At 43.8% G+C, this 70,161-nt stretch overlaps 6 protein-coding genes and 1 long non-coding RNA gene across 10 annotated transcripts in view; 3 read left to right on the plus strand and 4 right to left on the minus strand.

The window, feature by feature from the left end:
- Positions 1-1,253: 1,253 nt before the first annotated feature.
- Positions 1,254-14,301, plus strand: LOC115560794 (transient receptor potential cation channel subfamily V member 1). Of its 2 annotated transcripts, XM_030380347.1 has the most exons (15): positions 1,254-1,562; positions 2,176-2,330; positions 2,655-2,807; positions 4,308-4,445; positions 5,435-5,739; positions 7,966-8,142; positions 8,540-8,695; positions 8,989-9,084; positions 9,186-9,256; positions 9,757-9,922; positions 10,370-10,436; positions 10,536-10,837; positions 11,381-11,496; positions 11,827-11,939; positions 12,024-14,301. In XM_030380347.1, the coding sequence occupies exons 1-15, from the start codon at positions 1,399-1,401 to the stop codon at positions 12,107-12,109; spliced, it is 2,265 nt and encodes a 754-aa protein (XP_030236207.1). In that variant the 5' UTR covers positions 1,254-1,398; the 3' UTR covers positions 12,110-14,301. The 2 variants fall into 2 exon arrangements, with proteins under 2 accessions (XP_030236207.1, XP_030236208.1); XM_030380348.1 differs by lacking the exons at positions 9,757-9,922; positions 10,370-10,436 and having other exon boundaries at positions 10,554-10,837.
- A 4,626-nt stretch (positions 14,302-18,927) lies between these two features.
- Positions 18,928-19,752, minus strand: LOC115560817 (uncharacterized). Its single transcript, XR_003979844.1, has 3 exons — positions 19,636-19,752; positions 19,221-19,286; positions 18,928-19,016 (listed from the first exon to the last, which is right to left on the minus strand). It is a non-coding gene; the product is annotated as an uncharacterized LOC115560817 (long non-coding RNA).
- A 378-nt stretch (positions 19,753-20,130) lies between these two features.
- Positions 20,131-22,197, minus strand: LOC115561071 (uncharacterized). The gene is made up of 7 exons (XM_030380865.1): positions 21,536-22,197; positions 21,204-21,431; positions 21,050-21,121; positions 20,784-20,918; positions 20,553-20,615; positions 20,233-20,406; positions 20,131-20,139 (listed from the first exon to the last, which is right to left on the minus strand). Exons 2-7 carry the CDS (start codon positions 21,405-21,407, stop codon positions 20,131-20,133), a joined length of 657 nt encoding a protein of 218 aa, XP_030236725.1. The 5' UTR covers positions 21,408-21,431; positions 21,536-22,197.
- A 5,244-nt stretch (positions 22,198-27,441) lies between these two features.
- On the plus strand, positions 27,442-33,480 carry LOC115561072 (transient receptor potential cation channel subfamily V member 1-like; the record flags this gene model as incomplete). The annotated part of the gene is made up of 9 exons (XM_030380866.1): positions 27,442-27,753; positions 29,505-29,681; positions 30,026-30,181; positions 30,482-30,577; positions 30,680-30,750; positions 31,253-31,418; positions 32,344-32,410; positions 32,510-32,811; positions 33,361-33,480. Coding segments are annotated over 9 exons (1,467 nt in total), but the record flags the coding sequence as incomplete, so codon positions are not given.
- A 4,828-nt stretch (positions 33,481-38,308) lies between these two features.
- Positions 38,309-45,294, minus strand: LOC115560795 (protein FAM222B). Of its 2 annotated transcripts, XM_030380350.1 has the most exons (4): positions 45,131-45,294; positions 44,575-44,672; positions 43,784-43,911; positions 38,309-43,663 (listed from the first exon to the last, which is right to left on the minus strand). In XM_030380350.1, the coding sequence occupies exons 3-4, from the start codon at positions 43,863-43,865 to the stop codon at positions 41,355-41,357; spliced, it is 2,391 nt and encodes a 796-aa protein (XP_030236210.1). In that variant the 5' UTR covers positions 43,866-43,911; positions 44,575-44,672; positions 45,131-45,294; the 3' UTR covers positions 38,309-41,354. The 2 variants fall into 2 exon arrangements, with proteins under 2 accessions (XP_030236210.1, XP_030236209.1); XM_030380349.1 differs by lacking the exon at positions 44,575-44,672 and having other exon boundaries at positions 45,131-45,293.
- Positions 45,295-45,572: 278 nt separating this feature from the next.
- LOC115560808 (flotillin-2) lies at positions 45,573-56,424 on the minus strand. The gene is made up of 11 exons (XM_030380384.1): positions 56,156-56,424; positions 52,577-52,658; positions 51,710-51,800; positions 50,752-50,875; positions 50,259-50,377; positions 50,031-50,144; positions 49,713-49,832; positions 49,086-49,300; positions 48,559-48,742; positions 48,220-48,369; positions 45,573-47,992 (listed from the first exon to the last, which is right to left on the minus strand). Exons 1-11 carry the CDS (start codon positions 56,202-56,204, stop codon positions 47,954-47,956), a joined length of 1,287 nt encoding a protein of 428 aa, XP_030236244.1. The 5' UTR covers positions 56,205-56,424; the 3' UTR covers positions 45,573-47,953.
- A 7,009-nt stretch (positions 56,425-63,433) lies between these two features.
- galnt17 (polypeptide N-acetylgalactosaminyltransferase 17) overlaps positions 63,434-70,161 on the plus strand; it is a 14,946-nt gene continuing 8,218 nt past the window's right edge. The window contains exons 1-6 of one of the 2 annotated variants that reach the window (XM_030380364.1): positions 63,434-63,811; positions 63,947-64,027; positions 64,296-64,543; positions 64,992-65,175; positions 65,936-66,102; positions 68,889-69,063. In XM_030380364.1, the coding sequence (XP_030236224.1) occupies positions 63,789-63,811; positions 63,947-64,027; positions 64,296-64,543; positions 64,992-65,175; positions 65,936-66,102; positions 68,889-69,063 (878 nt within the window). In that variant the 5' untranslated portion in view covers positions 63,434-63,788. Of the gene's footprint in view, positions 64,028-64,161; positions 64,544-64,991; positions 65,176-65,935; positions 66,103-68,888; positions 69,064-70,161 lie in introns of both variants that reach the window. The other variant, XM_030380365.1, reaches the window with a different exon arrangement.

The raw sequence follows: 70,161 nt of genomic DNA on the forward strand, positions 1-70,161 counted from the left end.
TTCAAATTTCTAGTGGAATAACATGCGTCCATAATCATAAAGGCCAAATGGACATGTTAACATAAATTATCCAATATATTGAAATGTCATATTTTTTCTACTGTTTATTTTTACTGGGTTGCCCTGTTGCAGTGGCATCATAGTGTTTTTTCTAATGTATTTTGAAATGATAAAATCCTACTTAAATAATACAATAAATATAATTTATATATAATTTTTATAATTTATATAATAAAATCTCCACTTTACACGGATCTGTGCAATTTCTTTCTAATTCATGTTATCTGAATAGATTATATTTGCGCATCCCACTTTGTTTTGACTTAATTGTGGCCACAGGGAAGTGAATCTATCAGAACCATGACTCAATCAATACACAATTGTATCAAAACAAAGAGGGGAGAGCAAACATTGCTGATGCGGCTATAATAAACGCTCTGAGTCTTAAAGATGTTGTTAAGGAGGACGGGAAGTAACAAAACAATACACACTAGAGGGCAGCAAACTGATAAACAACAACATAGGTTACAGTGAGATCATCTAGATTAACTGAAGACCGGATGTCTTGTTTTGAGTAAACTAGTTGATGGACTTGAAAGCATTACTGACATACTGTTAGAGTGAGAGAGAAAGTTGTTCCTGATTTCTATTATTAGTAGTACTATTTATAACAATGACTTATCCCACGTACTGCAAGTCCTTTCTCCAATTCAACACTGTGTTAAACAACGTGTTTTTCACATGTATGACATTGTTCCATATTCCATATCTAAAACCTTAAGTTGGTGTGCCTTGAATTCTGGATCGTATCGTGGCATGTCTTCGGACCACTGCTCTAGGAGCTGCATGTTCAGAACCAGGGCGATTATAAAGGAGCCAACTCCATTACCCGACACTAAACTGTTGGTGGTGCTGCGGTCAGGCAAACACCTCCACAGCTACAACACCATCATGGAGACTGAGAAAGAGTAACCTAATAATTTACCCCTCTGGTCATCCGTGAATTGAGTAATGGACCAACTGACAACTCTGATATGAGGAAACAGACACAGAGAAGTAATTTTCTCCCAATGGTTTGCGGGTCTGATTATTCAGACAAGCAAGACCAATTCTAAGTGAGGCTACGCATGAACTAATACTTGTTTGACAACCCTGTCATCAGACAAGATGTGGTTTGGAAGTTGGGGTGGGGTAGGGAGTGAGAGGGAGTGGCCTAACCAATGCAACCCACGTCTACCTAAAACAGCAGCACAACTCCTCCCCTGTGCTCATTCTTCTCCTGCATGGCTTCGTTGTGTACTCACACACACACAGAGACCTTGCCCTGTCTCAGAGGTGTGCAGGGTCAATCAATATTTCAAGGGAAGAAGACACTTTGAGCTTCAGAACCAACACACGATGAGCAAGACCCCGATAGACGAAGACAGGCCTGAACCTGGGTCAGACCAAACCTTGGGACTGGAAGATGAATCTGACATTGGATTTGATTGGCTGCTCATGAAAGACAGGCCGGTAGAAAGCCCCTCTCCCATGGACACCAGCGTGGTGGCCGTCACCATAGGGTATGTCTACCTGTTGTGTACCTGAAATAGCTGTTCTCGTTCACCAGGGTTCACCTATTGAGCCATAGGCCAGCCTGAAGAAGCATTGGGTGTTGTATTAAGGTGAAAGATACATGGTCTATTTTTATTACAGCTGCTCTGAACTGCCAGGTGGCTAACCAGAATGACGCGTTTCAGGAAAAACAAGTTTCTGCTTGTGGTGAATGCAGCTACTTCGTTGACCCGAGGAAGCAATCAAGTGTTACGACGCTAAAAATACAGAATATTTAATAACCAGACTACTGATCACACGAAGGAATGTACAACAATGAGATCATGTTTAGACCAACTGCCCTTGAACATATTTCTAGCACCAATAAAGTCTTGGTTAAAAAATCAAAGATAATTTCCTATTTGTGTTATCTCTTACACGTAGGACTAGGTCTATTAGCCAGGATGTTTGAATCCCATCCAAAAGGTTCTGCGTTTGAATGCCTTCAGTCTACTTCTTGAATAAGATGTGTAACCTGTTCACAAAACGACGCATGTAAATAAAAGGTCTAAAAGTTTCTTTGGATGAAAGCGTCTGCTAAATGACTAAATAGTGTGTTGTTGTTGTTGTCCCACATGGCAGAGAGGAGTTCAGCGTGGTGGACCATGCGTTCAGTGGAAAGTTTACCCGGAGTAAGGTGTTTGAGGCTGCTTCCAGAGGAGACCCTGGCCCCCTAAGCGGCCTGCAGGATTTCCTGCAGCTCCACCATCTGAAGCTCACCAGCCCAGAGTACATAGGCAAGTATGGAGGAGGTGTATCTGTCTGCCGTATTCCCAGGTGGGGAGCAAGGGCTTGGTGGGTAGTTATGTCCCTAGCAACCTGGGTGGTGTTTTCTTAGTATGTAGCATTCATTTAGCAGACACTTCCATCCAAAGCAACTAACAGGGATGGCTGGTGTCATTAAGAAGCAGGTAGGGGCATCTTACTCTAGGACAGGTCTAATTCTGACATCTGGGACAGAACCTTTTGACTATCCTGGCCCTTGGAATCCTCAAAGAGGATGTCATATGAAGGATCAGCTTGTATAATGTTTGTATCATGATGATGTTTTTAACCTCAAGATGAAGGCAATGGTAAGACAGCCCTTCTGAAAGCCCTTCTGAACTTGAATGATGGAAAAAACGACACCATTCAAGTCCTGCTCGACATATCGGAGAAAACAGAAGATCTGAAAGAATTTGTCAACGCAGCTTACAACGATAAGCACTTCAAAGGTAGGTCACTCTCAGGTCATCTACTAAAGACCCCAACCAGGGCCCTAAAACTTTAATTTGGTTTAACTTTGACCCTTGGAAGAAAGAGCAAAGAAACAATACTAAGTGCAGTCAGAAATGCAGGTGAAAAATGTTATGTATATACAATGACTCTCCTAGAGAACAACGTGAATCTTATAGAATGATCTAAGCAATGCCCTACCACACACACACACACACACACACACACACACACACACACACACACACACACACACACACACACACACACACACACACACACACACACACACACACACACACACAGTTGAGTAAGTTAATGCAAAAAGAAAGGTGGCGGAAGCTATTGCTTCAAGAGCTTCAAACTGGGCCTGTGTTGAAGACACAGGACTGCGCATGTAGACACACAAAAAGCATCATTCAGGGATGAGCTTGTCTATGTTCCCCGGGTCCTATGTTCCCCTCTTTGTATGAGACTGGGGAACATAGGACACTTTTTTAAAAAAAAGGGTCCCATGTTCCCCGCTTTTCCCAAAAAGGGTCCTATGTTCCCCGGTCTGTTACTTTTTCCACCATTAGTTCCAAATTCCGGCCGAGATAACCACCATTGCATGTCTTTACCTTTTGTGGAAGAGGGAGAGACGTCGGAGAACCCGACGCAGTCTATTCATAATATTGTCATGACCACGGAAGAGGCAGTGAATGAAGCATTGATTAGACTGAGATTTATTAGATAAGCTACCTAATAAACCGTTAGAACACACAAGACCGGAAACCATAGCAACGCCGGTAAACAAACCCCGAGAAGCCCGATCCCTACGAGAGCTCCCCGCACTACGGCCATCCGGAGGCGCACAGAGCTTTTTTGCCGTGATATTATATATAAAATTTTATACAATTATATACTATTATATATAGAGCTCCGGGAGTTGCAATCGGCAATAATCATTTTCTCCTCCATCCTGCAGTTCACCCCGGACTGCACTGCATTGAGTTGGCCGGTTGAACGCTGATTGGCTGTTACGCTACACATGTCACTAGGTGGCCACATTGTTGAACGCTGATTGGCTGTCATCACACGAATGTCGCGTCAAATTTTAAATATTTTTAAAGATTGATAGATTGCGGGGAACATAGTACCCTTTTCCCAGAAAAGGGTCCTATGTTCCCCGCAACAGTGGGGATCATAGGACCCCTTTTCAGAAAAGGGTCCTATGCTCCCCGTATGTATTGCTACAGGGGAATATAGGACCCTTTTTGGGAGAAACGGGGAACATAGGACCCGGGGAACATAGGGATGACCCCATTCAGGGGCCTTTCCAAGGCTAATGCTAGCACTGTCCTGGCTGATCAGCAGTGGGCCCAGTTAGTCAACTCCAATCGAGAAACAGACATCAGAATAGGGTCAGCGATACAGGTTGAAAATACGCCCAATTGGTATTTCCAATCCATACATGCATATCACACAACCTGTTTCTCCTCCTGCACCTTCTCTCCCAGGCCAGACAGCCCTGCATGTGGCCATCGAGCGGCGGAGCTTCGATCAGGTGAAGCTCCTGGTGGAGAAAGGAGCAGATGTGCAGGCCAAAGCAAACGGAGCCTTCTTTCAGCTCAATTCAAAACGGGGCTTTTATTTTGGTGAGTGGCAGGCGGGCAACCCAATGTTTATGTTTCTAAAGCTACTCTCAGCAAATGTTTGGTCTATTTACTTGATAAACGACAAAAATAAATAAGTAACTATCCAAATTTGAATTTATACATTTTCTGTCAGTAGACTGACTGTTTCAGCATTTTCTGTCAGTAGACTATAAAAATTTGCATTTTTCTTTTTTTAAATAAGAAGAATAGCTTTCTGACACTTACTCTGAAGCCAAACCCACAGCGGACAAATCGGCTTTAAACTCTCCTATCTGTGTTACCACTCACCTTGACTCTCAAATTATTTTAGATGCTCTGAACTCTGTCCAACAGTATCTCTAGAAAGGTAGTTGTGAAACACCTGGAATTTTCTGTTGCTACTCCAATTTTGACCCTAAGATACGGCCCCGTCCCATTACTCTCCCCTTAGCGAGAACACCTGCTTTTAGTTTTCTCCACAGTAAAGTACCCTCAAACAGAAGTGAGAGTGAAGATCTTTCCCTATGAAATGGGACACCACTATAATTTATATTACGCAATTTAGCAGAGCGAACGTGCTCCCCTACATCACATGCAGCCTCGACGTGTCTACACTACAGGAGGAACCCTACTACTATTTAAATCCAGTCTATGGTTAAATCATTTAACATAATGTATAACTGTTTGATAAACATGGAAAAATTGCCGCTTGCTGAGTTTGCAAGGTATCCTGGGTAATTCGTGATACTCCCTTAGCTGCAAGTGAGGTACCGAGCTGGCTAGCTGCAAAGGGATTATTTGAAGGGGAAACAGGCACTCCCTCTTTAACTCCCTAAGTATTGGAACACCCGACCCTTCCGCGGGAACGCGCAAATTCAAGGGCTACAGCTCAAATCTAGGGCTAGAGGGAATAATGGGACGGGGCCTACATTAAACTTTGATGGTCCTTGGCCTTACTTCGCTTTCAAAAGACATATCTTCTAAATGACTCTGAAATGTGTTTCAAACAGGTGAGCTCCCCCTCTCATTGGCCGCCTGCACCAACCAATTAGAGGTGGTCTCCTTCCTCATGGAGAACCAGTACAGGTGTGCTGACAGCCGGGACCACGACTCCCTGGGCAACACGGTGCTTCACGCCCTGGTGATCATCGCCGACAACACCGTAGAGAACACAGAGTTCATCGTGCGGATGTACGACGAGGTGCTCTTCCGGGACACCAGGCTGGCCCTGAAAGGAGAAGTCTCCCTGGAGGCCATCGAGAACAAACATGGCCTGACACCGCTGAAGCTGGCCGCCAAGATGGGGAAGATAGGGGTACGATGGGTTCTTCACAGACGGTTAGGGGCACATGCAATAGGCTTGGTGTAAGGTAAGGGTGAGAGATAGGATTTGGGTTGGAGATCATGTTAAAGTTAGGCTTATGGTTAGGATTACAGATATTACCAGGGTTAGTTTTCAACATGGTCTAACAGGAATCCGTGAAATGACTACGGTCAGACGCTTAACTCGAAATCCGTGGACACATCACGGAAACACGCCGATATCCATGTGTGAGCCACGGAATAACAGCGTCATTTACTTGCATTGGAGCAAATTCCGTGGCCACATCACGGACAATTGAAGTGATTCCGTCAGACCACCGCGGATTTTGAGTTAAGCCCCCGCTGTGGTCAAATGTGGCACACACACAGATTGAAACGGGAATCTGTGTGTGTGCCACGGAATATCATTGTCATTTGCTTGCATTGGAGCAACTTCCGTGGACACAACAAGGACAACTTAAGTGTTTCAGTGAGACCACCCCGGGTTTTGAGTTAAGCCCCCGTGGTCGACTCGCTCGTTGAAACGGGGATCCGTGTGTGAGGCACGGAACATCAGCGCCATTAACTTGCATTGGAGCGAATTCCGTGGCCACATCACGGAAATCGGCGTGTTTCCGTGATGTGTCCACGGATTTCGAGTTAAGCGTCCGACCGTAGTCATTTCACGGATTCCTGTGAGACCAGGTTGTTAGTTTTGGTTAGGTTCAGTGGTGTAGATTTGCGTGGGGACCTAAAGACGTGTCCTCACCAACGTCAAATGACGACTGAAATGTCCCCACCAATATTCAGGTTGAAACGAAAAAAAAAAGCGCCTCATGCGGTATTCAAAGGGTTAAATTCCCAACCTCTGTACCACCTCCCAAAATAGGTCAAAAGCCTTTTTACAATGGCAAGCCGGTTCGTTCACACCATTTCTCCCAATCTTCGTTTAATGCGCCTGCATCAGTGGCGGTTCTAGACCCATTTTACTAGGGGGGCCAAGGAGGGTCTTTGACAACACAAAAAAGGCAAAAAATGATATTTAAAGATTATAAACTTTATTTTTACTTTAAAACCATCAAACATTTAATTTGTACAAGAGTTTTTAACTTCACCAGTCTGTATTTTTCTGTTAAACTATCTTAAATTGATGGAGCTTATGCTCTAAATAAATAAAATCATATCAACATTTGGGCCATAAAAAATGAAAAAAAAAAAATACAGTAGCCTACAGGGTACAACATACAGTGTGTCAAAAATCTCAAGGGTACAACGAAGTGCAAAACAATGTGCCATTTCCTATTTATTTCATCAGTTTCAGTGTGGAAATGGCAATGAGCCTTCTTTCCCATTAAACGGTAAACATGGCGTCAAGCGGTTCAACTGTTGGTTCACGTTGGTCTCAACTAGAAGGCGAGTGTCTGTTAGCCATTTGGGCAGACGATGCTATTCAGGCACAGTTGGAGAAGACCCACAAGAATTCCGATGTATTTGGGATTATCTGCGGATCAATGACTCTATTAGGGTCCATGCAGCGGACGCTTGGTGATGATGTGTTACGACGTGATGACGTATGTACAAGAGCCTACCGTGGCCAGGCCACAGTTGCGACGGCCAAGGGCCACGGCCAGATGGCCTAGTGTGAGTGCAGGCCAGAGAACAATGGGGCCAGTTGAGCACGGTTAAGTGTGAAAATGGCCAACGGCCACGGCCAGATGGCACAGAGCAGCAGCAGCGCGATGTTTGGCTGTGGCGCTCCAAGTTACCTGTGAGGAACGTTGCGTCAAATTAGTCCGCAAAATCAGTAAAATCATAATTATTTTATTTGGTCAGCACAGGGGGGGGGGCAGGGACATGTCTACAGGGGCACTGGCCCCCGTAGGCCCCCACCATTGGTTAGGTTTTAGGGTATGGGTTCTGATTCTAAGGTTTGGTTTTAGGATTAGGGTTTCCTATTTGTGTTAGGTTTCAAGGTCTGCTTTTTGGTTGTATGGTTTGGTATAGTGAGGGAGTGAGGGTTTAGATTAAATTCCTGTCTTGAAAATCTCATAGCTCCACCTGAACGACCACACTGCCATGTTGTTCAGTTCTCCAGACATACCTCATCTTTCTTCATGAGACATTGAACCTCCACTGGCTAGATCGAAGAGTTGTAGGACTGGTCTTGTGTTGGGCCAGATATGATTCAATCTTTTCTCATCTAATGTCGCTCATGCTTCTGTTGTTCTTTGCTATGCAGCTGTTCAGGTATTTGGTGCAGCGGGAGTTCACAGACGAAGAGACCAAGGGGCTGTCCCGGAAGTTCACTGATTGGATCTACGGGCCCATCCGCTCCTCGCTGTACGACATGACCTCCATCGACACCAGCGAGGAAAACTCAGTCCTGGAAATCATTGTCTTTGGGAATGCCATCAAGGTACGGAGGGAAAGTGTTGAGGTGTTCCCCTAACTGTTCAAAATACTTGGCAGGAAATTTGCGATCCATTGAATAGGTTCTGGGAGAGGAGCACAAGCTCCGCTGGTGCGTTGGTTATCCAGAGAATTTATCTTTGTACTTAGTTAGTGTTCTGTAATATTTTTTGTAGTTTTTTTTTGTGATCTTACATAATTGACGCAAGGGATTCAATGTGCTTGACTTTTGCATGCCTTTTATTACTTATCCTACCTTCAAAATGCTTCTTTTTTTTTTTAGGTCTCTTTAGTTAAATACATTGATAACATGAATACATTTATGATGAAGTGAAAGTGGTTTGTACCTACAGGGTTGATATGTTTCCAGTGTTGCTGCCTGACTATCGGAACTTTGACCTCAGAACCGTCAGGAGATGCTGCAGGTGGAGCCTCTACACAGCCTGCTGGAGGAGAAGTGGCAGAGGTTTGCCAGAAGGATCTTCCTGGTCAACTTCCTGGTATATGTGGTGTACCTGGGCATCTTCACCACTGTAGCCCTCTCCAGGAAGGAAGGGCAGGTGAGACAGACACCATTACCCATGTTAACCTAAATGTAACATTTCCATTTAGATGTTCTTCTTTGATGAAAAGTACCCTTACAAGTGAGCTTGAGAATAATCAGAGCAATCCAATGAAAATATGGGCGTAGCTGCAGAAAAACCTTAGAGCTGCATGATCTATTTCCTTAAAAAGTATCTATAGGAATCAGTGAACAAGAATCGTTGAATAAGAGGTGGAACCCTTGATCCACAAGGTACTTTCTAAAGTCCTGAGGAATTGTAGTGAAGCTCCCTCACCTTGTCGCTCGCAGCCTCCGTTCCCCGTGGAGAACACCCCTCTGGACTGCTTTCGCTGTATCGGGGAGCTGGTCAGTGTCCTTGGGGCAGTCTACTTCTTCATCAAAGGGGTGAGAAGAATATTCACACAGCTTTGTTCAGTATTCTGCAGGAATGCATTCGGGAAAAAACGAATATCGCCACCAATCAAACTTATTCACCCCACCCACAGATAGTGGACTTCAAGAGGAAACCCCCCCGCATCAAATCCATGTACAATGATGGATTCAATGAAATATCCTTGTGAGTATCCGAGAATGAAATCCTCACTATGCAGCAGGTGAAGGCAAAATGATGTTACATTTTGGTAAGTGATTATCCATTAGCAGTCACATATTTGATAAGGTAGTTTGTGATTGATGCAGACCTCTGTGTTATTCCTGCAGAGACACGTGTGGAAGAGCAAGAAGGAGGCAAGGGGGAGTTAGGCTTTCAGATGGTTATGGTGCTATGGTTAGATGCTGTACGGTTCGGGTTCAAATTTAGAGTTAGTGGTTAACTGTTAAAAGAGTTAGGTCGAAAGATTGAATGTTGGTTTAGTGGTAAAACTTGGGGTTTGGTTAGGTTTAGGTTAGTTGTACATTGCGTCCTATGTGGTCATCCGAGCTATTTTTCCAGTTTAGGCAGACATTGAGGCTGAAAAGCATGGATAACTAAACAGTTGGGCTCTAAAGGTTGGGTTAGGTTCTGGGAGATAATCCATTCATAGTCAGATTCCTGTTCTGCTGGATTGTCTCGGATAGCTTCCTGCAGGCCTCACTTCTCCTGGTGTGCACCGTCTTCTACGTGTTCGGGTGGAGGGCGTATGTGGGCCCCTTGGTACTGTCTCTGGCCCTTGCCTGGATCAACATCCTCTACTACTCTCGGGGCTCCAAGAGCATGGGCATGTACAACGTCATGATACAACGGGTGCGTTGAATTGATTCTGATGGGTGAGGTGTTGTAAATGTACTGCCACTTTGGACCTCGATCGGAAACAAGTACTTTAGAAGTAGATATTAATATGATTGCAACTCATCCCAAATACAAATACAAATGAGATAAACTTCAGATTCTGATTAGAAAAGTGAAAACTGTTTCCACAATAGCCTGCACCAAGTTCCTAGCCACCGTCACACCCTACTCGCTTCAGATCTCTGTTTTATGCACACTGGGTGGTCACTCCAGTGCCACGGTTTCAGAAATACTGACTCCCAAAACATGCAGCTAGATTCAGAACATGAATGTTTAGAGGGAGCATCCTCACTATGTTGACAGAGTTAAGAGATGTTCTTTCATCTAGGCTGTAACTATGATTAAGAGATAGACAAATAACCTTAACCTGACTTTTATTAACATATAATTAATTATTTGCAGATCATATTAAGCGACATAATTTGCTTTCTATTTGTCTATATGGTCTTTCTCTATGGATTTTCTGCCGGTAAGAACATTAGACTTAAATCTCACATATTAAGCACATTTAATTACATTTAATGTGAAAAAGTATCTTTCCAAAGAAAATGTCTTAATGTCTTGATAGCGGTGGTGACACTCATAGAGGAGGACCCCCTCGATCAAGCGCTAAACCGTTCCCAGACATTAGAGAGCCGAAAACCAACGTTCAACAACATCCACTTCACGGCACTGGAGATGTTCAAGTTCACCATCGGCATGGGAAACCTGGAGTTCACGGACCAGATGGAGTACATCGAGGTGTTCTACATCCTGCTCATCAGCTACATCATGCTCACCTACATCCTGCTGCTCAACATGCTCATCGCCCTGATGAGTGCCACCGTGGAGAGGGTGTCCCGGGAGAGCGAGAGCATCTGGAGACTGCAGGTAGGACCGGTCCCCCAAGCAGGTCTCGGTGGGAGGAAAAGGTCATGTTTGTTTTCTCTGTGAACCCTGGAATCACCACGTGAGGTTGTCCAAAGTCTTTGTTGATGAAATCCCCCAAACTGCTCTTCATTCTGAATGGCAGGACATAACCTAAAAGGAAGAGCAATTGCAATATATACATACAGTATATATATAATCATCTAGATGGTGTTGATGGTTGTACCTCAATGTGTTTGAACAACAAGATGTTAAAGTCACAACCTTAGTGAACTAAGTGTAACATCTTAGAAGTCGCTTTTGTCTAAAGTGTCTTACAGTGAATACCAGATACATGCCATTAAGGAGCAGCTAGGGGAATGGTTAGGGCAACCTACTTAAGGGATATCTACAGGTTGACTGCAGAACCAGAAGCATTTGGCTGGGGGTCAAACCCCCTAACCTCCAGTAGACCATCGTGGCCCAGGGCAGGAGATCATAACACCACTCGCCAGTGCTCAGAGTGAGAGTGTTGAAGGTGTACCATGGCTGTATGTGGTCCCACAGAGGTCTCTGACCATCCTGGACCTGGAGAGATCACTGCCCCTCTGCCTGAGGAACAGGCTGCAATCCGGCATGATGAAGACCCTGTGTTTGCCCACCGGAAATCGGACATGCTTCAGGTGAGTCACCACAGCAAGTTCATCAGACGAGAGGTCTGAACATCAAAACACACTGTTGGGGACATTTATTTATATTTGTTTGGGACTTTTTGTGCAGTCAAGTACAGGTGAGTGAGAGACATAGTTAAGACGGTTAAAGTGAGGGAATGAACCCAGACTTGGTGAACCGGGTTCGTTAAGGGTTCTGTTCTGTGTCCACCAGGTCGCAACCCAGTTTTGGTCCCAACCTATAGCTGGTCTACACGGTTTCTAAGTTAATGGAATGAGCCACTGGGCCACCCCCACCTAGTTTCTTTAGGTAAATCCTTATTTTATATTCCCATTTTTAAGGGTGGAGGAGGTAAACTGGAAAAAATGGCGGTCGAATCTGGGCATCTTGAAGGAGGAAGATCCAGAGCTGGAGGTGAAATCGGATATCTTGTTGACCAGCCCCCAACAAAGACGTATGGATACACTAACACATCTGTGCTTTGAGCAATTTAAAATTAATCAACTCAAAAAATAACTTGGTGGCTGTGTTCTTCCAGGGCGTATATGGAACATGAGTCCACTCTTCTCCATGGTTCGTGGCAGAAGATCTGGAAAATCTGATCCCCAAGACAACGTCATCTGACCTCCTCTACCGTCAACTGTGCAGAAGCTCCAAGATCTTCTGATCAGTTTCTCTCAAACTGGGCCCTGACAGTGAACCTGAGTAAAACCAAAACAAGGATACTTGACAAAAGACCCAGCCTCCTCCAAATACACATTCCACAAGAGACTGTTAATCTAAGGCAAACAAAAACCTATACCTACCTTGGATTAATCATGAACACCACAGGACCTTTTAATAAGGCTGTGAATGACCTGAGAGACAAGGCAAGGAGGGCCTTTAATGCCATTAAGAGAAACATCAAACTAGTCACCCCAATTAGGATCTGGCTCAAAATCTTTGACGCAGTTATAGAACCCAATGCACGCTTTGGCTGACACTCTACATGCAGAATTCTCCAAGTCTATCCTACGAGTCCGAAGAGGAGGGGAACTTGGAAAAATGGTGGACGAATTTTGGCATCTTGAAGGAGCGAGAACCAGAGCTGGAGGGGGAACCGGATCCCTTGTTGATCACTGCCCAACTAAAACATATGGATTCACCAACACATCTGTGCTTTGAGCAATTGACGCAAGAAATAACTTGTTGGCTGTGTTCTTCTTCCGGGGCTTTTTTGGAATGTAAGCCCACCCTTCGCCAAGGTTCCTTCCAGAAGATATGGAAGATCTAAGGACCAATATACCGTCATCTGACCTCCTCAACCACCCACTGTCTGCTCCTGAAACACCTCAGAGGCTGTCCTTTAACTAACTCATCATCCTTAACTCATAACCTGCCCTTCGCTTAGCTTCCTAACCTTTTACCCAACATCTCACTGTCTGGCCCTGAACTTAAAGGCCGTGTTGCAGGGTTTATTTTCCAACTAATTTGTGCAATTTGCTTGTTGGTATTTAAGATTTATATATTGTATTTAATGTTGTTAGGTATTACAAAACGGAATGTTATACGAAAAAGTAGGTACTATTTTAGCGGTTTGCTATTTATTCTCATTTCCCCCAGAATGCATTGCATGACTTTACGTTGGGGAGACACGGACCAAAGCCGCATTGAGACCCTTGAGAGTAGAGACTAGTAAAAGAGTGTTCAGCAGATTATACAGATACACATAGATAAATACTATAGTTAGTATATGCTACACGTGAACCTCCTAAGATGGCGCAATTTGATTGGTTCACAATATCGGGATATTGGGCAATATCCCATGATTGACATCTCAAACTAGATATCGTTTTCATCGCAAAATGTCAGCTGATAACAACAAATAAACCTTTGTCTCGGGGGCTATTCCCCGCTATCCACTTCGCCTTCGGCAAATAATTGTTGACTAATAGCCTAGATAGATAAATAGCCTAGTCAAGTCTTTATTAATACCATACTACTCGGGAATTCATTTAGGTGATTCGGCTCACACAGTATAGCCTACAAGACCACACAGAACAAGGGAGACAACAAGTCTGACTGGACACACACAAAATATATCATATTAAAACTAGACCCATGCGTTGATAGATAGACAGATAGAAAGATAATTAACTATGTTCTATTATTTGCCTTGCGGAGCCAGCCAATCCTGTGCTCGTTTGCAAATTAGCCATGTGCGCCCAAGAAAGACGTAATGTTGAGAAGTGATACTAAATACGGATAGCAAGCCGAACCAGACTGTATCAATCACATACTTTGGGTCCATTCTAACTCATGGTAAGACGCTAGTCTTTAAATCTTTGCAGTGACTGAATGTTGATGATAAAACTGATTGTTTTGCATAAGATGAGTGTGTGCGACTGTGCGTGTGTCCTTTTCGGCTTCGGCATACTGCATGGTTATGAAGGCCTTGTGGTTAGTTGTGGTCTTAGTGAAGCAGCCTAGCCTTGGAGTTGGACAAGTTGGAGTGATTGTGTAGTATGGGCGTGCGAGAGTGAGAGAGAGAGCACACCTGCCGTGGTGATGTTTGGCTTGTTGTGGGCTGTCAGTCAGCATCTGCCGGGTTGGACTGTGTGCTTTGTGTATGTGTTCAATGTACATCTGTCTGGCCGTATTTGCAGTAGATTGATGGTTAAATAATGTCACACCACGATCGGTTATACTTGCAGGCACTCATTTGCAAGTGCACTGATTGCTGTCCGATAGGCTAGTTAGCCCATAGCTAGCATTATGCCTTCTATTTCTAGATCTCCTGACTAGTAAAAATAAATAAAAGTGTTGTTTATTGTGTGCACTGCTGTTCAATGATTAGCTCGAGCGCTAGCTGCGTTGCTAAATGATAGCAACTCTCCACTCATTCTCCTCTGACCATGCATTTAATTGGATTTGACCGCCATCAGTTCTCGGCAATTCCTCATTCGCCCTCTCACGTCTGACAGGTCCGAAATTACACGGCTGTGGGCCATCATACATGTTATTTGTGGTTCTTGCCACCTCTTAGACGTCATAGTTCTAGTACTAGGCTGAGGCTACCTTCCACCATGTCTCCCCAAAGTGACGTCATCGCCGAATGCCGTTAGAAAACACCCTCTACTGCCAAAAACGCCCAAAACTGGACTTTAACACTATTTGAGACATTTTATGAATGATACACATATTTTGAGTGCTTTATGTACCCATTAATCAAAACTTCCGGATAACCTGCACGTAGGCCTTTAACTCGCCGAGAATAAATAAAACTAGAACTGCAAGCAGTTATGCAGGGGTCCAAGAAATGTGCATTTCGCCGGCACAACGCGAAGCATGTGTTCAAAACGCTACCGCAAACCTGTGGATACAAAGGTTTCGACTGTGGGTGGTTCGGTGTGGGAGTTATAGCCCCAAACGCCTTGTCCGCTACCGTTTCGGTTGGTTTGCTTTACCAGAGCCCCGTTGGCCAGCATGTTTCCAGGTCCATTCAGACAGCGTCTTGGATGGACCTGGAATACAGACACTGTTTCCGCCTCTCACGACGTGGACGAGGGGTTGGGTTTTGAGAGGCATATTTTTTTGAAAAAATCCAAATGGTATTTTAAAGATTGAATAAAAAGGTAACCTAAATCCATGGCTAACATACTACAATGAGGGTACATCATATATCTGTGGATTAATACTTACGTAATGTTATCTATGGTTTGTTAATGCGCATTTAACACTATTTAATGTTGAGTAATGATTGGTTAGGCATTAAGTATACTTAGTTAACTATACTTAATATAGCATTAACTAAGCATAACAGTTAGTTGTACTTAGTTAATACTTATCTTAGCATTAACTAAGTAAAACTAACTGTAATGCTTAGTTAATGCTAAGATAAGTATTAACTAAGCATTACAGTTAGTTTCACTTGGCTGATGCTTAGATTAGCATTAACTAAGGATAACAGTTAGTTTGACTTAGTTAATGTTTATCAAGCATTACGCAAGTATTTAGAAATGGTTAGTTAGCTATGAGTTATTAACTAAGCATTAACAAATAGTTTATCAATGTACCCTTATTGTAAATTGTAAGTTGTAGCTGAATAGGGGAAAAATGCTGAAAAGGGACAAAATATCTATGGCTTTTATTAGAGGGGCAAATAAAAAAAATAAATAAAAAAAAAATGGGGAGAAAATTTAAAGTAAAAATCCATAACAAAAGAATCCATTAGAAAAAAAAAAAAAAAAAAAAAAAAAAATAGAATATTTAATATTTATTATTTATTTGAAAAAATAGAAAAGACAAAGGCAAAACATTTAAAACATTGGGTAGTGCTAAAAAAACCCCCATATCTATGGCTTTGTTTAGAGGGGCAAATCCATTAAAAAAATGGGGAAAAAATGCATTATTTATTAGAAAAAATAGAAAATTAAAAATATATATTTAATATTTATTATTTATTTGAAAAAATAGAAAAGACAGACAGAACATTTAAATTATTGGGTAGTGCTAAAACCTGCGAGCCAAACGAGCTAACCAGTTACAGTAGGAAATCTAAACAGAGGCACTCATGATCGGAGTAGTACGTGGACAGAATTCGCACTTTGATATCAGTGGGATTAATGTCACGAATGTATACGTGATCAATTGTTGTGTCGTTTTCTGTGGTTGGCAAAGAGACAATTTGGGTGTAACCTTGCTGTCGCATGAAATTTTCTGCAGATTTAGAAACAAGGGCATTGTCGTTGAAGTCACCCATAATTACCTTTCCTCCTGAAAGTTGGTTAAAGTGTTGCATTACCAAAGCGAGATTGTGTTTGAATAAGGCGAGTTGATATGATGGCGGTTTGTACAGCACAATGTAATTGTAATTCAAAGGCTGAACATTAAACATGATGGCTTCCAAGTCACTGCATGGCATGTGTATAATGTTACAAGTGATGTGGTCTTTGTGATAGTAGCCCACACCACCGTGCCGTTTGTTTACCAAGTCTTGGAATTGGGTCATGTTATGGTAGGATTGGGACCGGAGTTTGTGATTAAAAGTCCAACCTGGCATTTCAATGGAACTGACTGATGTGCTTTGTTCCAGCCATGTTTCTGTCACGCAAATGATGTCAGCACTCAAGATTCTCTGGTAATGTTTAAGGTCTTCCATGTGTTGACATAGACCTTGAATGTTGTGTAGGCATATTTTGAGGGTTGAAGTTATTTCTGCTGGGGGAGTTGCAATGAATGGTTCCATTTTTTACAGGGCAATGTCGATGTCTCGTTTTGAATAGAAGGCATTGGCTGTGTAGTCTTGAATGGTAAGGTTTTCCTCACACGTTACTCGGCTTAATGCTACATATGCTTGGCCAGCTGCAAATATATTTTGCAGCTCGCGATTGTGGAGAAAGACACTTCCCAACTTATTGAGTGTTTGTTTTGCATCTAAATTTCCATGTTTTTTCATTTCATTTTGAGTATGTTGTAACAATAAGCCCATGTCTTGTTCTGCTTTTGAGATGTAGGATATTATGTATACTACACAAGCAAAAGCATCGCAGACATATTGTATGTCCATGTTGGCATCCCAGCAACGCAAAAGGTCTTTGTTGTATTGATTAACGTAAACATCTGATGGGTTGCGTTTGTGTACAACCACGTTTTTATTGGTTGTCAATCGGTAGGCATTTTCAAACATTTCCTGGGTGATGTTAATGGAAGCAAATAGAAATAGTTCCACAGAAGCTAGTTAAACTAAAGCATGTAAGAGAGGTTTTTTCTTTGACACATGCAATTGGTTCATAATGGCATTCATTGCAGTGATTCAGATATATAGCTTTTCTTGAAATCGGCTCAATGTTCGCCGTGAACGTAATCCATTTCTGTTGACTGTATGTGTAAATATCAACACAGAGCAAATCTGCAGAAGCTTGTATTTCCAACTCTGTGGCCCAAGAACCAACATATTTCATTTTTGAGTCCCTGAGATATTGCTCCACAGAATCAAATTGCCGTCTTAGACAAGTAATGTAATGAAGTGGATTATTTGAGATGTGATTCACTACAGCCTTTCGAAAGGCCTTGTGATGTGACTCGCAACCACTCAATACAGACGAAAGAGAACGAAAGAAACAATTACCGTCACCTTCAATGGATGTTGTTTGGCATGGCTCAGGCTGTGCCATATCGAAGGTTTGTACAATAATATTTTGATCTAAACTTGGTACGACATTCAGTTTGTTGCAGATCCTGTTTTTTTCCCTTAATGTCAATCCAGTAAATATTATATTGGGGCTATCTGTTACAGAAATTAAACAAACATCTGATGCACCCTCTGTGTGAATTGGAGGATCACTGTCAATGTTTACAGTTGTGTCACATGTAGAAGTGTTTGCTACAGGCTGCACAGTTTCAAAGGAAAAAGACGCGTTTACTGCAAGGGAATTTCTATCTGTTACCGAAAGGACACAGAGATCAGAGTCACTGTCAGTGTCCAAAGTACCGTCATGTGCCGAAGTGCTGGCTTCAGGCTGTGCAGTTAAAGCAGTAAATGGTGAGTTTACCTCAACAGCTTTCACACCAGTGACTTCAAACACCTTGTTTGGGATATCAAAAGCATGTGGATGATTTTGGTATAATCTTAATATGGTCATATAACTCATACACAGTAGCATAGTGCGCTACTATGCTGGTTCCATCCGGTGCAACCGAACCCCAAGTACTACGAGAATGAGGATCGAAAACTGCAAAAGCAGTTTCGACCTTGAAAACGGCACAGACACTTCCTTGGATGTTGAGCAAGCATGCGTCTGTCTGCAGCAGTGTCTTCTGAATAGCCTCTTCTAAAGGCATGGCTATGTTTTGCAAAGAAGCGTCATAATCATCCTTTGGATCAAGACTTCCAGTGAGTGTATCAAAATATTCCAAACTAAATAATTTATTGTTTAATTTGCAGTGTCTGGGTAACTCGGAAATGAAAATATGCCCACTGGTTTTGGCTGCACTGATTTCCTTATTTTCTAGCATAGATGTGTACAAGCTATTACCTTGTTTTAGAATATGATGAATGTTCTTTTTTTTCAATTTGAGAACGCTATGGGTGGTGTGGGTCATAATCGCCGCTATGCCATTTGTAGCACACTGCTTACCTGCATTTTCCCCGAATATGTGGCTGCTCTGGTCAAACGATCCTTGAAGACACCCAGGGTTGTCATAAGTCACATGACTTGATGTAGCAGCTCTGGCAGGTGCAAAATCACAGGGTGCCTAAAAACACAACAGTAGTTCAATCAAAAAGGAGTGTAACCAATAGTTTATATCGAAATTAACAAGGAATTCATAAAAAAGGCTAGGAATCAATCAGCTGTAGTTCATGGCTGTGTATAATGGGAAAACGGAATTGTACATGATATTAACATTACTTTAACTAATTTCCAAGATCTAATAAATGGCAGGAAAACTCACAAGGAACAGGGAATAACATGTTAAAAATAAGTACCTTCTGATTGCCAAGTGTTACATGAGGATCTTCAAGCTGGCCATTGTCCTCAGGCGGGCTCTGCTGAAATGACAATTCAGTGTTTTTAAAAGCATGTGGGTTCCCAGTAAGTAATTTGAAAATGTACATAGTATAGGCAAATTAGTCAGAACTGCACACTTACACCATATCAATGTTTTAAAAGAATAAACACATCAAAACAAAATGGGTCTCTTAAGCTGTGGCTTTTCCCGTTGGTATACCATTTTTCCACTAGTAATTACATACCTGCTGACTGCTCGCAGTGACCTCAGGTGCTGGTCCAAACGGCTCATGGTCCTCAATGTGTGTCATCTGCAATCACAAACATTACGAATGTTAAAAAAATTAGGTTTACCCCTACATGCAAACTCATAAGCCATAGAAAAGGGGACATTTGGTGTATTGTGGTGAACAGAATTAAGGACAAAGAAAACTTTTATTTCAGTTCAGTTTAAATAATTAAAATGAGCACAACAAGTTCATCAGCCAACCTTCTTGACATTTCCAATTCATAGTGTGTAGATATTACCAAGAACATGTTAAATACAGTTAAACTATGATGATTGTAATTATGAAGTAAAATTGTAAATGTTTCTAGATACTGATCCTGGAACAGATTGATTGCTTATTTGCAAATCATTTTTTATATTGTTGTCATTACCTTGGTTGAACATCCCAAGAAGCTGGTCTCATTGGCTGTTGGTTTATCAGCCTGGGCCATCACAACTTTTGGCCCCCAAGTTGTTGGCTCCTCTTGTTTTCTCTGTCCAGAGACAACCCGAGCAGTTGGCTGGTTCACCTTCTACAATGAGGTAGGGGAGCAAAATTATCATGAGAGATACAATTGTATGAAAATTGAAAAGTGGGCAGTTCAAAGAACTTACTGCTAATGTAGTTTATTTAAAACAGTAACAAACATAGTGTTGTGCACGCCTGTATTTTGTGGAGCTACATACAAATTTAACAACAAAACCCAAATATAAAATTATTACAAGATGCTCTCTTTTTCCCCCATTCCTTTACCTCACAAAACTCTGTATGAAGAAACGGCCACTCATCAACACACAGAGTCTTGTCATCCCCCTCCGGTTGAGCAAACTGCAAAGACATAGTAAGAATTATATGTACATTACAATTGAGAAATGGAAACCCAAAATTACACTTTCTTAAAGGGAACTTAGAGAAAATATCAAAAGAATAGAGAACCGCACTCTATTCACTGAATGTGTTTAATTATTACATGTTGTATGCAAATTACCTTGCTCGAATGCACGAAGACGCTGCCCTCCAGAGTGGCTGGCACAGCAGCTTCTGGAACAGGTCGAGGAGGAGGTACGCCCTCCAGAGTAGCTGGTACAGCAGCTTCTGGAACAGGTCGAGGGGGAGGTACCAGCTTCGAAGGTTTGGCAATCCTTGCTGGAGTTTGAAGTGCCTGGAAAATAATTGTAAATCATTGGCAAAACAATACCTACACAGAGAATGTTGGACTATCTCTTGTGTTAAAGGCGAAATCAGAAAATAGTTGTTCCTGTGTTTCAACCAAAAAACAAGTATATATTTCACTGAGAAATTACCAACCTCAAGGCGGGCCTTCTTTCCTTTGGAGACCACAGCCGTGGTTCCATGTGCCACCTTCCGTTTCTATCATAATGGAAGAGAACGGAAATGATAACAGTTAATGAAATATAACACTTTTATTATCAATGCAACTATCTGTACCATACAATGTAAAGCTTGTCATATAGGATTACAGGCACTATTAATATGTATGCACTCACAAACAGTTAATATTAAAATCACACAAATTACCTTTGAGCGATTCCCCATGGGGACGTCAAGGTTGGATGGAACAATGCGATCCATTGCAGCCAACTTGTCAGTGCTAAACCGGATAGGGTTTAGCACGACAAAGCACTCCCTCAGGACCAGAGGAGGCACACAAACCTAGAAATAAAAAACAGAATTGAGCCATTGACCATTTGCCTTGTCTTATAGGAATAGCATTTAAATGAAACAACAAATGTACGCATCATTACAGTTTAATTTCCTATCAGCTATCATACCAATGTACAAACCTCATGAGGAAGGATCCGCACGGAAGACTGATCCCAGTCCTCAGGCGCATCCCAGGACTCAGGTTGGCTGCGCTATAAACACATAGGGAGAATTAGTATTCAATAAATGTGGCCTAACTAAAACTAAAGCTCTTCAAAATTTTATAACTTTTACCTTTCCGCGACGTCCGACGACAGTTTCCTTGAAGGGGTCAAGGGGACGTGGACGTGAAACCTCTCCCTTCACAACCACGGTGGTAGCAAAGGGTCTCACAGTCGGGGGTGACTTGGGAGGAGACACAGGCGGAGGTGTAACAGGCAGAGGTGACTGTAGCTGCCCAAAGGAGAAGTGCCACAGAAGCTTCGCGAGAAGCGGCATCCCCAGATCGTCACTCAGGTGGATCTATTATAATGAGAAGCACGGGTTATTATTGAAATAAACTGCTTTTGCCATATAAAAATGACATTACATGAATTTCTCACGTGCCAAGTTATAACACGACTTACCCCATCACGACTCCACAAGGCACGCGAGTCCAGCGGAAAGCGGTCAGCTGTGACGCAGTACTCTACACCTGCAGAAGAAAACAAATATTAAACCATACACTATATACATATTTTACACGTGGTACCAAGAGGTGGTGTTGATACACTAAAAGCTTTCCTACAAAGATATTCTATACTGACATTATCTCTTAATCATTTTTACATACCGTTCTTTGCTGCAGCGCGACGAAACTCCTCTCGAAGGAATTGTTGCGGTGCCAATTCACTCGCCAGCCGGGGAGGGAAATCGAGCACAAACACCTGATCCGCACAAAAGTTTTGGATTACACACTATACAATTCTGTTAAATAGTCTGCCTTGAAAATACACTTTATTTTGTAACACAAAAACTACCTTAGGCCATCGACTGCGGGCAGCTCTCAGAAGTCCATCGAAGGCAACTCCAACCGCTTCGATGCCGGGCGTCGCCGTGAGGTTGTTGCTTGGAGCCAGCAAGCAAACGATGTCGGGGGTTCTGGGGATGTCTGCGTTCAGCAACTCAGTGCGGAGCTCAGCGGCAGACGCCCCAGGCGTAGACAGGAACCCAAACGAAAGGCAACCGTCTGGCATCCTCACGTAACGGTCAACCAACGCACGCAGATGCGAGTCGCCCACAAACAGCACAAACTATAAATAAGGACAAATAAAAAGTTGTCATTCCACTCCAAACATATTCCACAGCTAAATTATACATTATTTTCTGAAAGGTCTTTGACAAGTTTACCTGCTTATCTGGAGACTCAGGAGGGAGATCCAATCGGTTGAACTTCCCAGTGTGGGCAGAGACAGGCCAAGGCTTGACACGGTGACGAGCTCCAGTGCCACGCACTAATAAAGAGACAAATTCAACGCAAAACTAAAATGAATAACTTATCTCGAGCTGTTGATCTAAAAGTCAAACATCACACATTCATGCAATAGAATTCTGAGGAATATAAATGAGTTGAAAACATTATTGTATCTTTAGGACTACATACCAGGGAGGAAGCCTCTAGCCAGAGTCGTTGCCATCGGAAGAATCGTCCTCATCCTCACCTTGGCTGCAGCCGAAGCGCGCGAGGCACGAGGCATCTAATGATTTCACAATAAGAAAAATAGAATGCTTCAAAATAGGTACAAGATTTCCCTTTACAAATATACATCAAGAAAGGCTGCATGAAAACCCCACCCTGTACAGAGATGTATTTATGTAATTATAAATGTAAATGTAAGTGGACTGCATTTATATAGCGCTTTTCTAACCATTGGCCACTCAAAGCGCTTTACAATATTGCCTCACATTCACCATTCACGCACACATTCACGCACCGACGGCGGAGTCAACCATGCAAGGCGACAGCCAGCTCGTCGGGAGCTAACAGTCAGGGTTAGGTGCCTTGCTCAAGGACACCTCGACACTCAGCTAGGAGGAGCCGGGGATCGAACCAACAACCTTCAGGTTACCAGGGGGTGCAATAAATACACACACGCACAAGGTGTTCATGCGAAATCAATATATGGGCTAAAGCACATCATTTAAAACACATTGCATATGGTGGACAGAGGTAGAATTTAGACTGTTGGGCGGATGTGTGCGTGTAAAAAGGAAATGTAACACGACATTGCAGCATTTAAAACACATTGCATTGTAAGGACAGAGTCCACCAGAAAGCTTTTCTGTGGTGCAAAAAATACACACATGCACAAGGTGTTCATGGGAAATCAATATAAGGGCTAAAGCACAGCATTTAAAACACATTGCATATGGTGGACAGAGGTAGAATTTAGACTGTTGGGCGGATGTGTGAGTGTAAAAAGGAAATGTAACACGACATTTCAGCATTTAAAATTTCCTAATCACAGCCAACTTATAAAGCTTTCATCCAAGGACAAATTTAAAGCCAAATATTTGCATAGAATGACAAAGGCAGTACAGAAACCATTTTCCCCAAAAAAACTATTAATAGACAACTAAAATGCTAATTCAGTCAAAACCCAACCAGCACCAAGTAATATAACCAGCACCTCACCTTGAGTTGAACGGCGGACGATCTCCTGTTTCTCCTTTCAACACATGACCAACAGACCTACCTTGCTTAGACAATCTGAAAATCAGTATACAGCCACACACGACACAGCCCCGTACACAGACAGGCAGACAGGCAGACAGACAGGCAGACAGGCAGACAGACAGGCAGACAGGCAGACAGGCAGACAGACAGACAGACAGACAGACACACAGAGACACAGACACACACAGAGACACAGACACACACACAGACACACACACACAGACACACACACACACACACACACACACACACACACACACACACACAGACAGAGACACAGACACACACACACACACGGACACACACACGGACACACAGACAGACACACAGACAGACACACAGACAGACACACACACAGACACACACACAGACACACAGACACACAGACACACAGACACACAGACAGACACACAGACACACAGACAGACAGACAGCCCCAGACTTAGTAATATAACCAGCACCTCACCTTGAGTTGAACGGCGGACGATCTCCCGTTTCATGACCAACAGCACAGCATTTAAAACACATTGCATATGGTGGACAGATGTAGAGTTTAGACTGTTGGGCGGATGTGTGCGTGTAAAAAGTGAATGTAACACAACATTTCAGCATTTAAAACACATTGCATTGTATGGACAGAGTCCACCAGAAAGCTTTTCTGTGGTAATATGGCTGGCGGCCTAGACGCCGCCGTTTCAACCCTCTGCGCATCTACTCGGCGCAGACGTGATCCCCTGTAGTATCGCGACATGCTAATTTAGCCGCTAGCAAAACAACTACAACCCTAACCCTAGTGATGTGTTAAGAGTGATGTGTTAAGCGTGAATAAAAAATGAAAAACATTTCATATTGTTTATTTATTACACTTAATTTACACAAATTGACATCCAGAGGTGTCAAAAGTATTCACATTCATTACTCAAGTAGAAGTATAGATACTAGCGTTTAAAAATACTTCTGTAGAAGTTGAAGTATCAACTCAAGCTTTTTACTTAAGTAAAAGTATAAAAGTACTGGTTTCAAAACTACTTAAAGTAATGCAAGGGGGAAAAAATGCCATTAAGGACAAAAGCATAGGCCGTGCCACAGGGGCCTATTGAATTACAATCAGCTTTTTTTGCCAAGTATGCTCACACATACAAGGAATTTGGTCACTGCATTTATCATTTATCTGTGAATTAGTGACACACACAGCCACTTCCCTCCCAAAAACATTTTTCTAAAGGCCATCTAATGACTAATGTTAATGTTGAAAAAATTGGGATGCACCTGTTTCAGACACATTGATATTTCCCATTGGATCGACATGCCACTATGCCGACGGTTCGATGTTACGAAAACGGAACCCATTGGTCCGAAGGGCCGTTTGTCCGAATTTTCAAAAAGGAGGCGCATTAGGCCGACGGTTCAATATGCCGAATAGGCCTACATAAAGAGTTTCATACCTCGCTCTCTCTCTCTCTCTCTTTTGTCACTTTGCTCGCCAATATTGAGAGAGAGAGAGAGAGAGAGAGAGAGAGAGAGAGAGAGAGAGAGAGAGAGAGAGAGAGAGAGAGAGAGAGGTATAAAACTCTTTATATGTAGGCCTATTCGGCCTATAATGCGCCTCTTATTTGACATATCGGACAGACGGCCCTTCGGAACAATGGATTCCGTTTTCGTACCATTGAACCGTCGGCATAGTGGCATGTCGATCTAATGGGAAATACTTTGTGTTGAAGTATGATGCACAAAACCCCTGAATGATGCACAAAAAGCATCATTCAGGGGTGAGCGTGTCTATGTTCTACGGGTCCTATGTTCCCCGGGTCCTATGTTCCCCTCTTTGTACGAGACTGGGAAACACAGGACCCCTTTTTTTTTTAAAAAGGGTCCTATGTTCCCCGATATGTATGTGACCGGGGAACATGGGACACTTTTTTAAAAAAAGGGTCCTATGTTGTTGTCTGTCTATTACTTTTTCCACCACTGGCAAATTCCGGCTGAGCTTACCACCATTGCATGTCTTTACCTTTTGAGGAAGAGGTAGAGACGTCGGAGAACCCGACGCAGTCTATTCATAATATTGTAATGACCACGGAAGAGGCAGTGAATGAAGTATTGGTTACAAAGAGATTTATTAGATAGGCCTATCTAATAAACCGTTGGAACAGACAAGACCGGAAACCATAGCAACGCCGGTAAACAAACCCAGAGAAGCCCGATCCCTACGAGAGCTCCCCGCGCTACGGCCATCCGGAGGCGCACAGAGCTTTTGCCCGTGATATTATATATACAATTATATTATATTATATACTATTATATAAAGAGCTCCGGGAGACGCAAACGGCAACAATCACTTTCTCCTCCATGCTGCAGTTCACCCCGGACTGCACTGCATTGCACTGAGTTGGCCGGTTGAACGCTGATTGGCTGATAAGTTAGAGTGGCCACGCTGTTGAACGCTGATTGCCTGTCTTCACGCGAATGTCGCGTCAAAGTTTAAGATAAAAAAAAAAATTGATTGCGGGGTACACAGGACCCTTTTCCCAGAAAAGGGTCCTATGTTCCCTGCAACAGTGGGGAGCATAGGACCGTTTTTCAGGAAAAGGGTCCTATGCTCCCCGGTATGTATCGCTACAGGGGAACATAGGACCCTTTTTGGGAAAAACGGGGAACATAGGACCTTTTAAAAAAAAAAAAAGAACATAGGACCCGGGAACATAGGGATGACCCCATTCAGGGGCCTTTCCAAGGCTAATGCTAGCTCTGTCCTGGCTGATAAGCAGTGGGCCCAGTTAGTCAACTCCAATTGAGAAACAGACATCAGAATAGGGTCCGCGATACAGGTTGAAAATACGGGGCTTTTATTTTGGTGAGGGGCGGGCGGGCAACCCAATGTTTATATTTCTAAAGCTACTCTCAGCAAATGTTTGGTCTATTTACTTGATAGACGACAAAAATAAATAAGTATCTGTCTAAATTTGAATTTATTCATTTTCTGCCAATAGACTGACTATTGAGAAAATTTACATTATCCTTTTTTTAAATAAGATAAGAAGAGTAACTTTCTGACACTTACTCTGAAGCCAAACCCACAGCGGACGAATTGGCTTTAAACTCTCCAATCTGTGTTACCACTCACCTTGACTCTCAAATTATTTTAGCTTCTCTGAACTCTGTCAAGCAGTATCTCTAGAAAGGTAGTTGTGAAACACCTGGAATTTTAATAATTTAAAATAATGTATGACTGTTTGAGAAACATGGAAAAACTGCCTCTTGTTGATTTTGCAAGGTATCCTGGGTAATTCGTGATTCTCCCTTAGCTGCAAGTGAGGTACTGAGCTGGCTAGCTGCCCAGGGATTATTTGAAGGGGAAATAGGCACTCCCTCTTTAACTCCCTAATGTTACGTGTTTTAAGCACATAAGCTGCCCCCACATAGCCACTAGGAAGCAGGATAAAAGAGGAGGCCAGAGCATCATAGGCGGACCGGGAGAGAGCCTCGGGCTTAAGCCCCGGGGCTCGAAGTAGCTCTCGGTATTTCTCTCTACAAGTGTTAGATACAATTACCTCCCTTTTGCTTCATAGTTAACATACCGAAATACTTAAAAACAAATAAAGTGAGTTAAAAGCGACCCATTTCGAACTACTTTCAACAAGAGCACGACACTAAGTATTGGAACACCCTTCTGCGGGAACGCGTAAATTCTAGGGCTACAGCTCAAATCTAGGGCTAGAGGGAATAATGGGACGGGGCCTACATTAAACTTTGATGGTCCTTGGCCTTACTTCGCTTTCAAAAGACATATCTTCTAAATGACTCTGAAATGTGTTTCAAACAGGTGAGCTCCCCCTCTCATTGGCGGCCTGCACCAACCAATTAGAGGTGGTCTCCTTCCTCATGGAGAACCAGTACAGGTGTGCTGACAGCCGGGACCACGACTCCCTGGGCAACACGGTGCTTCACGCCCTGGTGATCATCGCCGACAACACCGTAGAGAACACAGAGTTCATCGTGCGGATGTACGACGAGGTGCTCATCCGGGACACCAGGCTGGCCCTGAAAGGAGAAGTCTCCCTGGAGGCCATCGAGAACAAACATGGCCTGACACCGCTGAAGCTGGCCGCCAAGATGGGGAAGATAGGGGTACGATGGGTTCTTCACAGACGGTTAGGGGCACATGCAATAGGCTTGGTGTAAGGTAAGGGTGAGAGATAGGATTTGGGTTGGAGATCATGTTAAAGTTAGGCTTATGGTTAGGATTAGAGATATTGCCAGCGTTATTTTGGTTAGGTTCAGTGGCGTAGATTTGCGTAGGGACCTAAAGACGTGTCCTCACCAACGTCGATTGACGACTGAAATGTCCCCACCAATATTCAGGTTGAAACGAAAAAATAGCGCCTCATGCGGTACTCAAAGGGTTAAATTCCCAACCTCTGTACCGCCTCCCAAATAGGTCAAAAGCCTTTTTACAATGCCAAGCCGGTTCGTTCGCGGCTTGGCATGCAAGGAAAGTTCCTCTGCGTCTTTCTCGTATATCACGATATTTAAAGATTATAATTTATTTTTACTTTAAAACCATCAAACATTTAATTTGTTTGTACAAGAGTTTTTAACTTCACCAGTCTGTATTTTTCTGTCCAACTATCTTAAATTGATGGAGCTTATGCCCTAAACCATTAAAATCATCTAAACATTTGTTTTGTACAAGCGTGCAAGAGAGGTAGGGCCATAAAAAATGAAAAATAAAAAAATACAGTAGCCTACATGGTACAACATACAGTTTGTCAAAAATCTCAAGGGTACAAAGAAGTGCAAAACAATGTGCCAATTCCTATTTATTTCATCAGTTTTATTCTGGAGAAAGTGTCTCCCAAGAGGCTGTGCTTACAGGAAAGGTTACAGTAATCTTGCACAGTCTAAAGAGCTCAAAGAAAACTTCCCTGTTCTACCCTTATTTCCTCATTTCATGATATCTGCTATTAGAAGAAAAAGAACATGGGGGCAAGCATTAGATTTCGTTGCATAACCATCCCTCCCTCGTTAACATGGGCAGATAGCCTTCTATACTCAAATGTATTTGTTATCCCAATGCAGCAGCCAACACGGATGAAAATACTTGGTTAACGTCACAACATTGTGTAGCCTGTACCTAGCAAGGAAACTGACATTTGAATACTCGCTTCTGCTTCGATGAGTTTGCTTGGATATGATTAAGTTTCTAAATATATCGAGACCAGATATTTACAAACTTAATTTCATCATCAGTGTGAGGAACTAAAGTAACACGGTTATGTGCAAAAACAACAAGTCACTTACGAAATTAAGTTGTTTTGCTTAGCTTTGTCTCTTGCAACAGGAGAAATCGTGGCTCCTTTCTCAAAGAGTAGTCGTTGAGCTATCATTTACCGAGCAGCAGCAGCGCGATGTTTGGGTGTGCCGCTCTAAGTTACCCGTGAGGAACGTTGCGTCAAATTAGTCCGCAAAATCAGTAAAATCATAATTATTTTATTTGGTCAGCACAGGGGGGAGCCAGGGACATGTCTACAGGGGCACTGGACCCCCTAGGCCCCCACCATTGGTTAGGTTTTAGAGTTTGGGTTCTGATTCTAAGGTTTTAGGATTAGGGTTTCCTATTTGTGTTAGGTTTCAAGGTCTGCTTTTTGGTTGCATGGTTTGGTATAGTGAGGGAGTGAGGGTTTAGATTAAATTCCTGTCTTAATGAAACACGGCCATGTTGTTCAGTTCTCCAGACATACGTCATCTTTCCTCATGAGACATTAAACCTCCACTGGCTAGATCGAAGAGTTGAAGGACTGGTCTTATGTTGGGCCAGGTATGATTCAATCTTGCCTCATCTAATGTCGCTCACGCTTCTGTTGTTCTTTGCTATGCAGCTGTTCAGGTATTTGGTGCAGCGGGAGTTCACAGACGAAGAGACCAAGGGGCTGTCCCGGAAGTTCACTGATTGGATCTACGGGCCCATCCACTCCTCGCTGTACGACATGACCTCCATCGACACCAGCGAGGAAAACTCAGTCCTGGAGATCATTGTCTTTGGGAATACCATCAAGGTACGGAGGGAAGGTGTTGAGGTGTTCCCCTAACAACTCAAAATACTTGGCAGGAAATTAGCGATCCATTGAATAGGTTCTGGGAGAGGAGCACAAGCTCCGCTGGTGCGTTGGTTATCCAGAGAATTTATCTTACATATCAATGACGCAAGGGATTCGATGTGCTTGACTTTTGCATGCCTTTTATTACTTATCCTACCTTCAAAATGCTTCTTTTTTTTAGGTCTCCTTAGTTAAATACATGAATAACATGAATACATTCATGATGAAGTGAAAGTGGTTTGTACCTATAGGGTTGATATGTTTCCAGTGTTGCTGCCTGACCATCGGAACTTTGACCTCAGAACCGTCAGGAGATGCTGCAGGTGGAGCCTCTACGCAGCCTGCTGGAGGAGAAGTGGCAGAGGTTTGCCTCAAGGATCTTCCTGGTCAACTTCCTGGTATATGTGGTGTACCTGGGCATCTTCACCACTGTAGACCTCTCCAGGAAGGAAGGGCAGGTGAGACAGACACCATTACCCATGTTAACCTAAATGTAACGTTTCCATTTAGATGTTCTTCTTTGATGAAAAGTACCCTTACAAGTGAGCTTGAGAATAATCAGAGCAATCCAATCAAAATATGGGCGTAGCTGCAGAAAAACCCTAGAGCCGCATGTTCTAGTTCCTTAAAAAGGCAGAGTATCTAAAGGATTTAGAGAACAACAATCCTTTGGATCAAAGGTAGAACCTGTGATCCACAAAGTACTTTCTAAAGTCCTGAGGAACTGTAGTGAAGCTCCCTCACCTTGTCGCTTGCAGCCTCCGTTCCCCGTGGAGAACACCCCTCTGGACTGGTTTCGCTGTATCGGGGAGCTGGTCATTGTCCTGGGGGCAGTCTACTTCTTCATCAAAGGGGTGAGAAGAATATTCACACAGCTTTGTTCAGTATTCTGCAGGAATGCATTCTGGAAAAAAAGGAATATCGCCACCAATCAAACTTCTTCACCCCACCCACAGATAGTGGACTTCAAGAGGAAACCCCCCCGCATCAAATCCATGTACAATGATGGATTCAATGAAATAACCTTGTGAGTATCCGAGAATGAAATGCTCACTATGCAGCAGGTGAAGGCAACATGATGTTAAATTTTGGTAAATGATTATCCATTAGCAGTCACATAGTTGATAAGGTAGTTTGAGATTGATGCAGACCTCTGTGTGATTCCTGCAGAGACTTGTGTGGAAGAGCGAGAAGGAGGCAAGGTGGGGTTGGGCTTTCAGATGGTTATGGTGCTATGGTTGGATGCTGCTACGGTTCAGGTTCTAATTTAGAGTTAGTGGTTAACTGTTAAAAGAGTTAGGTCGAAAGATGTTGGTTTAGTGGTAAGACTTAGGGTTTGGTTAGGTTTAGGTTAGTTGTACATTGCGTCCTATGTGGTCCTCTGAGCTATTTTTCCAGTTTAGGCAGACATTGAGGCTGAAAAGCATGGATAACTAAACATTGAGAGTTGGGCTCTAAAGGTTGGGTTAGGTTCTGGGAGATAATCCATTCATAGTCAGATTCCTGTTCTGCTGGATTGTCTCGGATAGCTTCCTGCAGGCCTCACTTCTCCTGGTGTGCACCGTCTTGTACGTGTTCGGGTGGAGGGCGTATGTGGGCCCCTTGGTACTGTCTCTGGCCCTGGCCTGGATCAACCTCCTCTACTACTCTCGGGGCTCCAAGGTCCTGGGCATTTACAACGTCATGATACAACGAGTGAGTTGAATTGATTCTGATGGGTGAGGTTTTGTTAACGTGCTGCCACTCTGGACCTCGATGGGAAACAAGTACACCGCAAAAACGGCCACTCCTAAAATATGCAATTAATACAAGATATTTTTGCTTTGTAATAAGCAAAAGGATCTGCCAATGGAACAAGTGAAAATTGTCTTAGTAAGATTTCTTGAAATAAGACATTATATTAAAGCCTAACAAGATAAGAGTGATCATGAAATTAGCTGGGAAAACTAATTTTTAGCTATATTTTACTAGTATTGTAATGTAGAAGAAGATTCATCTTTTACAAATAACACAGCAGCTTTAAAACCTAATGACATGCACAAAAAGCTTGTTTAACCCTCAAAACAAGATGTTTTCATGACAGTTTCACTTAATAAAATATTCAAGATGCACTGTCTAAAAACAAGCTCCTTTACATCGTTTAAATCTTGCTCTTTAGGTGATTTTGTCTTATATTAAGTGTGAGATATTTTGACTAGAAATAAGAAAAATATACATTGCAAGATTTTGAGTTCTTGCAGTGTACTTCAGAAGTAGATATGAATTATATGATTGCAACTCATCCCAAATACAAATACAAATGAGATAAACTTCCGATTCTGATTAGAAAAGTGTAAAACTGTTTCCACAAAAGCCTGCACCAAGTTCCTATCCAGCCTCACACCCTTCTCGCTTCAGATCTCTATTTTATGCACACTTGGAGGTCACGCCAGTGCCACGGTTTCAGAAATACTGACTCCCGAAACATGCTGCTAAATTCAGAACATGAATGTTTAGAGGGAGTATCCTCTCTATGTTGTCAGAGTTAAGAGATGTTCTTTCAGTAGGCTGTAACTATGATTAAGAGTTAGACAAATAACCTTAACCTGGCTTTAATTAACATATTATTGATTCTTTGCAGATCATATTAAGCGACATATTTTGCTTTCTATTTGTCTATGTGGTCTTTCTCTTTGGATTTTCTGCCGGTAAGAACATTTGACTTAAATCTCACATATTAAGCACATTTAATTACATTTAATGTGAAAAAGCATCTTTCCAAAGAAAATGTCTTAATGTCTTGATAGCGGTGATGACACTCATAGAGGAGGACCCCCTCGATCAAGCACTAAACCGTTCCCAGACGTTAGAGAGCCGAAAACCAACGTTCAACAACATCCGCTTCACGGCACTGGAGCTGTTCAGGTTCACCATCGGCATAGGAGACCTGGAGTTCACGGACCAGATGGAGTACATCGAGGTGTTCTACATCCTGCTCATCAGCTACATCATGCTCACCTACATCCTGCTGCTCAACATGCTCATCGCCCTGATGAGTGCCACCGTGGAGAGGGTGTCCCGGGAGAGCAAGAGCATCTGGAGACTGCAGGTAGGACCGGTCCTCCAAGCAGGTCTCGTGGGAGGAAAAGGTTATGTTTGTTTTCTCTGTGAACCCTGGAATCACCACGTGAGGTGGTCCAAAGTCTTTGTTGATGAAATCCCCCAAACTGCTCTTCATTCTGAATGGCAGGACATAACCTAAATTGAAGAGCAATTGCAATATATACATACAGTATATATATAATCATCTAGATGGTGTTGATGGTTGATGGTTGTACCTCAATGTGTTTGAACAACAAGATGTTAATGTCACAACCTTAGTGAACTAAGTGTAACATCTTAGAAGTCGCTTTTGTCTAAAGTGTCTTACAGTGAACACCAGATACATGCCATTAAGGAGCAGCTAGGGGAAAGGTTAGGGCAACCTACTTAAGGGATACCTACAGGTTGACTGCAGAACCAGAAGCATTTGGCTGGGGGTCAAACCACCTAACCACCAGTAGACCATCATGGCCCAGGGCAGGAGATCATAACACCACTCGCCAGTGCTCAGAGTGAGAGTGTTGAAGGTGTACCACGGCTGTATGTGGTTCCACAGAGGTCTCTGACCATCCTGGACCTGGAGAGATCACTGCCCCTCTGCCTGAGGAACAGGCTGCGATCCGGCGTGATGAAGACCCTGTGTTTGCCCACCGGAAATCGGACATGCTTCAGGTGAGTCACCACAGCCAGTGTTGGGAAGGATACTTTTAAAATGTATCCAGTTACAGAATACATAATACATGCCAAAAAATGTAATATGCAACGTATTCCGTCACATCACTCAATCTGAGTATTGTTTTCTGAATACTTGGATTACTTTCACATTGAATTGTATTTGTGTAGGAATGCGGCATAAAATCTAATCTGGCCTATTCTGGTGCGTTCTTCTGTTCCAACTGGCTGAATGTCTTAGGCCCAAGTCTCCCGGAAAGTGCACTATATTATATAATTTGCTGTAGAGGAACAAAGCCGTTTTCCCGCAGCCCGTCAGGCCACATTCAATGGATTTAAAAATTATTTAGGTAAACCGTAGCATTATAATTGCAACATTTATTTAAAATATGAAAACATAAGACTTTAAATTAAGATAAGTCATAATTATATAAAAATAATAATCCATATATCGTTCTTCTTTAGACCGTTTCTGTTCAGGATTTTTTATTTTATATTCAGACTCGGGGGTCAAGCGGGGTGGCCATCCTCTGACTGCCCCCCCCTGGCTACGCCCTTGATAAGGTATGTTTATGCAAAAGATATGACCAACAGACGAATTGACCGATTTCCCCTTTTCAGTTTCAATATTTATTCAGCTGTTAATAGCGGGAATATAGATAAAATAAAATAATCGTCTGCGGGGTAAAACGGTAAAGATAAAAAAGTGAAAGTATAAATAATCCTGGATATCCAGGGCTACATTATTGATTTGTTTCATACAGTTGCGGACCGGTCGAACTCCTTCTCCCTCATCCTGAGGCCTGTTTCAGGTAGCTGGTTTTGAGGCAACCCCGAGTTTGTTCGCTCTGAGTTAGTGGAAACTCTGGATTTTCCGTTTCAGGTAGCAGGTTCAGCGCAACCGAGTTAGTTACTGCGGCAACATACGCCGTGGGTCTAACCTGCTCGGGAGGTGGTTAGACCTACTCTGAGTTTGTTGTCTATAAGGCTGAAGGCAGCTCTCCGACAGAAGGAAGTGTTAGAAATGGCATGTCCTTTTCTACGAGAGCCTGTGGACGTAGAGGCTTCGATCCTCAGAAGGAATCTCCGTGAGGAACGATTATTAAGACCCCGGTTGGATATACTTTATTTTCCTGATAATTTTCTTCACGAGCGCTATCTTTTTTAAGCGCAATCCATCATTTATTTAGACCACCTTCTCAGCCCCCATGTTAACTGTCAAACGCACCGGGGGCATGCTTGAAGTTTAAGTTTAAGTTTTTTGACGCAATTAACGCATGAGTAGAATGATCTGCCCCGTGCATCCCACCCGCTCTGTAGGCTACTACAGTCACTTTAACGTTTTGGCTTTCCCATGATCAGAGTAGCTGACTAACCACGGACCTATAACTGCTGCAAGTCAAGAAACTCATTTTAAGAATGCAAGGCAGAAAAGTCCCTGGTACTGCTTTTAACCAGATGCTGTTCTTCTCTACACGCACATGCTCAGCATAATCGTATGCAATGTTCACTGAAGTAAAACCCTTTGAGTAAACTGTTCAACAAAATAACTCGTCCCACCACAGCCCGTGTTCTAATAAAGACAATCTACTTTTTATGAGGATTTCTTTATTTCCTGAAAGCACAAAGTCATTCATATTGGGTATGTTTTTAGAGCAGGGAACAGTATCCCAGTTTCCACCTCACCCACCTTTAACTTATGTTCCAAAATTTGGATCTCCAAAGCATCCTTTTGCATCTTTTGAATTGTTACAATTGCATGAAGGTTGGTGATGGCATCTGGTTCAAGTAGCCTAGGGCGATGACGCCATCAGTAACTGGAAGAAGATGATTAGACAGTGAAATGATTACTTGAGCCAGAATATTGCCCCATCTAATTTGTAACGTGCTGTGTTGCGTGTACATATTTAATTATTTTGAATACCCAACCTCTTATAAAGGCATTTCTATCCTGGAGGGTGGGGGGGGGGTCAGAGGAGCTCCCCCCAGGTATGCCCTCAGCCACAGGACGCATACTCTGTTCGCTGAGGGCCATCCCCTCAGCCTCTGTGAGGGCTGCAGAGGTGGACCCCCTCCAGTCTTCCGGGCCTCTGCTTTTTTTCGATTTGCTAACATGGAGGAAAATGTTACCCTAAAATTCAGTAAGCGCTATTTTGAAGACATGTATATATATATATGTAATGCATTTTGCCTAGGTGTAGCCTTCTAATATATCTAAATCCTATTAACTATTGGCAGTGTTGGGGTGGCTGGGAAATGTACTACTTACATTTACTGCTTAAATATAGGCCCATCACATGTTGAAAATAGCTGTTAAATTAGGTAGAGCAGGCAAAACAGCACAATTGATTTGATTTCAATTAAACATTAGTTTACATTTTTGAACTATATTTTTGTACTTCATCTTCATTTGCTGCCAAGTCCTCTTGGGGCAACTTGGGGTTGCGTAAATTGACACACACACATACACACAATTTACATATTGAATGAGTGGAAGATATTAAACTATCCTCTTATTTTATTTTACTAATTTATTATACACAGGCATTGACTTGTTCAGCTATTTCATGCCAAGCAATCTCTCGCGCTCTCGCTGCCGCGGCGGTATTGGTTTTTTTTTTGTTTAAAGGGGTAACTGCTCGGCATACGCGTTCATTAGAATTTCCAATTCCGTGGGGAAAAGTAAGTGGATCTCCGCTTTTTGTCCATGTTTGATCATGTTATCAGAGATCCATTGATGATGGCTCTTTATAGTCAACAGGCACGCCCCAAACCCAGCGTGAACACACCCCGAGTTGATTAAGCCAACGCTGATCGCCTGTTCTGAAACCGAAAACCCAGAGTTGCTTTTCAACCCTGAACTCTGAGTCAACCAACTCAGAGCGCAGGATTAAACTCAGAGTATGTTAAACCAGCTACCTGAAACAGGCCTCTGGTGCTGAATGTGTTCAATGCATCTGCATTTGTGTGTTTTCAAGCATACGTTTTATGAGGTTGTCTGTCCAAATATCCAATAGACGTTTCCGTTTTCTCTTTGCTCCATGATTAGCCACGAGTCATTTTCACACGACGGTCCGACGATGTGCTGATAGTCTTTGAGTTACCGCTAATCAAACAATAATTCCCATAATGCGCAATTACGGGTGGGTGCCCGTTACGTCCAAAGAGGCTTATGCTTTTTAGAACTGGATCGGACCGAGATGCGCGTTCGCTTTCACATCTCAAGCGAACCCGCACCAGGGTTCGTTTGGACGCAAACCGAGACCACCTCTTCAGGGAGGTCTCGGCCGGCTGATTTAGTGTGATTAGTGATTTAGTGATTTAGTGCGCATCAAAGTGAGGTGGTTGCATTCACACCAACGCAAACGTAGCCTACTGAACCAAGGGACCAATGACGTCGGGCAATGACCGACGGCGAGTATCGCTGACCTCTAGCGTCTCTAGCGTTGAACTACAGTTTACCGAAGTTGGACTACAACAAGCGCTCTTTCGATCCATGCGTTCTTGCGTATTGATATCAATCAGGTTATCGCCAACAGTGAGAAACACTTAGGTCAGACTTGGCCCACGGGGATATTTTAGGCCACTTGAATCCCAATTGACATGGGTAAAAAAGAGGCTCAACTTATTAACTGTCTTTCTTAAATGTGATGTCGGCATTTTCTTATCTTACGTTGTATATCGTGTGCTTAATTACCCGCAATAAATTAACTCATTAATTTCATATTTCTGGAATTAGTTACTATCCATTATTATCAATTGTATTTTCTTCTCTTCTTTCTGCGTCTCTCATGCTTCTTTGCTTAGAGTCGGTAAACTTCGTCGGTGGCATGTTGCTTTAAATATTGCCGCCATTAAGGATAACGGGTTACCACTATCTCCTTTCCTTTCGTAAAGGTTTCTCAGTAGTAACCTATGCTAAAGGAGGGTTAAAGGATGCATCGAGGCTCCTTTCCTAAGCATTTTTAGAATTCGAAACACCTTTCCTCCAAGTACTTCCGGGTCATCTCGTTAGGAAAGGAAGTTTCCTATGCAAAAAAAGAGAATTCCTAGAGGCCAACATCTTACTGTCTGGCCCTGAACTTAACGACTGTCTCCATTTCCTTAACTAAACATCTCCCAGTCTGTCCATTGAGCTCTGGGACTGGGTGGTGGGACAATTAGGTCATTTTGGAAACCTAGGTTGTTATAGAAATAGTTTGAAAGTAAATAAAACCATGGTCTGGAGGACATTATAATCAAACTGAAAGTAATACAGGTTTGGATGGTTAGCTGAAGAAAATATAAAATCTTACCTTTCTAATTTAATTTCAGACTGAAGAAGCACACGATATTGCATACATATTTGCATGTGTTAACTTGAGTGAAAACAATAAGCAAGGCTCTTTTAAACCATTTTGACCATGATTTATCAAATTATGTGATTTCAATATTGATCTGAAACGCATAGGTTGTCTCCTTTTTATTCGAAAACTGCATTTCTTTCATTTACTCACTGCAGACAAAAGAAAACATTTATTTGATCACATTAGTTTTTTAGCTTGTTTTTAAAGTGAATGGATATTGTTGATTCCACTTCATTGCATTAACTGCTTTTATTTAAGATCTGGCAGTTAAGATACAAATAATTTGATGTCCTATTGATTAACTAATTATTAGTTATCAACTGCAAATCACAAATAAACGATTAGACTTAGCCTATATTAATATCCATCTATTCGACTAGGATAACATTGTGCAATCATACATGGTCAACATATAAATGATATGGCCATGAACACAGGCCCAAAATAGCCCTGAAAATTTGGCCAAAAAAAAAACTGGGGACAATGACTCTTTTAGTCTTTTATTTTTACTCTAGTCACATCTTCACAATTTATTTTCACAGGCATTACTGAAGACCAGATGACTCTTGTCCACTCCGCCTCCATAAAACAAGCTATATTTCAAAATAAAAGCGCACACAGGTCTTTCAGGGACCGGGGTGGTTCAAAAAGAAGGGCGCTTGGTCACTTTGGTCAGTGAGCAGACGGCAAACAGTCCTATACAACACGCATTGCAACAGTGTCTAGAAAATGTGGCACACTTTGGGGCCGTGTCCCATGACACAGTATCAGTAGTTCAAAGTATCGTGACTCCCCCCCCCCAAAAAACAAGAAAATCCAACAGTAATTCACCTTTAGTGCACCTCTTGCTCTCGGGTGTGCACCACTTGTGTGCAAGTACCTAAAGCCTCCAGTCGACCCTCAACACACACATCCACACACATCACACGCGCCAGCCCTCTGACCCGTTTGGCCCCTGGCAGCACCCGTCCAACACGGAGGCACTTCATAGGACAGCTGTGGAACATGACTGTGTGGGCCCGGCACGGCAGAGCACAACCACGCTCAGGGAAAGGTTTGATGTCCCTCTGGTCTCAAGTTCACCCCCCAGCCTTTCAACGTCTGGTGTCGTCGATGAAAAACACGCACAGCAACGTACCAACGGAGAATTATCCAACCGACCAGCTACATTTATTTGTATTATTCAGGCCCCGGTGGCTCGCGGTTATGAAGAGAGAACTATGCCGCTTTGATGTTTATATTTTTTTGGACGAGTTTGATAGGATTTCGAAAGATGAGGCAGAGTACTCCAAGTAGATCATCAAGTAGAGGTTCGGGATAGGGTTAACAGTTGAACAGAGTCAAACCGAGAAGTATGCAAATGACCACCGAAACAAATCGACTCACTCACGCGCACACACACACACACACGCGCGCGCAGACACACACACACGACTAGTGTTAAGATTCAACAGCAGCTTCAAGGGGCAGGCACGTCAGAGCCAAGAAATGTCACATAAAAGAAAAAAGAAAACGCTAAAAAAGGAACCAAAGTAAAGAAACCCGAATCGTGAAAAAGCTAAGGCTTGAACCCCGAGGGTCGCTTCATGGCGCTCTACGCTCGCCCTCCCGTTCCCAGAAGGTAGAAGAGAGGAAGAAAGCTATAGGGTTTTACAGTACAGGACCTCCGATTAAAGCACGCTTAAAAACACTTGACCCTGGCCACTTGCTGCCCATCAGGGTGGTGGTTGGGGACCATGGTCACACATGTCACGTTTGGTACCTCATTCTGACCGACTTATGGCTTCATGAAACAGTTAACAGAGAATAAGTTAAACCAAAAAAAACAAAAAAACATCCATCAAGTAGAAAAACCGAAAGAAAGACCGGTGCCGCAGGACTTTTACACAACTGGTACAGCCCAGTTCTACATACCAACAAACTTTTGGAACTTGTGTTTAGAATTTACACCACGGTGGAGGGGAATTTTTCCATAATAGGTTAATGTGTTGAGACATTTTCTTTTGGAAGAAACTGGGTTTTGTTGAAGTAAACAGCAACTACACATTCCTGATGGAGGCCATTTTGAATTCAAGTCTTTCCTCTAGATAAAACAATGAAAAGGTAACACCCACAGCAGAAGTTATTAATGTCACATCCTGCAAAATAACGTTATTGTTTAAATCAAGGAGTTGTGTAGTGGATAACTATTGGAATAATTAAGGCTTATGAGGACCAGGGAAGTATGTCCCCAAGGCCTGTTATATTGTCATACTAGAAAAAGGTAAGAAAGTGGAGGAGTATACGCTAGACTGTAGCCCATTTAACCAGTAATCAAAGTGGGGAGGTTCTTTTCTCTTCATAGGTAGTAGATATACATTGAAAAAAAGGATAAGGCTAGTGTTAAGCAGGTCAAGAGCCTTCTCTCACGCACGACACACTAATAATTACCATTTTGAAATGTCCTACATGTTAAAGCAATACATTGGTGCTAGAAGTAGTCTCGAACCATAACAATAGGCTTCCTTTCCTGATTTCATTTCAATTTTAGTTAAGAATCATTGACATCTATGAAGTCCATTCTGTAAAAGCCAACATTTCCATTGCACATAAGCAGAAGGTTTTAGAAAAGATACTGATCATTTAATTCCTACACCTGTCCAACTATTCAAAATGTCCACTATGAATCAAGTAGTAACCGACAACATAAAACATAAAATAATAGAATTTGAATAAAAACCTTTGAAGACATCTCTATATAAAGTATTAATTAACCCTAACAGGATACGGCACTTGGACCAACGTAAGAGGAAATGGAAGATATAATTTCAGGGAGAAATATATATTGCTGTTGCCTTATGAATGCGCTTGCATTTAATCCATTACATGCGTGTTGAGTTCTGTCATTCTGCCTACACGAGGCAACGTGAAGTAGGCTCTGAAAATCCATGTGGCCATTCAAGGAACCGCTCTGATCCGGACTGATACCATCGTTCACCGTTCCCGAGCGCAGGAGCAACACTCTAAGTGTATTTAAAAGCCCAACCGGAAATCCAGAAAAATATGCGTAACCATCGTTGATTACAATCTTGAAAAGAAGATAAATTAAAAAGTATTATAAAACCAAAAGGACAGCCTAAATCTTGCTTCTGGGCATCCCTTCGTTAAAATAAAAAACAAAAAACGTTGCGCGATTCACCCTCGAGGTCATCGCTGCGACAGTGTCCTCCACATCTCGTTTTAAATAAGATAAATACAGAGAGCAGCACATTCATGTTTGCAGTAAAAACAGGAATCCATTTTAAAACAGTGGAACAATCTCTTCAATCCCTTCATGTGGAACAAAGGAAACAACGCACAACCTGAGGAATACTGTGAAGCCGCGGGCAGCCGGGCAGCCAGGAGATGCCCCCCCCCTGCGGCACGTACAACAAGGGGACGCAATCCATCACGTGCAAGGCGACGCGGGACCAGCACAATGGGGGGGGGGGGGGGGGGTGGTACACTGTGGGACGCAGCACGCACGAAACGTGACCCACTTTCCGTGTGGCGTTTACCGGTAGCCCGCGTGGTGGCCGTGGATGCCTCGGCCGTTGCCGGGGTCCTGCACCTGTCCGAGGGGAGGAGGAGGGGGACCCGGCTGCCTCTGCATCTTCTCCACCAAGTCCAGGCTTTGCTCGTGGTAGCCGGCCATCTGGAGGTCCCCGCCCAGGAACTCCATGCCCGGCATCAGCTTGGGAGGACCGCCGGCGTCCGCCTTGCCCGGCCGGTACTTTGCCCCAGGGTTGCAGTCCGTGGCGGCCCCGGGTGGCAGTCCCTGGAAGGGGACCGGGAGCTCCTGAGGACCGGTGCCCATGGCGGGGATGCCGGTCCAGGGCGGCTGCATGTAGTGCCCGTTGGCGTAGCGCATGGCGGCCGTGGGGCCGCCGCCGACGGGGGACGCCGACGACTGGGGCTTCTCCGGAGGATGCTTGAGCGGGAAGGACTGCGCGGCGCCGGGCAGCTTGTGGGGGTAGCCGAGGTTCCGGGAGCCGGGAAAGCCGGGCTCGGAGGGAGCCTCCATCCGGGGGTTCTTGCAGGGGTTGACCTCCTCGTGGGACTGCTGCATGTGGGCCATCTGGTGCTGGGCCCAGCGCTGCTGCTGCAGGTTGAGCTGCTGCTGCTGCCGTTGATGTTGTTGTTGTTGTTGCTGCTGCTGCTGCTGCTGCTGCAGTTGTTGCAGCTGCTGCTGCTGCTGTTGTTGTTGGGCCTGTGAGGGGTGTTGGTGTGGATGCAACGGGTGTTGGTGTGGTTGCTGTGATGGGTGCGGGTGAGACTGTTGGTGAGGGTGTTGGTGAGGGTGTTGCTGCGACTGCTGGGGTGGGTGTTGGTTTGAATGCTGTGGGTGTTGGTGCGACTGTTGACGAGCCTGCAGCTGTGGGTGTTGGAGCGACTGCTGCTGCTGCTTCAGCTGATGCTGAATGTGCTGCATCTGGAGCTTCTCTGTCTCTGCGTGGTAGGCAGCCATGCTGCTCATGGCGGCCATGCTGGCCTGTGGGTGCATCGCTCCGGCAGAGCCCTGGGCCTTGTCCGGTGGTCCCGTCATGAGGCAGGCCGACATGGGGCCCTGGTTGTGATTGGACACCCTGGAGCTGGCGTTGATGAGCAGGTTGCGGCTGATGGGGCTGGGGTTGGCGATCTGACCCTCGCACACCGACGTGGCGCCCATGCCCGCGCGGGCCTGGCAGAACTGGTTGATCTGGTTCACGATGCTATTGAGGTCTCCGTGCCGGTTCTGGTGCTGACTGCCCGCCATAGACAGTGGGATGGTTGAGGTAGATACGGTGATGTTTGGCGGGGCGTCCGCATCGGGGGGCTTCCGGTGGGGTCCGAAGACGACGGGCTGCTGCTGGAGGCCGTTAGCGTTGTTGTCAGGGGGCCCCGGGCCGGCAGCCTGGGGGCCCGGTGGCCCCTGGGAATGCTGTAGGCCGGGCAGCTGGACCCCGTCCGGCGCGTGGCGCAGATCCTGAGTCAGCCCGGGCTGTTGGAGTAAAGCTTGTTGGTGCAGGGCCGCCTGGTGCGGGTGCGGAGGCCGGTGTTGGGGCGGCAGGCTCGGCGGCCCCGTTAGCTGCTGCTGTTGCTGCTGCTGCTGGGGGTGGGGCAGGCTGTGCTGCCTCTGCATGCCTTGGGGATGAGCCATGATCTGGGTTTGCTGCTGCTGCTGCTGCTGCTGCTGCTGCTGCTGTTGCTGCTGTTGTTGCTGTCCGGTCTGCAGCTGGGGTCCCATGCTCTGTTGTTGCTGCTGCTGCTGCTGCTGTTGTTGTTGCTGCAGAGCTTGCGAGCGAGCCATACGCTGCTGCTGCAGAGCGTGAGGCATGGCTTGGGCCTGCTGTAGATTCATTGGATGAGCCAGGTTGTGCTGCTGCTGCTGCTGTAGTGTCTGTGGGTGAGCCATCAGCTGCTTGTGGGCGGCCAGGGCCTGAGGCATCGAGGGGCCCTGCAGGCCGGAGGAGGGCTGAGGGAGGTTTAAAGTGCTTTGAGTGGCATAGGGTCCGTTGTGGGGGTTCATGGTGGTGGTGGTGGGCTTTTGGAGGAGCCTCACGCGACCTCCGTCTGAGTCTCTGATGCCTTTGGCAGGCGTGCGCAGGACGGCGAGGAGGCCTGCTCTGCCGCTGACCTGAGAGGGGTAGGGGCTGAGGCGCTGGTTGGACCAAGACGTGTCCAGACCGTTGACCGTGCGCCGGATGTGCTTCCTCTGAGGTACTTTGACGCTGTTTGGGAAGATCTGGATTGTCAGCGGGTTGTTGGCAATTTTCTTAGCATAGGCGTCCAACTGTGCTGGGGTAGGGTAGTTGGAAGATCTCATTTTCTTTGTAGTTTCCCCTGGGAAACAAACACAGAGAACACCAATGAGAAAGAGCACAGAGCTGTAATGACAGCAGGAAGGTGGGGTATAGACAACAGACGCTATGTGGGGGGGGGGGGGGGGGTGGAAGTACTTACATTTCTGAAGCCCAGTGTTCATCTGCGTGCGGGAGAGAAGATGAATGGAAGCGTCACCTGATGCTGGCAGGCAGGCCAGCATGTCACTGTTCCACTAATGCAGCATGAGTTACTCTCCCCTCACCACACTGTGGGAGAAAATGTCACCAGTCAGATGTTTACAACCCTATATGTTGGCGTGAAAAGACCATGCCCTTGTTTCTGTACGAGACATGCAGCCGCATGACCTCTGCGAATATTGCGAGTTGTTAAGTCTTGATTCTGTCACATAGGCGGGTCAATACATCAGAGACACTGGCCTTCCCTGTTGCGGATTAAAATACTTTATTATAGTAGAGATTAAAGTTAAAGCTATTAACAATAGCATGAGGGTGGTTCTTTCCTAATGTCTCAGTGAGACTGAAAGAAGGCTTAGTTGTGTCTAGTTTCAAGGTACCGTTTAATTAACAACTAGACAACCGTTTTTTATAGGCTACATACGCCCAAACAAAGAGGGAATGAAAAGCTTTAAAAGCAAGAGGTAACCTCAAATGATTGGCTTTTTTATCCAAATTGCACGTACTATAGAAGTTTACATTCAGTCAATTTTACGAGATTCAATTGAAATTCTCGGCATATGCTTGGAATGCAACACTGAATTAATCACCTAGAATTTAATTCAAGACACAAATGTATATTTAAAGTAAAGCCGAAGTTGCATAAAGGGGTAGAAAACAAGCATGAACCAGTTACGCCATACGAGAAAGGTGTAGCAGTGAGAGGTTCTGGGTGGGGTGGTCGGTTGATCCTACTTTTCATCGAAGCACAGGAAGCGGAGATCACAGTGACATGCAGCTGTATGTCTTAGTATCACATGATAGCATGGAAAAAGGCCGATGGGGCAGAAAACCTACACGCCAGGAGTCAAAACGCTAGTGTTAAGATTTACACACAACCGTCTCCTGGAAACGGGTTCTATGATGACAATTTACCGCTGCACCGTCGGATTCAACTCTAAAAAAGCCCATTCCTGTGTAGACAGCCCGTAGCTGGGTGAGCCTAGCATTTGTCTAATGTTAGCGCTCCATCCTAAACCTGATGCAGCTAGTTCCCAGTGGTCAGCGAGCCGTTTTATTTACCACGGACACAAACACGTAGGCAACCCACACATACACTCTAAAGACAGCCCTTCCGATCATTCAAAAACACAAAATGTGAGAAGGGTCCAACAAGAGATTTCCCTTCAGACAAGCACGGCAATAGGAAGTAAAGGTTTCTTTGTGTGACCAGGCCAGCTGGTCGGGCTAGCGTTAGCTCCGACTGTCCATAAATAACGAAGCACACAACATTCACGACGAATATACTTACATCTCAATGTATGAGTTATGGATTCTCATTTTGTTGAGGTATATCGGTGCTATTTTTTGATAATAAAGTGACCATCCCCAGCTCTTCCTCGGTGTTTCTGCTGCTGCTGGATACGGCAGCAGCATTTACTGGGCATGCGCTGAAGAGATGTGTCGCACGAGGACCACATTTCTGTGTTTAGGCGGCGATGCTATGCGCCTGTCTGATAATCTTTCACGCCATATAAGGATCTTGTGGGAAAGCAGATATTTTTCTGAAATATGTGCACCTGTTTTATTTCACTAGCAAAATTAATACAACTAGAAAAAAGCATTTCCCAGTATCTATATCATATTCATTTATTTTAACCGAACAGGTCTAAGACTTAAACAAGCTTTAACCACGTTTTAAATAATTGCAGCCTGATCCACATCGCAAATAGAAAAAAACACTTAACATCGGAGACTTTTAGATTAAGGTTTTATTTGAGCGACAGAATAATGAATTGTCAAAAACGGTCAAATTAAGCACAAGGATGGCATGCACAATCTCGTATGGCCATTTGAGATATGTGAATTTATAACAAGCTAATAACAATAAGCCATTGGACAAAGATTTTCACACAGTGTCTTCTAAAAAACGTTTTGAATCAAAGCTATACATTAGATCTAGAGGTGTTAGGTAGGATATCCAATAAATCGATCATTAACAAATAACATCACAGTATTTTTGGAGTACCCCTATAGTTGAAAGGAGTGGAGAGAAATAATTTGACACTGAAAATCTCAATGTCATTCCACCTTGGCTCATACTCATGCTGTATCCAAGAACAAGAGTTTAAAAGTAACGTAAAATACTCTACGTTTGGCCGTGTCAGAGTGAGTACTAGTAAGTGGTTTTAAGGGGGGTAAAGCATGTCTCGGGGCATACTATTGTGGCTTCCTGAGAGGCTGAAGGATTACTTCCAATACCAAACCCACCCACACATATGCCTGTTAAATGGATCTGAGAACTTACAACTACAGCCTTAAGAGATCAACTGGATGCGTTTGGTGTGAGGCCCAAAGTTAATGATGGATCACCCCAAGAACTTAGGTTGGGCCCATCGGGGATTCTTCCTGATTGTCGTTAAGAGAGCAACAGGGGAAGATAATCACAAAATAAACAGTACAAGCTTTGTGATCGTGAGTCCATCCGGTATGGCTCATGACCTGAAAACGTCCTAATGTTGCCTTTGAGCTCAATGGACACAGCCATAGCAGCTGTGTAACCTATAAGGATCTGGAGACACAAGTCACCACGTGACTAATCAGTGGAAGGGTGTCCATGCATTAATTACAGAGTGAAGGTTAACGGGAAGCAACACCACACAAACGACTTAAACAGAACAGCTTGCAGAAGTCAGTCCCTAAACGTCAACGGCCTTCAATGTTTTTGTTTCATACAAATGAAGCCGGCTGATAGAGTGGGTTAGTTTTACTAGTCCGAACAGCATAGAAACGTGAAAGTATTGAATATAATAGGATAATATTGACCAGCAGTATTTGAACAGTAAATATGTATACGTATATATATATATCTCTGGCACAAGTATAAAAGCATGAGGCAGACCAATTAACTGTAGAAACATGGCTTGGACTCTATTTTATGAATAGAAGAATTTATGAATAGAACAGTATTATGTCAACAGTCTTCTGCTATTACCTAGTTATTCGCTTGATAATAATTAAAGAACCAAACATAGCCATTTTGCCACTTACTTCCAAAACCAATCAATTCACATCAAGCGCAGCGTTCACTGTCCCTACAATCCACACGCTGCAATAAACATCCTAGGAGAACCAAGCTGACACCACCCTCATTCCCTCCTTTAAACACCCCGTTACCGATACGTTCCTTATATGGGACCAATTTACTTAGATTTTACAAAACATATATACTCAATATCTATATAAGAAGACTTTACCACAACATAGCGCTGACACAAATTATGTATTCCTTTCAGTTTGATTTCCAAAGAGGAATAAGAAGTGTAATTTTTCTAGGACTAACATAAGTCCTTGTGATACAAATTAGTAAAACTAACATTTGGTACAAATCTCTGGCAAGTGATGTGTTCCCCACGCCAGACATTTGTGCAGTTAGAGTTTTTTTCCTCCAAAAAAAATTTTGAGCACCTCTTGCATTAATTCGAAATGTATGCACATACATAAATAAAATAACCTGAATAAGAGTTTAGAGATCAAAGCTTCAAAAACATCAGGGTGAACCATGGCGATTGTAGACAAACAATCTAGTGTTAGTAAGGTAGTTGAGGAGGGGAAAGTGAGGTTCACTTTTAGCCAATATAGAGAAAGAGAGAGAGAGAGAGAGAGACATGTGAGTATGAATCAAAAGACCAGGGCAGATAACAACAAGAGAAGGAGTCTTGTTACCATGGTGATGTTGACCTACGGATCAATTTAAAACAATAAAAAAGGGTTTGAAGGTAAGGGGTTGGGTAACAGGACCTACTCCAATTATCAAGCATTTAAAAAACGATGTCACTTTAGCGTAATGCACAACTCAAGAAACTATAAACACAAAAAAATGTAAAGGATGATAACAAATAAAACGTTTAAAAAAAGGAGCAGCAGTACATGCTGATTTTCTGGTCCTGTAGAAAGTAAGGCACCAGAGGTCTTCTCAAAACCCACTTGTTTGATATATATACATATTTATATATGTGTATTATATATATATATATATATGTATATAAAAACAAGTGAATTCCTCAAGTGTATTAAAAGGCAGTCTATGAGAGTGCATACAACTGATGTTGGACTGATGTGGCGTCACTTGTGTTTAGGCTTGAGCGTTGGTCATCTTCTGCAACAATGGCATCTGTTCAAAGGAGCAGAGGACATGCATCACTGTATATTTATTCACGACTTCTGTAGATAAATACTGGATCTGTTAAAAAAAACATACACAGAGAAGCAAATATATCATCACTGGATTCAAAGAAACGGTAAATTCCAGGAACTGTTTGAGGGCAGTGTTCTTCAATGCACCGTGGCGATCTGGTCCTGAAACCCTTTGCGGCCTTTGTTGACTGCCGGCAGTCTTACCTTGGAGAGGTCCACGCCAGTGAGAGCGTTGACGGTGACCGGAAGCTCGGCCAACAGGCGGGTGACCTCGCTAGTCACGCGACTCCCATCGCCAGTCATAATGATGATCTCATTGGTTTTGGCCAGAGGAGCGGCCACCTTTGCTGCGATCTGGAAAGGGGGAGGGGGGAGGGGGAAAGTGGGTCGGGGTGAATGAATGAATGTATGTATGAGGAACGAATGAGATAACACAGTGATCATACTCTAGCGAGTTGAACATGTAAGCTTGAATGAAGGTTGTGTATGTGTGTGCAAGCATGCGTGAGTGTGTGTATGTATTTGTGTGCATGCATGCGTTACCTTGGGCAGGGCCTCCAGAACTAGGGCGGTCTGGGCGGCCTCTCCGTACTGCAGGTAGGCGGCGGCCTTCAGCCTCATCTTCTCAGCCTCGGCCCTTCCGATCGCTTCGATGGAGCCTGCCTCTGCCTCTCCGATCTTCCGGATCTTCTCAGCCTCTGCCTGCGCTGTCAGCACCCTCTTCATCCTGGGCAGAACAACAATAACACAACACCGCTTCTAGATGGGTCCTTCATTATGCGTTCCATACATATAAGGCAGGTGCGGACCACACACACACACACACACACACACACACACACACACACACACACACACACACACACACACACACACACACACACACACACACACACACACACACACACACACACACACACACACACACACACACACACACACACACGATTGGAGCCTAATTTTCTCCCGGGCTCGGTAGAACACTGTGCTGTTGTGCGAAGTTCCGAATCAAGCGGATGTCAAGTGAAGTGAACGAAACTACGTTGAGGTGCGTGTGAAAAGACACTGACTTCTGTCCCTCGGCCAGCTGCTGGATCTTGTAGGCCTCGGCCTCGGCGGGCCTCTTGACGGTGGCGATGAGCTCCTTCTCCATGCGGTCGATCTCCTTCTCCTCGATGGTGATCTGCTTCTTCCTCTGCACCACCTCGATCTCGATCTCCTCCAGCCGGATCTTCTGCTGCTCCTTCGCCCCCTGCAGCTCGTAGGCCAGCTGGGCCTCTGCTTTCTGGTGGAGGAGACAGTGGAGGAGAAGAGTTCAGGTGTTAATGTTACTGCCGTCCTACTTTACCTTCTGCTGTGTCCAGTCCGGGACCCAGGAAGGGTAATTGCATCTTGTCACGTTCTATAAAACACACAGCTTAACACATGCACGCACACACAAAACACACAGAAATACGCATTGCACGCACAGAGACGAATACAGGCTCGCACACAGACACACGCACGCATGAACACATGCACGCGCACACACACACACACACACACACAAACACACACACACACACACACGATGCTCCCGTCTCCATACTCAGGATGAGCAAGCTCTTAGCAACCATGGTATCCACTATCGCTAATTAGCCACAGCCTCCATAATGCATTAGAGGCAGGATAAACAAAATAAAACCTAAGATGCAAACCTTGGTGTTGACTTCCTGGTTGAAGGAGGCCTTCCGCAGCTCCAGCTCTCGCTTGGAGTCGGCCATCAAGGTGTCAGCCTTGAACTTCATGTCCATCATCTCCCTCTTGCACTCGGCTTCCTGTGGTGGGAAGGAGGGCCGGGGACAGGGGATGCATTACGACACCTGTACTCCCAGGTTCCCAAGATGGTTATGGTTCTACCTACTCCCTGATTTCATGCAAAACATTTTATAAATAAAGTTTGACGTTCAGAAGGTCGATGAACGGATGATTTGATGGCTGATGAATAATCTTAGGACACAGCCGTGTGAACGTACCCGGATACCAGCATCCCTTTCAGCCTCGGCCACACCGATATCAGCATCTCTCTGGACAGCCGCCGTCTGAGTCTTTCCCAGGGAGCTCAGGTAGTCTACTTTATCGTACACATCCTGGAGAACACACACACGCACACTTTCAGGAGCAGCCAGCTTGGCGTTGGCATGCAGGGGAAAATACTTGGGTGTCACTATGTTTGACGTTGTGTCTGTGACTGTTGTCCATACCTTGATGGTGAAGCTGAGGATCTCGATGCCCATGCGTCCCACGTCGGGGGAGGCCACCTCTCTCACCAGCTTAGCAAACTGGTCTCGGTCCTGGTAAATCTGCTCCACCGTCAGGGTGCCTGCAAAGTGCAAACACAAGACAGGCTCGGCACCACATCTAGAAACAACCACACAGTGGGGTGCCCGAACGAACTTATGATCACTTAGTTCCCTTTGAGTTTGCCGACCTTAGCGACAAATGAATGCTAGGTTGGTTGTGAATACGTCAATCAGTTACGCGACTGCCAATAGTTGGTCATAACCACAAATCGCAAACGCAGCTCTGAAATGTGGCCAAATTCTGAATCAAATCCTGAACATTGGGAAATACATAACTGTCCAGCCAGGGCCGGACTGAAATTAACTGCAAAACACAACCTTGAGTATCTGGAAGGTCTCTCAAGGCCATTCCGGTACAAGCACTCCCCTATAAGCACAGTAAAAAGGTCCCTACCAAGGATGGAGCGAAGATGTCCCTCCAAGGTTTGCAGCACCACAGCTTTGATCTCGGTCACCGTTTTACTCAGGAACTGTTCACAGGCAATAGCCAGCAGGTCATGGTCTGTCATGATTTTTACCTGGAGAAATATACCAAGAAACTTGCATCACATCTCACCTCCAAGTGTCTTTAACAGGGGGGCAGTAGTGGTTAAGTCAGCACGACTGTCTCTTGCGGGTTTGGGTCGGGACCCAAAATGGGTCATGAGCCAGTTGGAGGTGGGTAGCGGCCTGACTCTCAGAAAACTCTGATGGTTCTTTTTCCCCGTTGTACGATAGGGCCGTGGCTTGACTCGGTGCGGCAGCCCAGCAAATCTGGGATTTGCATCCCCATTACAACTTGAAGGTGTGTCTTTAACCGACGACGCTTTAGTCTTGAGTTGATGACACAACACAGACATTTATTTGTAATATTGTATTGTATACTATAGGTCTACATTCCTAACATGTCTTTTGGGTCATGAAATGAAAAGGTTTGAGAGCCCCATTCGTTAGGCTGTTTGACTCCCAGACAGTTGAAAGGTTTTGGTGTCAAACTCCAAAAGTCTGCAGACTACTTTCAAAAACCCTTTAAGGCCCTGATACACCAACCAGATTATCGGTCGTCGGACAGTCTGGCGAGCACGGTGACCGGAGTCTGTTCGGTGTTAGCCGTGCGATTGGCCGTCGTCAAAGCCTTCTGCGATCTTATCAAGCCCGTCTGGGTTCTTTTCCGCTGACTTCACATGTTGAATCGGCCATGACCATGGTCCGACTGTCTTTTCTGACGATGATCGGCAGTCGGAATGGTGTGTCAGGGCCATAAGGAAGATTTCCCTTTATCTCCCTACTTGCTGCTCAATGTATCGCAATTCCCTTTAAGCTCTTTCGGATAAAAGTGCAAGGAGCCACTAGGTGATATCAAAAGGTGTTACCTGAGCCACGCCTGTGACAGTGATGGCCACGCCCTCTGCCGTTTCTACATCCTCACACCTGGGCTGAAGGGTCATGATCTCCAGGGTTATCCTTTCGGGGGAATACGGGTTGAGACACAGAGCACCGGGAAGGTCTACTGGCAGCATCAGGACGGCTCAACGCTTCATATGACTTAGTTTGTGAATGTGAGTGAATTAATGTGAGAATGTGAGCGCATGAATCAATGCTGGAATGGGAGTCATTCAGTACCATGTTGTAATGGCTAAACTTTTAAAAGAAATATACCATATTTTACATTCCTCATTTGTTCCATCAATGAAACAAAATGAGAAAGCGGAACTCAACACAGGCAATAAACACCACTGAAGAAGAAATGGGCCAACGGGAAAAACCCTGCCGATACAGGAAGTGGCCCACCGTTGGCAGTGTGGTCTAGAGTCATTAGTCAAACTATGTTGTAAACTGCAAAGATGCGAGACAGTCACAGCAAACGAGGGGTTTATGAGAGGGGTTACAGAACATTTCACACATCCATGTAGGGCAACAGTCAAACAGCACTGGGGTAGGAATGCACCAACCTGCATACAATTCATTAGAAGAATTACAGTGGTTAGGATGTGCGATAATAAATCAACATTTATTTTGCACATATAAATCCAATTTCACCTGTTAATCTAAAGTCCAGGAAAAAAAACAACATTGAGAGATAAGCAAATAAGTTAAATACGAACAGCCAAAGATATAAATAAGTAACTCCCTAACTAACTAAAAGGTTGCCAACAAAAACCCTTCCTAACGGGCGTCAGAGTCCAGAGACCGTCTGATTGGCTTTGCTGAATGATCGATAACGTATAAGTGAGCGTCACCTCTGTGTGTCGGAGATGAGGCACCACGCCCAGGCCCAGCCGCCCACCATGTAGGTCTTTTGGTCCGATCCACAGCACCCACCTGCGGGTACAGAAGGGAACAGCAACGGGGCCGTTAGTGGAGAACCAAACAGGGTGCCCTTCTCTTTCTGTGCGATCCTGATCGTTCAGAGTGGGAGTCATGATGCAACTTAAATTCTTCGGCCATTACACTTACGCTTTATGGGATAACAGGATCTTACATGATTATGTAATGACGATTTTATCCAAAGCGTCTATGAGTACATAAAATCTGAGCATGGAAGTGTGAATCCGGCCCCCAATCCTGGCGTTTAAAAGCATTCTCCACCAGTTGAGTTATAGCACCACATTGAGTCATTTAGTAGAAGCTCCCATTCAAGGTGACCATGTGAGGTGGAGGACAATCAAACCATAGAAGAGAGAGAAAAGGGAGAGAGAGTAAATGAGGCGTTCATTTGCAAAACAGGGTTTTGACCATTGATAGGCAGCTTATGGTTTAACCTATAGCCCCATGTGTAGACTCACCAGGGCCTCTAGTAACCCACTAAAGCAATGGTTCTGGGACATAGATGTAGGCCAAAGTATTTACTTCATACGTTTGTTCCATTATCATCATGTGACTAAAAGCGAATCATGTGCGAAGCGCCTATTGTGAAACCTTCAACCCCAAAACCTAAGCCAAATGACATGTGATGAGTGGAAAATTCCAGCTTGGGCCAATAAAGCAAAAGTCAGTTTGTTTATGCTGCTGCCAAACACTGCCAGCTGATTACACTCGGCTCTCGCACCGTGTATAAAATCAAGAGGGACTTATGTTTTCTCCACCTTGTGTTTAACCAATGCAACATACTGTAGCTAGATCGAATAGCCTTTATTTATACAAAATAAAATAAATGAATGACTATTATCCAATCTGGGAGGATTTCCGAACATTGTGTTTAGAAATCTCCAACACGTGTTGTTGACATGCAATTAGAATCTTGTTCTATACAGAGGATCGCTTTGTTTACCAAAGTTACTGATCCATCAACCTTCCACCTGAGGTGCAGTTAAAGTATGGGTATATCCTTTTACCATCCAATGCTTAAACTGTGAAGAATCTTTCCTGAGGATTGGAGACCAAGGAGCAAACGCGGTCATAGATTGAACAGCAGTTACAGAACTAAAAGTGAATTTGGGTCTGTTTAGAGACATTTTTTTGCATGGAATACAATTAAAACGCTTGAACTGGTTGCACCTGTTTGCCCAGAAGGGGAACCATCTAGGATGAGGCATTGTTTAGGTAAGGCAGGTTTTGAGGTTAACCTTAGTATGAGTTCCAATGGTTTTACAGAGCGCACAACCCAATATTTAATATCCCGATTCCCTCTACGTTCTTCTATGTGAATCTAATGGAAGTAAAAAAGTTATTGTAACAAATAAGGCACAACAAACCCTAACACGCTAACTGATTGACCGCTCTGATTAAAAACATTGACGTAGTTCTAAAGAGAAAAACTAAGCAGATTTTATTATTTTTAAGCAGATCTATAGATTTAACTAAACTGAGGGTCAGCCTATTTCCCTGGTGTTTCCCAGAATATTCTGGGAGGCTTCAAACATATTTAAGATCCACCAAGCCATCCACACAACCTATAAAATAAGCTAATTGATTTCAAATGCCCAATTAAATAACAATCTTTCTGGGAGCCTTTCCTGTCTAATTAAGCCCTTCCTGGCAACCTGTAAATACATTTCTAACCTGATAATATATATTCCTTCTACAATAAACTGTGAGCTGTTGACGAGTATGAGCTTGAGAATATTGTTTCCATTGGGAGTTCAGGTTTCTGAGCCTCTTGAACTCCTAAGGGGGTGGTCAGATCGAATAGCTATGCTAACAGATAGACTTATAAAGTGTTTCTCACATGTTGGTACCCCTAGGGTGCTCACTGAAGATTCACTTTGAAGGATTGCAAGGGGTAATTGGAAAATTCTGTACAGCAAAAAGGAAAGCATGAGTACCTGCAGAAAGTAATGCAAAAAACGGAAACACCTAGATGTGGTCAGGCTGATATACATGCACAAGCTCTGACCCCCTTCTGTGGCTTTGTGCTTTTCCGGGGAGAAATAAGCAGTTGAATCCAGCAGTCATAAGCCACCCATGATTTATTTTGTTGACTATATAAAAGAGACATCAGGTTGGGTCACAAGAAGTGATATGAAAAAAAAACGGGTTTCCCTCTCCAAAATGTTTTGTGCTGATGAAAGGGTCTGCATGGCTGAAGAAATAACTTCAAGATGGTACCTGCCCGTAAACAAAGTTTGAGAACCACTGCACTAATATATATAGCAATTTCAAATCTCCAATCGTGTTACAATAGGGAGCAATGCCATTAGGTACTAGCCTTGCTAACCACCAGGTTAGCCCTAATGATAGAGCTTGAACATTAAATATGTGTAGTTTAAAGCAAACAGCGCTTTCTTTCACCTGAGTCCACCACTACCTGTAATTACATAGCAACAACCAGTCGAACAGGAGGAGCAGGGGGCTGAAGAAATTATAAGTCTCATTGCTGATAGTCTAGGATTATCACAATACGGTCAGCATTTAGAGACCGACACTCCCATAGGGTGAGTTGTTGGTCCTAATACTTTCGTAAGATGTTTTAGGAAGAGCATGGTGGCTTGTTTATAGTAATGACGGACCCTGCTGACCATATGCAACAGACTGAAGTTTAGAGGTTAACTATAGCTTAACCTATGTAGATGGATATGGATTATGAGGGTGTCTATGAAGTGTAAAGGATTCAGACAATCTGTCTAGATCTAGCAGAAAATAACTTCTCATCAAGTATGTTGTCTTTATTTCATAATGGCAATGGAGGCTATTCAGACCCTAGAAATGTAGCAGCTATCACAAACCAACTATTAAATTGACCAGAATAATAAAATCCCTATTTTCCATCATCTGGGTGATATTATAGCTTAATATTTGTGAAACAAGTAAGAACCACCGGGCTTGACCAAGTCTCACAGCACATGTTATCACACATTTTACTGGGTCCTCGTTCACTTCTAAACCTATTACGTACTTCTTAACCTGGATTCGTGAAAATGAACTTGGAAAACAAGGCAAAGGGCCTACGATATAACGTTACAGACACACAGTCACTGTTTTAAAGTAACTAACGGAGTAATTGTATGTGCCAGGGTCGTTCCAGATCAACACACACACACACACACACACACACACACACACACACACACACACACACACACACACACACACACACACACACACACACACACACACACAGCAACTGTTAGCTTAGCTCGCGTAAATCTGGCGTCTTTAAAGGGATTGTCATGCAGGGATTTGAAACGCAAGCATGACTAGAAAGCAGTGCACATCCCGCTCGACATTGATACGCGGGGAGGGGAACCACTCCACATACAGCGACGACAGGAAACCACCAATCACATGGGTCCCGTGGTTTACAACAGCGATAGATATCCTGATAAACAAGGCTACTAGTGAGTAGCTCCGCGGCTAGGATGAGAAGGAGCGACACCTACCAGACACGACCAGGGCTTCATTTGGTCCGACCGTGAGGCAGCTCCCCATTTTCACTCGAGATGTTTATCGACAAGAAAAACGCAGCACGAACGGTTGGACAACGTAACACTTGGTCTTGTATTCCTGTGGTCTTTGATGATAGTCGACAGTGTAGATACGAGAAAAGCAGTTACAGCTCCACACAGCGCGTCGCAGAAGAAACCAACACAACTGCCCCCGCCCTATGCGCCGCTCACTACGTGCCCTAGCTGACGTCACGTGTGTCAACAGCAAGACACGCCCATCCATGGATGTTGGGCTCATCTTGTAAACATTACATGATTAGGGCATTTAGCAGACATGGATTAAACATGGGTGTCTGTCAATGTGATATGTATCATTATCTACCCTACAATAAGAAGTATTGTCTGATATACCAACTACCCTTGTATTTCCCCCATCCCCACCCAACCTAAAATGTTGAAATTCTGAGCGTTTAAACTACTAGAAGTACAACTAGATTTACTTCAAATTCTACGAATGGCCCGTCCATATTTACTTTTGTACTTAAATAGGATGTAAAGGCTTACATCTGATCTGCCATCATCTACACAAAAAATTAGTACATGAGCTCGCGTACAAAACTACGGAAGCCGAGAACGGCCATCGATTATTTATTTTTTTATGCACTGTTATCTCGTGATAACGACTTATTATCTCGTTTTCTCGATATAACAAAGGTCGTTTTCTCGTGATAACGAATTAATTATCTCGTTTTCTCGATATAACAAAGGTCGTTTTCTCGTGATAACGAATTAATTATCTTGTTTTCTCGATATAACAAAGGTCGTTTTCTCGTGATAACGAATTAATTATCTCGTTATCTCGATATAACAGACAGACTTTTGGCGCTGGTTAATGTGATCGTGCTGATTTCAGCCTACGAGAGCTTCCACTGTCTGATCCAGGTGTGTCCCAAGGAGGTGAAAATGGCAGATCACATTATTGATCAACGCATCAGGACCTACTTCAACCAAGGTCTAACACAGGCAGAAATTGCATTGTGCCGGAAAAAAAAACGGAGGGATTATCTCGTTATCACGAGAAAACGAAGGGGGAAAAATATGTCGTTATCACGAGAAAACGATCTTTGTTATATCGAGATAACGAGATAATAAGTCGTTATCACGAGAGAACAGTGCATAAAAAAATAAAATAATCGATGGCCGTTCTCGGCTTCCGTACAAAACAAATCAAGCTTTATCTATTTTAAAAAAAACTCTCAGAAGCTAAGTATTTCAACCAGTAGATGGTGACATTCTCTTAACAACGAATAGCATAGAAAAAAAAAGATCTGACGTTACAAAAGCAAATCGAATTTCACAACTATCACCAAACCAACTCACAGCCTCGTAAATCATGGTAAATGTAGGACTTTTTGTACAGAAACAGCTCCGGCACCACGGAGTCTCATTGTGGTACAGAAGTTACAAGGATTTTTTGTGTGTTTGGGACTGTTGTATTTTGTTTCCGTGATTTTATTGAAATAGGCCTACAATTAAAACATTAGGTGCTTGGTGCCCCGGGAAATGTTCCTGGACATCGCTTTATGTGCTTGGTTTCCCATATCGTGCTTGTATCTGCACCTTACTACACCGCTTAAATATACATTAACTTGTTTAAAATACCACAATTGCTAATGTAAAGCATATATTCAGATATGAATGCAGCTCATGATAAGTAACATGTCAAAGCAATAGGCCTATAGTTTAATAATAAAGTGACAATTGGGAGCATTTCATTAGCAGCCTCTTTACATTTGGCTTACTGCGACCGACTTTTATGATGGATTTTAAACATCTCAGACGTCTTATTTTTTTGACGAGACCCTGGCAGAGCTCTGCTGTCCCTTACGAAGAAGGAAAGCTTGTAAAGGAGCCATCGATCACAAAAACAAGATGTATTCCTTGTATGGCAGTAGGCTAGTACTTTATTTTATACGAACTCTTACTAAACCATCTGCAGTTCATTTTCTGGTCATAAACCCTCTAACCCTCTAAGTCTAAACTCTCTCCAATTTGTAGGTCACGCATCATCCATAGCATAGATGGGGGAGCTCACGTATTGCTCCCACACAGCTAACCACATAACATCCGGCCAGGCACAGCAGCTGAGAAGGACTTTTATCAAAGTGAGATGTAGAAGAGAAGCGGATGAGTGGGTTTGACTGCAGGCGGCGAGACGTGCAGAGAAGTGGAGCAGCCTAAATTAGAACCGAGAAACGCGGCAAGCATCACCCAGCATACATCTAAACCCACCTCCCCTCTGGTGATAAGGGTGGAACTTCTTTGACTTTATTTATTTTTCTTTTATATTTATTCTAGCTATCTTGACTCTTCTTTTTATATTTTGCTCTTGATTATTCACTGTGGAGTCGCAATGCAGTAGTTACAAATAAGGATTAATTGTTGAGGAGTTAATAAACCCAAACGGGGTGGGGATGATGATGATGAAGATGATGATGATGATGACAATGATGATGTTCATGGTGATGGGTTAGCTTTTATCCAAAGCAACTTACAATAAGTACATTTGCTGGGTGAACCCATTCTCCACATACAACAAAGATTCTACATTGACGCTAAGTACTATTTTTAAGTGACAGGACGTACAACATGCAGTACGTGCGTACAATAAGTGCCTGGACGTACAAACATAAAATAAGTCATGTTTTTAGGAGAGTAAGGGAGGTGGTGGGGCAGTTGGGGGTAAGTAGGGAGGTTATGCAGTCCAGTTTCACTCAAGTGAAAAGTGAGTCTTGAGTCTCTTGTGGAAGCTGGTGAGTGACTGCTGTTCTGACATTGGCAGGGAGCTGGTTTCACCATCACGCTGTCAAAACACAGAAGAGTTGTGCCTCTGTTGTGCGACCTTTTTCTTGCTCTTAGCGATGGCGGTACCAGGTGTCCAGCTGCGGTAGTTGAGAGGAGCGCTCGTTGTAGTCTCATTACTGGTGTCCATTGGGGTTCTTTGCATCCATTTCCCTCTCTGTACTGGATTATGTCATTCACTCACTCAGGCTTTCCTACCACAGCTACTCAAGCTTCCTACCACCCAGGTTGAAGCACGAATCTCTGCATGTCTGTCCAACTTCTCCCACTGGGTTTCGACACACCCTCTGAAGCCCAACTTGGACAAGACACTTTGCACTTGCTACGCGTGACTCCGCAAATTTGATTCAAGTCACTGGTACTTGCCTTACAGGCTCAAGCCAATCCTCAAACCAATCCCCATCTAGTACAAGTCCAAACCATCCACCCAACCCAACGCCTCTCAATGACTGTCAAACAACCTCCTAGTGGAACGAGCATCCCACTGACCCCAAGAGTGTACGGGCCTGCTTTCTTTGTGCAATTTCTTATACTCTTCTTCTTTTTCTTCCCATTGACAGAACATGATGGAATCACCATGTATTGATATCACACACGACAGTGGCGTGGTTAGGTTTGGTGTTGGGAGAATTTTCCCGTAATGGCCAGTACGGCTATTTTGAAGGTTTTACTTTATAGGCATCTAGTAATCCTCAATACTTTTGTCTCTTTTATTATTTATAATGAATTAATTGATGATAAGGGTGGAGGATAAAATGATTGTTGAAGTAATTTACATCTTCTAAAACTGTGATTACCTTCAGGTGGAGGTAAACACGTTAAACAAATCCACTGTACTGGTCTGGACTTATAGACTTATTTTATCACTACTTGTAAACTAACACTTAAAATACTTAACTGTAAATTGTAAACACCCTTATGGGTTGGCATCAAGGATATAAAACACAAGTAAAAATGTACAGCTCACTTTGCTATTCTACCGAGACACAATGCACAGCAGGAATCAACAGTATTTCCTGTGGCTTACTGTCTTAGATGAAAAGGCCAATCACAAACTGCTCTCGCTCTCTCTCTCTCTCTCTCTCTCTCTCTCTCTCTCTCTCTCTCTCTCTCTCTCTCTCTCTCTCTCTCTCTCTCCCTCTCTCCCCTCTCTCTCTCTCTCTCTCTCTCTCTCTCTCTCTCTCTCTCTCTTAAACAGTTGGGGGGATATGATATCTGCCAGAGATTGGCACACAGAACAGTTGGCCTGCGGGGGGACTGTGTTTGGACTGTTCGAAAGAAAGGTCAGAAGACAGGGGTCTGGCAGGGAGGCGGATGACATTAGTTAACACTAATTCAACCATATTAAATGTAACAATAATAACCACATCTTTCTTTAAAGAAAAGTACCCATCTAGCCATCATGTAACTCATCTGTCAGTTGTTGTTTTCCTTCACTTCCTGCCCTTCAAAGGACCTTCCTGTTTCACCCTGCAGGGTTCCGCCCTGGCCAGCTTTTTCTGCTGTTGTGTCTTCAAGCTAAACCATAAACGTTAATCAGTGTAACCAAAATCTCTCTGAAGATTACATTATATCATATCATTTACTTTTAACACACTTTAGTACTTTTAATAAATGGTTCTTGTACTTGGAGTTGCATTCAATGCTTGAGTAGAATTATAAGTGAGGCCTACTATATTTGAGTGATTACAGGGGGAACTGAGTACAGTGACTTATACAGTTATGGGGCCATCATTAATTGACTATTTTATCAATATGAATACAGTTAATAAGGTATACAGTTGTAACTACGTGAAATAGTTGCATGACACAACTGAAATATATGAATATTTAAGAAACACAAGGATGAACGGAATAAGTAGCCTAGGATAGGCTACTTGTTTAGAAGATATTTTCTCAAGATACTCCCCTTTACGTGGCTTCCGCATCTGCAATATTGCCAATTGTGACTCGTCCATTCATACTATTCACAGAACCGTCGCCAGACCTGAGTCTTAAGGGGGGCATATCAAATGCATAGGGGGGCACAATTATTATTAGTCTACAGTACATATATTTCCTCTATTCGCGCAGCACATAATCATCACGTTAAACATAACCAACAGCAATATGACCCTATAGCCCTATAGCCTACAACATCACATCATTCCTCATCATTTAAAGCAATACATTACATAGAAGCAATGCTATGAATATATATCCATAAAACACTGGACTATACAACATATTAGGTGTAAAAGCAGTTAACAGAGAGATATGCATTGCCATTAGAACCTCCTCATCAACATATCCTTCCACTCGGACGTAAACTTGTGAGTCCTTTTCAAAAGCAAGCTGAATCAGCTGGGCCTTGCGTCTGTGCAGCATACCGCGCAGATGCTCTGAGGAGACGTTTTTCAACGTGGAAAATGAGTTTTCACACAATGCTACAGTTAGGGCAAGGGTGTAGGCTGTGAGAACAGTCGGCATAGCCTGGAGTGCACAGTTGAATTTGCTAAGGATGTTTGCTATGTGTGCTAATTTTCAGTTAAAACAAAACCGCTGGCATTATTTTAACAGCTGTGGGCGTTTTCATTGCCATAACAACGTGAGCTAATCAACAAGTACGACATGTTCTTACGGAAGAGGATTAGGGCCACACATGTAAAAAAAAATTAAGTTCTGACTTTATTCTCAGAATTCTGAGAAAAAAGTCAGAATTCTGACTTTAATCTCAGAATTCTGAGAAAAAAGTCAGAATTCTGAGATTAAAGTCAGAATTCTGACTTTTTATCTCAGAATTCTGAGATTAATGTCAGAATTCTGAGATTAATGTCAGAATTCTGACTTTATTCTCAGAATTCTGAGAATAAAGTCAGAACTTAATTTTTTTTTACATGTGTGGCCCTAATCCTCTTCCGTATGTTCTAGACCAGTGTCTCTCAATTATTTCATTCAGTCATTCCCACCCTAGGAGACAGATAATTGTTTGCGCCTTCCCTGAATTGAAATAGCCTACTATTGGGAACCTGCTAATATTTATTTATTTAGATTAATAAAATTAGCTGCGATAACCTCTGCAACAACTTAAAACAATTTCGAAGTTCAGTTTATTAACTCAATTTGTAACATTTAAACAAGACTTCTAAGTCTGTGTGAATCTCAAAACAGAGAAACAAGAGCATATGATTCACTGGGGTTTGCATTTAATTAAAATTATTTTTTGTCAGCTTGTCAGCTTCATCAGCTTATTCCCTTTCAAAAATAATAATATATGTTCTTCTTTCAAGCATGAATAAAGACACCAAGTCCCTCTGTCATGACTTTGAACGATCAAAATTCTTGTAAAACTTCTGACCCTTGGTATTATGTTTATTTAAATTAAAATAAATAACTTATTAAAATAAATCGATTTTATAAGCTGAGGGCGTTTACATGAGCCTCATAGTATTACAACATGTGGTACTTGTTGATTAGCTCAGTTGTTATGGCAATGAATACGCCCTCAGCTGATAAAATAATGCCAGCGTCTTTTTTCAACTGAAAATTAGCACCCATTTCAACTTTTTCTGCTCCTTGCACCTTATCATGCTTATCATGTTACGCAGAATTACAAGCCCCTGCCGACTAAAAAATGAAACAATTCAAGAGTTCAAGTTTTCAATTCAATAGTTAGAATCGCCTTGTGGTCAACTGTCATTTAATAGTCATCTGACAGATTATGTCAAGGTTTTAAAATGATTATTATTATTATTAGCTGGTCATGTTATAACACAGCTGGTAATCGTGGATTTTCTGATAAAGACTAGCAAGCCTTTTTGACAGACAAAACAGCAGAAACTAGCTAGTGTGCTCGTGCTGCCTTTTTGGTTTTGTCAAACAGGAGACGCCCACCCACCAATCAGAGGTTAGAGATTCCTGCAGGAAAGTTGCGCTCGATTTCACTAGCCCATTTGTGCCTGTTCATTAGTGTACAGCATCCATTCTCTCATTGCTTGTGTAAAAAAAAAAGGTAGAATATTAGATTTGAGGACGAAATGATAGGGTGGGCTAAGGCAAGTTTTGGGTGAGCTTGAGCCCACCCAAAAAAGGCCAAAAAGAAAAAAGGTCTTGCCATTAGAGGCAAAAAAGCCTTTGTTTACCTTGACAGCGGTCAATTATACTTGGCAACGGTGAATTATCAAATATAATTCACCGCCGGAAGTTGTGAAGGGCCCATGCAAGTGAACGGAGCGTTAATAATATAAATAATAATATAACATGTATACATCTTTTTTTGAGTTCTGTGCCTCAAGTGTGGGGGGGGGTACAAGCATTGTATTGTAGGGGGGGGCTATTCATTCAGTCAATCCATCCAACCAAATGTCCGCTGCGGTCGCTCATCAAAACCCCGATCTGATCCCGGAATCCACTCCGTGTTTCGTTGCTCTCCCTTATTAGGGGTCTATATAGCTTGTCTCCTACTGAGCATCGGGTAGAAAATAAGCATACGAGAGGCACAAGAAGACACTGCAACTCGATGAAGGGAAATGTTCATGATAATTGGGACTGAATCAAAAAAAAAAAGTGTGGGAAAATATTCTGAAAGGCTGCACCATCCTCGCTGCTAAGCAAATGCATAGCCTCTGTTTGTTTTCAAGCGGCGACTGAATGCGGTGTCTTTAATTGACCGGGGATTATACCATTTTTTTTCAACCTGTGAAGGATTGCACACAATTTCGTTAAAACCAACGCTGATCCCACTCGGTTTCGCAGCGGGAAGCGGGGGGGATGCGTCGCTCCGAGGATGCTGGCGCGCAGTCTCCCATCGTAAATTCTTGACTTTTGTCGGACGAGAAAATAATAGCTTCCACTTCGATCTGACGCTCGTCAATAATTGAAGGACGCGGACTCCTCTGCTGAGCGCGGGCTCGTTAATTGATTTCACTCGATCTCTTCACGCAGACTTCCCCGACCGGGATGCTGGCGACGAGGGGGCTGTCAGGAGGAAGACGCAACCTGGAATAACCTCCATGATACGAAAGGGTAAGAGAGGAGCTGAAGAGGCTTTTAACATTACCAAGGCTTTATGCGGACCGGAATATTATAACGACACTATAGGCTTTACAGATTTTTTGTTGTCGTAGTGTATCACACCTAACCCACTGCTCATCTTGCAGCTTTTGGCTCGTCGCAAAGCAAGAGGATTCCTCTCTCTCTCTTCATGACACCTTTTTTAATGACATAGTGCGCCCTTCCCTCACGGTTCGGTTTTGGGACATCAGCTACATACGTACATGGCGTTTGTCTTCAGAAGCTGGAGGCTGTTACTTGTGCTGAACGTGCTGATGGTGGCCGTCTTCGTGACCTTTTGGGCAAAATCAAACACGAGCAGCGTCAAGAGAGCCCTGGGGCCGGACCCGTCCGGTGGCGGCGGTGGGGATGGAGACAGCGGGAAGCAACCCCAGAGCAACGGCACGGCTCTGGGCTCCAGCATAGCTCACGAGGTGCTGCTGAGGAGGCTCGGCTCGCTGGAGGACGTGGTCTACCGACAGCTGAACGGTAGGCAGTGTGCCTCCTCACACCTACACTGCGCTAATAAGCAGCGCTTCAAACCACACCACGGATTTTATTTTTGTATACGTTGCCGTCATACCGAAGGCGTCATCCCCCTGTCCCGCTCTTGGTACTTGTGCTTGATGTCTGTCTCTCTTTCTCTTTCTCTCTCTCTCTCTCTCTCTCTCTCTCTCTCTCTCTCTCTCTCTCTCTCTCTCTCTCTCTCTCTCTCTCTCTGTCTCTGTCTCTGTCTCTCTGTCTCTCTGTCTCTCTGTCTCTCTCTCTCTCTCTCTCTCTCTCTCTCTCTCTCTCTCTCTCTCTCTTTCTCTCTCAGAGAGAGAGAGTTGGCCTGCGGGGTTAGGGTTAACCGCCCCCCCCCCCATGTGCTTGTAGAAAGACAGACTGTTTCAGCACCCTTTTCTGTACCTCTCATCTCGTCCGTGTTCTCCGACAGGTCTGTCCAAGTCTCTGGGTCTCATCGAAGGCTTCGGAGGTCGAGGTAGAGGGGGTCTCCCCGCCACTCTGGCTCCAGCCGAGGAGAACGAAGCCAAACACCTGAGAGAGAAGTACGGCTACAACGCCTACCTCAGCGATACCATCTCCCTGGACCGGAGCATCCCGGACCACCGTCCCGGCAAGTGAGTCCAGAGTGAACTGCACGCGGCAGAGAGGAGCCCGTCACAGACATGGGGGGGAAATGGATATCACTTGGGTTTTATTCTCGTGGATGTTCGCTGCCTGTCTGGCCGTCAGTCTCTCGAGTTGTCTCCCTGTCTGTCCATCTGTCCCTCTGCCTCTTGGGTCTCTATGGCTTTTTCTCTGTCTGCCTTTCCCTCAGTGTTGTCCCTGTCTGCCTTTCTGTGTGTGTGTGTGTGTGTGTGTGTGTGTGTGTGTGTGTGTGTGTGTGTGTGTGTGTGTGTGTGTGTGTGTGTGTGTGTGTGTGTGTGTGTGTGTGTGTGTGTGTGTGTGTGTGTGTGTTTGTGTGTGTGTCTCTCTCTCTCTGTCTCTGTCTCTGTCTCTTTCTCTGTCTCTCTCTCTCTCTCTCTCTCTCTCTCTCTCTCTCTCTCTCTCTCTCTCTCTCTCTCTCTCTCTCTCTCTCTCTCTCTCTCTCTCTCTCTCTCTCTCTCTCTCTCTCTCTCTCACACTCTCTCTCTCTCTCTGTTCCTATGTAGGAATATAGATTGAAGGATAAAGGTAATATATTCATGTCTATTTTTTGTTGTTGCTGTTTTTGTTTATGCAAAATAAACTAGGTAGCACACAGAATGCACCTGAAGCCCAGGGAAAAACTCCCGAACACAGACAGCCCACCCAGACTAAAATGAAATGGTATGAGATTTATGATGAGATATAAACCGTACTGTGTGTGTGTGTGTGTGTGCGTGCGTGTGTGTCCAGGTGCCGGAAGACCAGCTACCCCAGAGAGCTTCCTCAGATGTCCCTCATCTTCATCTTTGTGAACGAGGCACTCTCCGTCATCCTGCGCTCCGTGCACTCGGCTGTCAATCACACTCCGGCCCACCTGCTGAAGGAGATCATCCTGGTGGACGACAACAGTGACGACGGTCAGTAGCCACGGCAACCAAGGCTTTTTGAACATTTCTGGATCAGGACAGTTATAATGACAAACGGGTTGAGTGGCTGGGGTAAAAAAGTCTTGCTGAATTAACCGAACCAAACCCTGTAGGCCACTGGTGGTTCACAACCTGTATCCCCATCCACGCATGACGGGGGTCATGTGAGGATAAGGAGCTGTATTCGAAATGCTGAAAAATGTGTTCCCGACAATTTCCCTGCATAAGGTTGTGGTAACATTATAACTTGTTAATATCGTGTCATGGAAATTTATAAACTCAGTCCAAGGCTGTTTCATTGGATCATTCTAGGTTTGAAAACTCAAAGAAAGTGAAGGGAATTACTAAATTGATGAGCATTAACATGCATGACTGCATGTCTGCATGCATGGTCAATGATCTCCCCTTTTCGTACCCCTGCTATAAAATTTGCTGTGGAATGCTCTGAAAGAGTAGTTAAGGGGTCTCAGGTGAAGGTATCAGGACGGAGGTGGTCTCTGAAGTGGTGGAGGAGGAGTTTGGTTGGGGTTCACTGGGGATGACAGTGTTCTTGAAGCGGACCGAGGGAGGTAAGGGGGTTAGGGAGTGTGTTTTTGTGTGGAAAAGAGATGGAAAGAGTGAAAGGTAGAGAGAGAAAGAGGAAGAGAGAAGAGTGATGGTGAAAGAGATTTGAGACAGAGAAAATGAGCAAGAGTTGGAAAGAGAGAGGGAGATCCAGAGCCAACCCGAGAGCGATGGAGATAAAGAGAGAGATCGAGATAGAGAAGGAGGAAGATAAGTGGAAAGAAAGAGAGAGAGAGCGAAAAGGAAAATAGAGAGTGATGGAGAAAGACTTTTAAGTAGCAGAGGTGGAGGGGGGCAGGGGGGGGTGTTAAGTGGATTGGAGGGACAGAGGAAAGATGGGGATAAGGAGGGTGGAGATGGGCTGAGAGAGGGTGAGAGGGAGGTAACGGTCGGAAGGAGTGGAGGTGGAGGCAGATTAGATGGAACTCCGGGTGAGAAAACCTGGCTTTTAGTGGAAGTGAAAGGCAGGGAGAGGGACAGGTGAAGAGAGAGAGAGAGAGAGAGAGAGAGAGACATTGGCAATCCTACATTTACATGGCTTTGGCAATGTCATTGAAGATTAGAAGCAACTGGTGGTCTACATGGTTAAGTGAGCCGGTTTCGATGGCTAGCCGGCCGCTCAACCTGCGGCAACGGATATGTACATTTTCCCATGTTTCCCCACTTTTGAATTATCTTTTAAATTATTTTGAATCTGCATGAAGAAGAGAGATGAGGAGAGAGGAGAGAGACAGCACTTGGCAGAGAGAGAGAGAAGAGAGGGAGAGAGAGGAGAGATTAAACGAAAGAAGAGAGAGGGAAGGAGAGAGTAGAGCTAGACAACGAATGAAAGAGAGATGGGCGGAAGATGGAGAGAGATGAGGGAAGAGAGTAGAGAGAGGATATAGACAGGGAGAGAGAGAGTCATAGTAGAGAGCAGAGGAGAAATTGGGTCAGATAGTAAGATGGATATATGTGATTGAAGTAATCCAAGGCAAAATATAGCACATACAGAGTTTTAGAAGTGTTAAAAAGCACAGCAAGGGGGAGGAGGAAGGCGGAGACTGATAGAAGAAGGGAGAATCCTATAAATAAAAGACACATGCACTTTAATAGACATGCTATTTATGACCCTCTGGTTGAGATGCAATGGGCCTTATTTTCAGCCGGAGAAATGCAGCAGATTTGCATGTTTCCACTTTAAAATGATTTATTTAATCCCGATGACATGGGTAATCTACCGGAGTGTATCACAGTGTAGTTGTGGCATTTGAGTATGTTTGAACAAAGGTGTGTGCTGGTGTGAAATAGTGTGTGCTTTGTGAGAGGTCAGAAACAGAATGAATGATTCCATAGTTTGAGAGGAAGATGGCTGGTTTGAGCCAGAATGCACAATTGAGCAACAATTTAGATTTGGGCGGTCAATGCACAATTGACAAATGCACATCTAAACCTGGAGCCTCAATGTAACTCGTGATGAGCAGTCAGAGATTGTGCGGCTGCATTTCTATTGGCTGGTCATATCGCAGGAAAAAGGGTTGTGATTTGATAGGAGGGAAGAGATGGAGATCAAAGGATCATCAGATGCCTTGCTCATGAAATCCCGTTGGTTTGGAGACACTCACACAATGCAGTGCAACTGGGAATTATTTCATCTCTCTCTCTTGCTTTTGATCTCTCTCTCTCTCTCTCTCTCTCTCTCTCTCTCTCTCTCTCTTGCTCTCTTGCTTTTGATCTCTCTCTCTAGCGTTCTCTCTTTGCTGCTATAATATTTGTAAATTAATTGCGTGGGGGAATGTTTCTGTTTCTGAACATGTGAAGGTGCTGCGGGGTGTGTGTGTGTGTCGATGTGTATGGGTGTTTTCCATATTTCAGAGAGAAGCATAGCCGCCATATTTGCACACCTGATGTCAGAATGACAGCTTCGCGGCTGCCTGCGGTGTTACCGGATTAACTCCTACTCGACGGAGATCAGACAGAATGTGTTCGCAGGTTGTCACAAACACTGCGTTGAAAACTTCATGACACCGCGGGATGTGGGGGGAGTGTGGCTGGGGTGAAAGGGTGCAGTTGCTAAGCAACAAAGGCAATAAAAAAAGGAAATTTGAATTTGAGGATAGAAACAACAACCATTAAATCACCTCCATCAGGCCATTGTCCAGCGGAGGCTGGAGGGACATGTGGATGGTGTCAGTCCCACTGACTCCGCCCCTCTGGGTCTCATGTCCCCTCAGAGCAGCTCAAGGGCCCGCTGGAGGAGTACGTGAACAAGCGGTACCCCGGGCTGGTGAAGATCGTGAGGAACCATCAGCGCGAGGGTCTGATCCGCGCGCGCATCGAGGGCTGGAAGGCGGCCACCGCCGAGATCACCGGCTTCTTTGACGCACACGTGGAGTTCACCCCTTCCTGGTGAGTGGCACTAAGCACTAAGAGAAGGGGCAATTCTGGCTCTCTACATAGAGAGCGTACTGGTCAAATCAAACTCTTCTAAGTGGCTTAAAAAAGTTGAAAAACACTGTGAACGTCATAGTTTTAGTTAGAACTACATACAGTGTTTAGACTCTAAAAGAAAAAGTATGAAGCCGAAAGAAAGGACGGCAAATAAGGTTAGTTTTTTACCGCCATCAAATTTACATCCAAGTCTCAGAGTAATAATCAAAAGTCATCATTATCATCATTATGTTTTGTTATAACAAAGCGTTGTAAGAATACTTAATCCTGATAGCTCAGTTACATTCCAAGCAGTTTTTAACACTGCCATAATATTTGTTCTAATCTAACATTAGTAAACACTGCCATAATGTTTTTACAAAACCATCATAAAAAAAACAATAAAAAAAAGAAGTAAATCTTCCAGAATAGAGAAAATATGACAATGACGACTACCGACTTCACCACACAGTGTTTACTCTAGTCTATATGTACCCTGGGCACTCTGGTCTGAAGATAGCACATCCAAATGGAATAGCTAATAGGTTGGGACGAAGCCTGGCTGACTGAACTGAGAAAAGAGGAAGAGAAGAAGTGAGCTGTTCCAACTGTGCTAGGCCGTGTGTGCGTTTGTGTGTGTGTGTGTGTGATTGTGTGTGTGTGTGTGTGTGTGTGTGTGTGTCTTTTCAGTTTTTTCTGCGTTTGTGTGTGTGTGTGAGCATGATGGTTTGTGTGTGCATGTTTGTGTGTGTCTTTTTGTCTCTTTATGTGTATACATATGTGTGTATGTCTTTTTGTCAGATTATATATGTGTATGTATTGACTATGTACCTGACCTATGCTATGTCTATGTGCTCTCTCATAAATAAGCAATCATACTTAACCAATAGCAAGCAGGGGCTACTTATTACCAACATCATCAGCCAAATAATACACACAGAAACAAAGACACATGCAAGTCTCACTCTCTCTTTCTCTCTCCCTTTCTCTCCCCCCTCTCACTCTCGCTGTCTCTCGCCATCCCTCTTGCCCCGCCTCTCTCTCTCTCTCTCTCTCTCTCTCTCTCTCTCTCTCTCT

This window comes from Gadus morhua, chromosome 16 (assembly GCF_902167405.1).
Source record: "Gadus morhua chromosome 16, gadMor3.0, whole genome shotgun sequence".
Classification (NCBI taxonomy): Eukaryota; Metazoa; Chordata; class Actinopteri; order Gadiformes; family Gadidae; genus Gadus; species Gadus morhua.

Bases quoted from the DNA above. Each gene is read 5' to 3' on its own strand.
- LOC115560794 (XM_030380347.1), top strand. From the start codon at position 1,399: ATGAGCAAGACCCCGATAGACGAAGACAGGCCTGAACCTGGGTCAGAC. The intron at 1,563-2,175 runs GTATGTCTACCT...CCCACATGGCAG, and splicing joins GTGGTGGCCGTCACCATAGG to AGAGGAGTTCAGCGTGGTGG. The intron at 4,446-5,434 runs GTGAGTGGCAGG...TGTTTCAAACAG, and splicing joins AAAACGGGGCTTTTATTTTG to GTGAGCTCCCCCTCTCATTG.
- LOC115560808 (XM_030380384.1), bottom strand. From the start codon at position 56,204: ATGGGGAGCTGCCTCACGGTCGGACCAAATGAAGCCCTGGTCGTGTCT. The intron at 50,876-51,709 runs GTAACACCTTTT...ATATTTCTCCAG, and splicing joins CTGTCACAGGCGTGGCTCAG to GTAAAAATCATGACAGACCA. The intron at 49,301-49,712 runs GTTTGCATCTTA...CTCCTCCACCAG, and splicing joins ACCAGGAAGTCAACACCAAG to AAAGCAGAGGCCCAGCTGGC.
- LOC115560795 (XM_030380350.1), bottom strand. From the start codon at position 43,865: ATGCTGGCCTGCCTGCCAGCATCAGGTGACGCTTCCATTCATCTTCTC. The intron at 43,664-43,783 runs GTAAGTACTTCC...TTTGTTTCCCAG, and splicing joins GAACACTGGGCTTCAGAAAT to GGGAAACTACAAAGAAAATG.
- LOC115561071 (XM_030380865.1), bottom strand. From the start codon at position 21,407: ATGCCGCTTCTCGCGAAGCTTCTGTGGCACTTCTCCTTTGGGCAGCTA. The intron at 21,122-21,203 runs GTAAAAGTTATA...ATGTGTTTATAG, and splicing joins TCGTCGGACGTCGCGGAAAG to CGCAGCCAACCTGAGTCCTG. The intron at 20,616-20,783 runs GTAATTTGTGTG...CCATTATGATAG, and splicing joins CCATGGGGAATCGCTCAAAG to AAACGGAAGGTGGCACATGG.